This window comes from Tamandua tetradactyla (assembly GCF_023851605.1).
Source record: "Tamandua tetradactyla isolate mTamTet1 chromosome 22 unlocalized genomic scaffold, mTamTet1.pri SUPER_22_unloc_3, whole genome shotgun sequence".
Classification (NCBI taxonomy): domain Eukaryota; kingdom Metazoa; phylum Chordata; class Mammalia; order Pilosa; family Myrmecophagidae; genus Tamandua; species Tamandua tetradactyla.
The window spans coordinates 1688930-1761018 of record NW_027518253.1 but is presented as its reverse complement, the minus strand read 5'-3'; the positions used below and the strand labels follow the sequence as shown (position 1 = coordinate 1761018).

General features: G+C 38.8%; 1 pseudogene; it reads right to left on the bottom strand.

Annotated features, from left to right (window-relative positions):
• Positions 1 to 25324: 25324 nt before the first annotated feature.
• LOC143672985 (nuclear pore complex protein Nup153-like) lies at positions 25325 to 28727 on the bottom strand (annotated as a pseudogene).
• Positions 28728 to 72089: the final 43362 nt, after the last annotated feature.

The window sequence follows — 72089 nt, the reverse complement described above, 5'->3', positions numbered from 1 at the left end:
ATTTGCTATCATACATAAACTTAAAGAACTACTAGTATAATTTTTCATTCATATTTTTTCATCCACACCTCCATGTACATTTTAAAATAATCTAATTCAATATTTCAAAATATTTAGGGGTAAAGAATGCACACAATGGTCTGAAAATGTGTGCATGAATCCTGAACAAATGCTTATATGATCTTTCATAATATACTATGAGAAACCCCTAGAATTCCATTTGAAGTATAAGGAATTACATATATATTTTATGTTGATGACAAGGCTTCACTTATTCATTTTGTACAACCTGAATTCAAAGCACAGAGTTTAGCACTGAGAAGACAGTGGGCAGATATTTGTTGTAATTAATTCAATAGCAATAATATAATAAAATATCCAATTATTAAGATAAACAGAATTTGCCATAATTAAATTTATTTAAATAATTTACATTAGTATTCTGCATACTGAAACATTGGATAAGCAGAACCTTCATGGCCCTCCCTGGCATCAGTTCCATTAGGTGCTGTTATACAATTACTATGTATTTTTATTAGGTATGCAAAGTGATTGGATAACACCTTGTGGAATATGATAAAATTATAATGTTACTAATTATCAATTCTGCTTAAAACTGGTTGGGCTAAGTATTTCAATTCAATGAATGAAAAACAATGTGTAGTTCTCATTGTGTGAGTACCATCACTATCAATGTTTTCTATTCCAATTTTATAAAAAATAAAAAAGCAGGAGAGAAGTCAGGGTGATACCTAGAGGGGAGCTTAAGAGAAAGAAAAGGAGTAAACAATAACATCAAACACTCACAAGTTAATATTGTATTTTCTTACATTGAAGAGACAAGGAAGAACAATAAGCACGAGTTCAAAAATATTTCAGGTGTCAGCAAAGATAAGTGGGCACCTGAGAAGATTAACACCATGTCATCCACATCAGCCCTGGGATCTCAGCCTTAAATGTCTTCTCAGCAGTTAGATGCATGCTCACATGAGTCCGCAGTCTCAGACATGGGTGCAGTATGCTTCTTCTACCAAGGCCCACAAACACAGAACTACATATATGTACACAGCCCATGCATCTCACACAAATACAATTTTTTTCCTAGATTTTGCCCTTCCACCTCTATCCACCATAATCACATCTCCCCTCTTTCCTTGGACACAACGAGAAAAATGTCAGTCAGAGCTCAATTTACCCAATATCACCCAGAGGGACCTGTGTCCTTACTGGGCCCTAGACCTGTGTTTTCCAGAAGTCCATGGCTAGTCCCCAAAGTGCAAGGGACCAGGTTTGCTGATGCCCCCAAGATGGCCATTGAGACACCAGGTGGTGGGACAAAGGGAGACTTGAGGTGGATAGGATGGGTAACTCAGAGCCAAAAGATGCCCTTGGATAGTTCCCATGTGTCCCCATGGAGTGTGGTGTGTGTCCCCATGGAGTCTGGTGTGTGTCCCCATGGAGAGTGCTCTGTGTCCCCATGGAGTGTGGGCTTTCCCCATGGAGTGTGGTGCCCAAAATAATGGCTTTATGGCCATTACCAGTGTTTTCCCAGGTGTGGGTGAAGGGCTGAAAACTCAGATGTTCTCAGGAACCAGGGAGGAAATGTAATCAGTGAACCAGACTTTGGTTGCAAGTTTGAATCATATTTCCCAGAATGAATGCCAGAATGACAGCTGGAAGGTCATAAACCCAAGTCCTAAAAGTTTTGAACAAAGAAGCGCATGTCCCATTAGAATGAATAGCCTGTATAGGGCTCCATAATGAGTCCATGACAGGGCTGGATCTGTCAGGTGCTATCCAAGAACCTGTCTCTCAACCAGGTAGAAGTCCTCTTCCCTATTTCATCTTCTGATAACCTGTGTTATCTTCAGTTCTTCAAGGTCACTCAATAATGTTAGTTCATATTAGTGAGACAATACAGTACTTGTCCTCTTGTTTCTGGCTAATTTCACTCAGCATAACGTCCTCAAAGTCCATCTACATTGTTACGTGCTTCATGACTTTATTCTTTCTTACAGCTGTGAATATTCCATTCACATCTTGTTTAGCAACTCATCTGTTGATGGACATTTGGGCCATTCCCATCTCTTGGCAGTTGTGAATAATGCTGCTGTGAACACTGGTGTACAAATGTTCATTTGTGTCTTTGCCCTGATATCCTCTGAATAGATACATAGCTATGGTATTGCTGGATCAAACAGTCGTTCTATACTTAGCTTCTTAATGAACTTCTTAATTCCTTTCCACAGCAGTTGTACCATTTTACACTCCCACCAACAGTGGACAAGTGTGCTTCTTTCTCCACATCCTCTGCAGCACTTGTCATTTTCTGTTTTTTGATAATGACCATTCTGGTGAGTGCGAGATGATATCTCAATGTGATTTTGATTTGCATTTCCCCAATAACCAGGGAAGTTGAACATCTTTTCATATGTCTTTTAGTCATTCGTATTTCCTCTTTTGAGAAGCGTCTTTTCATGCCTTTTGCCCATTTTTAATTGGTTTGATTGTCTTTTTTTCCTGTGTGGAACAATCTTTTTATATAATCTGGATACTAGACCCCTATCTGATACGTAGTTTGCAAATATTGTCTTCCATTGTGTAGGCTGCCTTTTTACTGTTTTGACAAAGTTCTTTGATGCACAAAAGTGTTTAATTTTGAGAAGACCATTTATCTATTTCTTTCTTCAATGCTTATGCTTTGGGTGTAAGATCTAGGGAACCACTTCTTATTACAAGTTTTATAAGATATTTCCCTATATTTTCTTCTAAAAGTTTTATGGTTGTAGCTCCAATGTTTAAGTCTTTGACCCATTTTGAGTTAATTTTTGTACAAAGTTGAGATATGGATCCTCTTTCATTCTTTTACATATGGATATCCAGTTCTCCAAGCACCATCTATTGAAGAGGCTGTTCTGTCCCAGTGAGTTAGTTTGACTGCCTTATCAAAGATCAATTGTCCATATATGAGTGGTGTATATCTGAACATTCTATTCAATTCCATTGTTCAGTATATCTTTCTTTGCCAGTGCCAAGCTGTTTTGACCACTGTAGCTTCGTAATATGCCTTAAAGTCAGGTAGTGTGAGACCTCCGACTCCATTTTTCTTTCTCAAAATATTTTTAGCTATTTGGGGCACCCTGCCCTTCCACACATACTTGTTATTGGTTTTTCTATTTCTGCAAAGTAAGTTTTTGGGATTTTAATTGAAATTACATTGAATCTATAAATCAATTTAGGTAGAATTGACATCATAACTATATTTAGTCTTCCAATCCATGTACACGGTATGCCCTTCCATTTATTTAGGTCTTCTGTGAATTCTTTTGCAATTTCTTGTAGTTTTCTTGGTATAGGATTTTTGTATCCTTAGTTTAATTTATTCCTAGATATTTTATTCTTTTGGTTGCAATTGTAAATCGATTTTTTCTTGATTTCCTCCTCAGATTGCTTATTACTACAGTATAGAATCGCTACAGATTTTTAGGTGTGATCTTGTAACTTTGCTGTACTCACTTATTAGCTCTAGTAGTTTTGTAGGTTTTTGGGGTTTTTTGACATATAGCAACATATCAGCTGCAAATAGTGAGAGTTTTACTTTTTCTTTTCCAATTTTGATGTCTTGTATTTCTTTTCCTTGTATAATTGTTCTGGCTAGAACTTCCAACACGGTGTTGGATAACGATGGTGATAGTGGACATCCTTGTCTTGTTCCTGATTGTAGGGGGAAGGTTTTCAGTTTTTCCTCATTGAGGATTATGTTAGCTGTGGGCTTTTCATATATTCCCTTTATCATGTTGAGGAAGTTTCCTTCTATTCTTATCCTTTGAAGTATTTTCAACAAAAATAGGTGCTGAATTTTGTCAAATGCCTTTTCTGCATCAACCAAGATGATCACGTGGCTTTTCTGTTTTGATTTGTTGATATGGATTATTACATTAATTGATTTTCTTATGTTGAACCATCCTTGCATACCTGGGATGAATCTTACTTGATCATGGTGTATAATTCTTTTAATGTGCTGCTGGATTCGATTTGCAAGAATTTTTTAGAGGATTTTTGTATCTATATTCATTAGAGAGATTGGTCTGTAATTTTCTTTTCTTGAAGTATCTTTGTCTGGCTTTGGTATGAGGCTGATGTTGCTTCGCAGAATGAGTTATGTAGCCATCCATCCTGTTCAATATTTTTGAAGAGTTTGAGCAGGATTGGTACTAATTCTTTCTTGAATGCTTGGTAGAATTCACAGGTGAAGCCATCTAGACCTGGATATTTCGTTTTGAAGAGCTTCTTGATGACTGATTCAATTTCTTTACTTGTGAATGGTTTGTTGCAGTCATCATTTCTTCTGTAGTCAATCCTGGTTGTTCATGCCTTTCTAGGAAGTCATCCATTTCATCTATGTTGTCATTTTCCCCTCATTTTTGAATGGTAGTTTTGCTGAGTATTGAATTCTTGGTTGGCAGTTTTTCTCTTTTAGAATATTAAATATATCATACCACTGCTTTCTTGCTTCCGTGTTTTCTGCTAAGAAACCCACACACTCTTACTGAGCTTACTTTTTTTTTTTTTTTTTTTTTTTTTTTTTAAAGGAAAGACAGAGAGAAGGAAGGAAGGATAGAAGGAAGGAAGGAAGGAAGAAAGGGAAACATTTTTAAACATTTTCTTGTTTTATTGTATTTTGTTTCTTTGTTTTTGTTACATGGGCTGGGGCCGGGAATCGAACCGAGGTCCTCCGGCATAGCAGGCAAGCACTTTGCCCGCTGAGCCACCACGGCCCGCCCTGAGCTTACTTTTTATGTGCTGGATTGCTTTACTCTTGCTGCTTTCAAAATTCTCTGTTCGTCATTGACATTTAACAATCTGCTTAGTAAATGTCTTGGAGTTTGTCCATTTGGAACTATGCTGTTTGGGGTATGCTGCCCTTCTTGGATCTGTAATTTTTGTCTTTCATAATAGATGGGAAATTTTCAGTTATAGTTTCTTCCATTAGTCGTTCTCCTCCTTTTCTCTTCTCTTCTCCTTCTGGGACACCCACAACATGCATATTCATGTGCTTCATGTTGTCATTTAATTCCCTGAGGCCCCAATCATATTTTTTACTTTCTTTTCCCTATATTTTCTTTTTCGTTTCAGATTTCATATGTCCAGTCTCCTAGTTCACTAATCTTTACCTCTGCCTCTTCAAATCTATTATTGTAGGTTTCCATTTATCTTAATCTCTTTTACTGTGACTTTCATTCCCATAAGTTCAATGCTTTATTTTTCAATTTTTTTTATTTGTCCATTGTCTTCTTTATATCCTCCCTCAACTCATTGATTTGGTTTTTGATCAGATTTTTCATGTCTGTGCAAACATTTTGAATTCATTGTTTTCAACTCATGTATCTCATTTGAAGTGTTGCTTAGTTCCGTTGAATGTGCCATATCTTTGATTTTCCTATTGTGACTGTTATCTTTTGCTGGCATCTAGGCATTTGATTGCCTTAATTAGTTTACTCTGGAGGTTGTTTTCACTCTTTTACCTAGGTTTTTCTTGCTGGATGGCTTTCTCATCTATCTGTTCTTTGATATTTAGGTCAATTAATTCTACAACCTTAGCATAGTTTCCTTAACTGATAAAATTTTTTTCAGTTCTTGTATTTCTGCTTCTTGGCCCAACCTGTATAGAGCCTTTCATTTTCAGGAGGGTCTCCTCAGATGTTATAGACCTCAGTCAGATTATTCCAGACCATATAGGCCCACTTTTTGGAAGGAAAGCATGTCCAGTATCAGATTTTCCTGGGGGTGAGATCCAGCAAGTTGTCAGACTTTCTTACAAAACCTCTCCTCTCTGTGTTTTTCCTTCTTGTCCAGGTATATGGTGCTTCCCTGCCTACAGCTTCCCCCCAGCTTAAAGTGATGTGGTGCTTTTAATTTCAGTGGACTCTCCCTGCCAGGGGCATATTGAAACTAAAATGAAGTAGTAGGATACATTTTACTGTCTCTGTTTTCCAATCCCTGGGGTTTGAATTCCTTGAAGGAGGGATTCCACTTGAGCTGGGCCCCACTTACTTGGGAAAGATACACCCAGGAATTAAGCACTTTCACCTGACTTTGTCTCTCAAATAATTTAATTCCACCATTGCCTGGGATAGTTCTAGAGCTTGAGAGTGATTCCAGTTCTGTCTAACAAGCATAGTGAGTAATAAAAAGAGAAACATCCTTTTCAGAGGTGGGGTCCCTCTTTTTGTGTTTGTCAATCAAGAGTTTGCATTGATACATGGCTCTATGTATAGCCAGGCTCCATGTGCCTGTTTTCTTGGGGTACAGTCCTTTTCCAGTATTTTGTGCTGCCCAACCCAAAAAAGACTGTTATTTTATCCATCAGCTCTGCCTCCTCTCTGTCAGGCCAGAAAAATTCCCAGTTCCTTTAGTGGTTATTTCAGGTTTATCTGTGCTGGGGGTCTGTTTTTACTATTCACAATTTGTTGATTAATTCCACAATTGTACCTTGGTTGAGCTGAACCTTTGCTGCTACTAAAGTATGTTTCCTTTCCCCTTGTAGAACCAGCCTGCTGAGCCCATTGTGGAGGGGCACCAGTCTCCTTGACTTGGGTTATTTACAATTCAGTTTGAGGTCTCAGCCTTTCTATCTGTTTCATACTTGTGTACACTGTGTGTCCAGTCGCTGATGTTCCTCCAGCAGTTTTTCAGTACCATTCCTGGCTATTTACTAACTGCTCCTGAGGACAAACCAGATTCTACATGTTACTATGCTGCCATCTTGCTCTGCCTCTGAATACTTTTAGTTCTTTGCAATTTCATTGTGTGCTTGTTGTTTGGAGCAATGTGTTCACAAAACTGTATGATTTTACTGGTTGTTTGCATTAGAAATAAAACACATATAATTCTGCAAACCTAAAGGCCATTCAAAAATGGGGTACAATTTCCTTTATAAACAGACTAGCCTATATAATTGTATATGCTATATAAAGATGCTTCCCCATTGTGAACAAATCAGTTCTCCTAATACAGAAGGTCAGAAATACCAACATTTTCTACCATCCTGTTTAAAGAACTGTCAAAGTGAGGCAGGTTATATAAGAAAGAGGGAGGGGGAAGTGACCCTAAAACCCATAAGAAGAATTTTTTTTGTCATGCACACACCAAGCCCCCCCACACTCATCCCTCACTCAGGTCAGTACCTGAAAAGAACCAGCAAGAAGTGAAGCTCATCAATCCCTCATTATTATAACTAGAGAGGGAAAGGCACTTCCAAGTCCTTATAATGCAAGAATCTTAGTCGCAAAGAAATTCTCCTTCTTTGGAAAAAGTCCAAGCCCAATTCCTTTGAGTGTGTATTTTCACTATGCATTAACCTTTTTGGGCTGTACACACTAACTACTCATTGGATTCTTTGGTTGTTCACACTGGCTAATCTGCAGAGAACTCACAGTGCTCTGCAGCATCCAGCCTAGAACTTCCAGGGCTCTCCTGCATTGAACATATTAAACTATTTGACTATACACAATTATTAGTCCTTGGCTTATTTCTTGCAAGTGAGCCAAGAACTCACATGGCACCTGCCCTTGGTTGCGGTCACAACTTCCCTGAGAATTCCTGGGGCCGTCCAACATCTAAAGGACGAATAGTTTCCTGTGCCATTCCATTGCAATAAAAACTACTTTTTTTGCATGTTCAGAATCCAATTGCTTTTTCTTTTGATAACTGACAGGGACACCTACCATTTCCCCACCCATCCACCCAGGTGAGTGGTGTGAAGGTCCACCCCTGTGTTGCTGGACCAGCCATTCTTTGCCAAGACTTCAGAGCTATGGCTCAAGTCTGTTGATGGTCAGATATACTAGTGAGCATTACTCCTTCTGCATCTTGCAAACAAGCCCCTTGTCAGATATGTGTGAATATTTTCTCTAAATCTATGGGTTGACAATTAATTTTGTAAATGGTGACAATCTAAGAGAAGAACTTTTAAATTTTAATGAATTCCAAGCTGTTATTTCTCTTTTACCAATCTTAACTTGGTGTCCAATGTAAGGATTCATTGTCTGCTCCAAGATCATTAGGATATTTTCCTATGCTTTCTTGTAGAAGTAGGACAGCTTTAACGTCTATGTTTTTTTTCATTTTACTAATTATTTATTAATTCTTACAGCTATCTTTTTTTATTAATTAACGGAAAAAAATAAAAAAAAGAAATTAACACAACATTTAGAAATCATACCATTCTACATATGCAATCAGTAATTCTTAACATCATCACATAGATGCATGATCATCGTTTCTTAGTACATTTGCATCGGTTTAGAAGAACTAGCAACACAACAGAAAAAGATATAGAACGTTAATACAGAAAAAAAATAAAAGTAATAACAATAGTAAAGAAAAAAAAAGACAAGCAAACAACCAGACAGACAAAAAACAAACAAACAAACAAACAAAACAAAAACTTATAGCTCAGATGCAGCTTCATTCAGTGTTTTAACATGATTACTTTACAATTAGGTATTATTGTGCTGTCCATTTTTGAGTTTTTGTATCTAGTCCTGTTGCACAGTCTGTATCCCTTCAGCTCCAATTGCCCATTATCTTACCCTGTTTCTAACTCCTGCTGGACTCTGTTGCCAATGACATATTCCAAGCTTATTCTCGAATGTTGGTTCACATCAGTGGGACCATACAGTATTTGTCCTTTAGTTTTTGGCTAGACTCACTCAGCATAATGTTCTCTAGGTCCATCCATGTTATTACATGCTTCATACGTTTATCCTGTCTTAAAGCTGCATAATATTCCATCGTATGTATATACCACAGTTTGTTTAGCCATTCTTCTGTTGATGGACATTTTGGCTGTTTCCATCTCTTTGCAATTGTAAAAACGCTGCTATAAACGTTGGTGTGCAAATGTCCGTTTGTGTCTTTGCCCTTAAGTCCTTTGAGTAAATACCCAGCAATGGTATTACTGGGTCGTATGGCAATTCTATATTCAGCTTTTTGAGGAACCGCCAAACTGCCTTCCACAGTGGTTGCACCATTTGACATTCCCACCAACAGTGGATAAGTGTGCCTCTTTCTCCGCATCCTCTCCAGCACTTGTCATTTGATAATGGCCATTCTGGTGGGTGTGAGATGATATCTCATTGTGGTTTTGATTTGCATTTCTCTGATGGCCAGGGACATTGAGCATCTCTTCATGTGCCTTTTGGCCATTTGTATTTCCTCTTCTGAGAGGTGTCTGTTCAAGTCTTTTTCCCATTTTGTAATTGGGTTACGTCTATGTTTTAGATTTTATCCAGAAAATATAAAGAACTCAGGTCTATGTATCACAATTCACTGAAAGTCCTTATGAAATGGGCGTGATTCATGGAAATGTAATCTATGCCTCAAGAATGTGGCTCAGAAGAGGGCTGCTCTCTTTTCCACTGCACCCTGGGCTGGGAAGCTGACTTAGAAAGGAGCCTGGACAGTGGTAACAGATGTAGCAGAAAACAGGCAAACTGATGTGCTTACTGGAGGAACCACCTCCAGCTGAAATTTGGGTCATGACACTTTCAGCTACATAGGAATTAAACCCTTTTTCTTTTGAATATGAGTCAAGCCCAGTCACGTTGTAGCAGTGAACATTTGCCCCCACAGTGTGGTAAGAGTTGACACTCCCTCAGCAGGTGGACTAGGTGAAGCAGCTAGTGGCTTCACACCAAATAAATTGGCCAAAACCTTGGACACGCAAGAAGGACAAGTGGATAAAACTTTCTAAGTGACAGATACAAGAAAAATGGATTTGCAAGATTTGAAAACAGTCACAAAAGCCTAATTTTTGATTTAGGCAATGAGGCTAGACTATAAAATGGAACCTCATTTTAACAGCTCAAGACAGAAACAAAGAAAGCAATTTCCAGAAACCATGAGGGAACTGAAGGTCAATGAAGCAACATGGAAACAAAACCCAGCCCTGACCTGAACCTGTGTCTTCCAGCTCCCCAGCCTGGGTCCACTCCTCTGTCCCACAAATTCTGCAGATAGTCATCTGCAGCTGTCCTTCCTCCCCGGCCCTGGGCCCTACCCCTGCCTTAGTCCAGATGTGATCCCAGCCTCTGATGCAGTTTGGATCACAGAAAAGAATGAGAAGTTTATTTTCTGTGGTTTGTCCCTTGGCATAATCTATATATAAGAAGGTCTTAGACTCAGAAGTTTGAAATCTGAGAGAGTCAGCACAGCCACATGGTTTAGATATAAATGCATACTCAAGGCATCTTCATGTGTCTTTTGTTTATTGAACTGTATATACTCTCAAGAGCAGTGTATTCAAATATAAGGTGGATTACATTTAAGAAAGCTACATGAGTAAGACAAAGGTAAGTATGTCTCTGGATAGATATTAGATGGATAGTCAGACAGAAGTTAGATAGAATAGATGATAGAGATAGATAAATGATAGATGACTATATATGATTAGAGATGGAATTAAACAGATAGATGACAGCTAGAGTAGATGTTAGATAGTTGAAAAAATAGATGATAGATCAATACTTGACAGATGATAGAATAGATGATAGGTGATATATAGATATATGATTAAATAAAGGTAGATGATAGATAGATGGTAGATATAGATGCAGATAGATTATAGATAAGATGTAGATAGATATAGGGAGATAGATAATAGATAGATATAGATAGATTATAGATAGAGAGATATATAGATGATAGCTGCACTAAGTCATTCAGAATTCTGAATATTTACAGTCTTAAAGTATTTGCTCTTGCCTACCAGGATGCCTGCTGCAGAGGCCCGGGTGATGCCAGCAGGTGCCTCCCTGAAGACACAGTGTCATATTGGGTCATGAGTAGGTAGCCTTGAGTCTCCAACTCTGGTGGGACATCCCTGTGGGGGCTCTCTGTGGGCCCCTGAAGGCCAGGAGCCCATGATTGCCCCTCCTTGTCTGGAACATCTTAGAATTGTCTCCCCAGTAAAGGACTCACACCCAGAGCTTCTCTGAATCTGTTTCTCTGGGAGCAGAGAGCACATGGCAAGGCTGTGCACATAACTATTGCATCACACTCCCACAATGCAGCTTTGGCAGCACACAGTAAGGCCACATATATGAGGCCTAAGAAAGCCTCTGGGGCTTTGTAGGAGCTAGACTTACCATAGAGGGGCAGGGCAGATTTGGTGGAATTTAGTGCCTGAGTGTACAGTGACCCCGAGTGCATACATGCTGGAAGCTCTGAGTGAAAGGATAGTGTCCCCTCATGTGTCTCGTGATACTAGCCAGGAACACTTGGCTCTGGGCTTGTGAGAAAAGGCCCAGATGCATAGAGTCAGGATTTATGGAGAAAATGGGGGAAAAGTTCACTACAGCTGGATGCATAATAAAGAGCTGACAATACTAATTATATCAGAGATTGATGTATTTTAGAATGTGTATTCTTAAATCATTCTCCATTCTCAGCATATTTTCAAAGATGTTTCCTAATTTATTTAAGTAAAAATCACTATCACTAATTTTATATCATTTTTAATTCTTGGGAATTGTGTTGGGTTGAAGAATAAATATTTCCAGTAAAAGCAAAATATAATAGACCATTTCTGGGTAACTGTTTCAGTTTGTTAAAGCTACTGGAATGTAATATACCAGAAATGGGATGGCTTTTAAAAAGAGAATTTATTAAGTTGTAAGTTTATAATTCTAAGGCCATCAAACTGTCTAAATTAAGGCACCAAGAGGTTACCTTCTCTCAAGATAGGCTAATGCTGCCCAGTGCAACTCTGTCAGCTGGAAAGGCACATGGCAATGTCTGGTAGCTTTCACCACCAGCTTCTTCAAATGGCTTCACTGGAGGCATCTCCAAAGGTCTCTGGCTATGTGGACTCTGATGGCTTTTCCAAAATGGTTCTCTCTTAAAGGACTCCAGTAAGAAACCCACCAATTGGGTGGGTCACTTCTCCATGGAAATAATTTAAAAGACCCCATCCAGCAATATTGAATCAGGGTTAAAGAACATGGTTTTTCTGAGGTACATGACAATTTCAAACTGGCACACTGTCCCACTCCAGAAACTTTTTCTCTTTATTTAGTAAAGTGATGCTAACCTGTCATGTCACATTCCATCAGCAGTCATCTGCTATATTTAAATAAGTATCTTCCTATGGAGGCTCCTTTCTAGAATCCTCCCACAGCTTCTGGGATCTTTGTCTTTTCCTGGTTCCACCCATACCCTGGCTATGCTGTTTTGAGACAGAAGAGCCATGGGGTGAGGGCATGAAGGAAGCTGAGGAGGAAAGAACTCCCACAAGCTGTGCTATGTCCACCTGCTCTCTGCCCTCCTTATAACAAATGACAGAGGTTTTTAAACTGTCCTTACAATGATTTAAAGTGCAGTAAGGCAACCTCTTATCCACTGTGATGGTTAAGTTCTAATGTCAACATGCCCAAATGTTGATGCTCAGTTGTCTAGTCAGGCAAGCACTGGTCTGACCATTGCTGAGAGGATATTTTGTGGCTGGTTGATTAAAACAATCAGTTGATCACATCTGTGGCTGATTATATTTGCAATCAACTAAGTGACTCCCATGAGGGGATAATCCAATCAGTTGAAGACTTTCAAGGAAGAAGAAAGACTCTTTCACTACTTCTTCAGCCAGTGAGCCTCTCCTGTGCAGTTTATCCAGACCCTTCATTGGAGCTGTCAGCTTCACAGTCTGCCCTATATATTTTGGACACTTCCATTCCCACAGATGCATGAGACACCTTTATAAATCTCATATTTACAAATGTTTCCTGTTGATTCTGTTACTCTAGAGATCCCTGACTGGTTCTCAGGCCCTAATCCACCAAAGCTCTCAGGGCCCAATCAGGACAATGGCTTGGCATCAGAGACCATCTCATTCATCTGTGTTGATCCATGGGGACTTCAGGGAGTTCTGCTCTAATAGAGGAGATTGTGATCATTCCTCAGGGACAAAAATGATGGATAAAATGCATTGCTGGTGACTGAATCTGTGTCCCAGAAAAGGCAGGTTCAGTTCCCAACCCTTAACCCTACAAGTGTGCCCCATTTGTAAATAGGACCTTGGGAGAGATTGTATTTTAAGGTGGGACCAAACTAAAGGAGGGTGAGCCTTAATCCAATATGGGTGAAGTCCTATAAGTGAAGGTAATGGATACAGTACAAGAAGCCATGGGGAGATACCAGAAGCTGGCAGTCAACAGAACCTGAAACAGAAAGAAGACAGTTTCCCCTCGTTCTTTACCATGTGACAGAAAGCCAAGGGAACCCAAATACTGCCAGCAAGCCAGGATATTCCAACCCTAGGAGGAAGCACACACTCTAACCTCAGAATCTAGGAGTCAATAACTTCTTGCTGTTGGCCTGACCCATTGTGTGGTACTTGCTTTAGTAGCAGGAAACTAAAAGTAACATGAACTAATTTTAGATCTTTTTTTAACACCCCCTAAAAAGGCCTGTAACCATCAGCCATAACTCCTCTCCAGCACCACCCTGAGCCCTAAGCAACCACTAACCTACTTTCTGCCACATAGATTTCCCTAGTCTGATATTTCATATAAATGCAATCATACAATTTGTGGACTCTTGTGTCTGGCTCGGTTCACTTAACATGCTTTCAAGGTTCATCCATGACATAGTATGTATCTAAACTTCACTCCTTTTTATGGCCAAATAGTATTCCTTTTTATGGATAGAGCACATTTATTTTCTTCATTATTGGTTGATGGACACTTGGGCTGTTTCCACTTTTTGATGAATAGTCCTGCTATAAACATTTGTATATCTTTAAGGTTTTTAAATATCTGTAAGACCTGAGGTAATGTTGATACTAAAAGAATAGTTTGGTGCCATTAGCAGAGGGGGAATTGACAGGGAAGATGTTGGGTAACCCAAGGGCAACAGCATACCAGGAGGGAGACAGCTGGAGGGGTTTACCTTGGAGCAGGGAGTGACCTGGGGACAGGAACATGGGGTTCACAGGTAGAAGGAAGAGAGTGAGGCAGATGCCACAAAAGCCATTCCAATGTCTTCCACCCCTTCGTATCCATGGTCCAGTCTCTTTTCTGCCCCAGAACTCGTTCCCAAAGAGCACAATGAACCCTCTCCCTTTTCCCACCTCACAGGACCTCATGCAGGTCTCAGCTGCAGGCCTAAGCCCTGCAAAGCCATGCACTGAGCAGCAGCAAGCCTTTCTCAGCATCCTTTGCCAGTGGTCTCCAATCCTCTTCCCATCTGGTCCCTCCTTCTCCCCATCAGCAGCAGCCGTTTGGGACCCAGGTGCATCCAGCCCAGACCATCCTCTGATTCACTTTATTCTATGGCTGCATGAAAGATTGTCTGTTTGGGAGGAAGGATGTTGTAAAATACATGCAAAGGAGGTGAGAAATTAAAGGATAGAGTAAAAGGCATCAGTCTCAGGTAATGAGGATGCTGGAATGGATCCAGGGTTCAGGGAAGGGATATTTGTGATCTCAGGCACTTTCATTACCAACTTTGAGGCCGGGATTTTTGTTGCATTTTAAGGCCCTACAAGGTTTAGGATTTTAATTTCCTTGCAACTTTTGGAAGCAGCAATGGATCCAGATTTGTCTCTGTGAGCACTAAGGGTCCACCCTGCACCCAGGGCTGGAAGGCACCTGCAACCTGAGTCTGACCATCAGCCCCTCTCGCACTTCCCTTTTGGGAGAATGAAGCTGATCCAGCCCAAATCATGTGGGGATGCACAGTCCAGAATCAGGCCAGTTAGAGAAGGACATTGGCCCTGAGAAATGCATGTTGGTCATTCACTCCTGGTATGGATGCAGCCCTCAGTGGCAGTGCAGAGTACTGTGGTCAGTTTTCCCACACGATGCAGCCCTGGTGAGTTTCAGCTAATATTCTTTCCTTGAGAAAGTCAAAGTGGGGTGTTTGGGATAATGCATAAAGTGGTTGGAGCAGGGCTGGGCTCCACTCTCTTCTGCTTTGGTTCCCTGTGTTCTCCAAGAACAAAGTCAACTATCTGGTTTCACATTTTAGGTGGAAACTGCTGAGAGCCAGGAAACCTGCAGCTAGACCAAAGCCACCATACATGCAAGGTCAGTGCTCTGTGTAAGTGCTGTTGGCACATGACTGTGAGGTTTTACATGCAGAATAATTAACAGGGGCTTGTTTTCCATCCTGAATCAGGAGGTGGAGTCAGCCGTGGAATTCAGAATGGTTAAGAATCAGTGTGTGGACATGGATGAAGTGATCCAATAGCTGATGAAAATGGGAAACAAAGACTCTTAGTGGGAATGTCATGGATGCACAAAGGGAGCCAGCCTGAAGCAGGATGCAACTGCAAAGGGGCATACATGCTCCAGTTCATCACCTGCCCAGGTATATAAGAGACCAAAGGGAATCTATGATGAATCTTTGTGTTCCTTCTTGAACCAGATTTTTAACCTTGAAACTCTGTGGCTCGTGGCTTTGTTTGAAACAGCTACTTTACTTGCCCCAGAACCTTCTGCGTCAGTGGGTGCTGATTTTGTGGGTTATTTTGACCGCTTGAAACTGGCCTTGCATTTCCCAGGCTCTACGTGGGTAACCCTAGGACAGAGAAAAGTTTGCACCACTCCACTTTCATGCCCACTTGCCCTCTGGGATGCTCACATGGTAGTCCCAACTGGGACCATGAATAAGGGGGTAGGTGCCCCAGACAGGGACAGGAATGGCCAGAAGAGTGTGCATCTTGACACCTTGCAGTGCTGCCCAGACTGTCACACTCCATGGACCACACTGTTGTGTGCTGGCTGTAAGACCAAGAGAATACACAGAGGAAGGAGAGAAGGTTCAGTTTGCATTGAGACTTAGACAACTGGCCTCAGGTTCTCCTAGTTCTGGGGCCATGACTGCTGAGCCTGGTAGCCAATGATGGGGCAGAAGTCACCCTGGGCAGTGTTGGCACCTCATGAGGACACTGTGCTGTACTTTTGCATCCACACCCACTTGACACTTTCCTTCTTAGCACTCTGCCCTGGAAGAAGTACTATTGAGAAGTAGACGGGCAATGCCCCACTAAGTGTGTTCTTCTGTCTGTGTCAATGTATGCCTTGATATTCCAGAGCCCCATCTGGGCAACCTGGAATGGCCATATCATAAGGGATGCCAGTCAGAGCCTAAGTGGTTGAAGGTCAGCGCAAAGGTGAGCACAGAGGTTATCATGGAGGTCAGCACAGAATGATTAACATGAAGGTCAGCATTAAGGTCAGCACAGAGGTCAGCACAGAGATCATCATGATGTCAGTAACAACCTCAGCCTGTGGCCAGCACTGAAGTTAGCACAAAGGTCAACACAAAGATCAGCCCTCTAGCCCATAAAGTCAACTCTGCAGCATGAAGAATTTAAAGCAGTCATTGCTGAGAAATCCCTGAAGAAAAGGGAATTATCAATTGAGAGGGAGGTGGTATAACTGAGAAATTAGCATTTAATGAATGATTATGCCCTTCCAGACAAGTTTGGGCATGAGGAGTCATGGGCCCAGGTGTTAGACACAAGCTGGGTACTATGCTGTAGCTCCAGTTTTCTCTGTTCTAAGAGGGATTCAAGACCTAACTTCCCCTGAAGTCCAATTGCCCACACCTACTGCCCTCCCCATTCCCTGTTAACACCAAGTGCTGAAGCCATCCTGAGTTACACAAGAACTTCATACCCTTTGTTTTGCTTCAGTCCCCAAGTAGATGAAAGGTACTAAAGAAAAGAGTACACTATGTCTGTGCTTTGCCACCTGTTCCATAGCACCAAGAAACTATTTTCAAAAAACAGTTGGTTAGCAGTCCTGAAGGAATCAATATTTTGGAGATCTGATTTTACTCTTCTGAAAACCTTTTTAGTTTTATAGACTGGAGATTTTTTGGACCACAATACGTTTCTAATATTCACCCTAACTTATTTATCAAATTGTCACCCCACACTAACCCTTAGATGTCTTTAAACAATGACGCAACCATAGAAGGAGATGCATTGGGAACATTAATGGAGAATATGTGGTCAGAGGAGGTTGCACCACCACAGAGCACCAAGTAATGCCCTGTGTTCCAGAAGAGGTGAGTGCACAGCTCCAGAAAACAATAGAAAGACATGGGTTCACAGAGAAGCATGAAAAAGGAAAGAAGACTGCACAGAGTAAAGAGTGCCAGGGCTCCTCAGACCAGCTGTCCTGGTCCCAGCTTGATGACCTACTACCATCCTTTTTTATCACAAGTGACTCAATGTAATGGTGAAGATGACAGGAAATTCTGGAGGTTACTCTTAAGCAAGCTTCACACAGATATTTCAAATTGCCCCAGTATACCAAACCCCAACCAACAGCATTCCTCCAAACCCTAAAGGTAACCTAGGCTCTATCTAAGGTTTTATAAAAGTTTTTCTTACTAAGTTATTTTCCTCAGACTATAAGTCTCCAGATTGTACCTATGCCCCCCAAATGCCTGAATTCCAGAGTTACCAGTGTCTCCATGAATATCAACCAGCTTCACCCCTCTAACCCATAAAGTCAACTCTGCAGCATGAAGAAGTTAAAGCAGTCACTGCTGAGCTATCCCTGAGGAAAAGGGAATTATCAATTGAGAGGGAGGTGGAATAACTGAGCATTAGCATTTAATGAATGATTATGATTACTGACTTGCCATATGGATATTTCTTTTTAGTTTCTAGTGTATTCAAATAGCTAGAAAGAAATATTATAAATTTTTTGAACTGTAGTGAAGTAGACATGCCCTTTGATAATAATTGTATAAATGCACAGCAAAAAAAGTCAGTACCCCAAGTTTGCGTGAGTCTGTTTCTGAATGTCTATTCTTTTTCACTGATCTAAACATTTATCTCTGAAAATACTATTTTACATAATCTTAAGTCTTAAATTGTGTAAAGTGTAATATTAAGTGTCAATAGGATGGGGGTTAGTGTTATGGGTCTTTTAAATTTCTTTTTCTGGAATAATGCAAATGCTCTAAAATTGATCATGGTGATGAATGTACAATTATGTGAAGATACTGTAAGACATTCGTTGAATATTTTGCATGGGTTCTATGTATGTGAATACATTTAAAAATTACATTAAAAAGGAATCTCCATGACTACTAAAGTACTCTTCTATTTAGTAGTCTGAAAGTCTTCAAAGGAGATATTTCAAAATCCAGCAGCCAACAACTATTATTGTGAATCCATTCCGTGGCTTATAAAAGTGAAATATTGGTTTAGCTCATAACTAATGACATTATAGACAATCATTTCCAGAAAGTCAAGAGTTTATCAAATCCCTCTGAAAAATTAAGGGAAAGAACTAGACTTCTCAGACTTCAAAGATCGAACCATCTCCCTTTTTGGACATGTTTATTCATTGATTAAAGTTTTCCCCTTGCAATGCTGTTTATATTTTCTGTTTGAACTTTTAAACAAAGGTCATTTATCAACATTTTTATTGGTTAATGTTGCAACCTTTGGTATTCCTTCATCAATATAGCATACATTAAGCACCTTTGGTGTGTTTTCCGACTGTGATGTGATGGAACTCTATAAGAATTTTATATTTTCTAATATGAAAAGATTGATGCAGAAAGCACAGGATTAAACCTTCATGACCATGGCTATAATGCAGAAAATATGAGTAAGAAAATGTAAAAAAAGATAAAATTTACTTTATCAAAATTGAATCCCTATGCATATCAAAAACATTATCAAGAAAGTGAAAGGGCAGTGCACTGGGAGAAAATATTTGGAAACAATATCTGATAAGATTTTCACATCAAAAATACTTAAAAACATATCTCAACTGAAGAAAAAAATGACAACTGGATTAAAAATCAGTCAAAATTCTTCAGCAGCCATTCTTATAAAGTTATATAAATGGCTAATAAATACATGAAAGGATGCTCAGCATCATTAATTAACAATGAAATTCAAAGCAAAACAGTGAGCTAGCACTTCACATGCACTAGTGTGGCTGTTGTCAAAAGGAAAACTAAAAATAACAAGTGCTGATGGGAGTTTGGAGAAAATGGAACACATATATGGTTGGAGGGAATGCAAAATGATGAAGTTTATTGTTTCTCGGAAAGTTGAACATAGAATAACCACATATGATGGTTATGTTCTTGTGTCAACTTGGCTAGGTTATGCTGTCCAGTTGTTTGGTCAAGCATGCACTTGTCTGATTACATTTGTGAGGGTATTTTGTAGATGGATATGGATCTATAAACAGTTGATTACAAATAGAGCTGATTACATCTCAACAAGGGATCTTGCCTTCAGCAATTTGGGAAGCTTGTACAATCATTAGGACAGAGGATTTCAGAAGTGAGAAAAAATTTCTACCTCTATATCAGGCAGCCAGCTTCTCAATGCCAGAACATGTTCAAAAGGTAGGAGGAGCAGGTGGGTTTTCTGCTGGAGATCTTGATGGGTGGGGGTGACCCCTACCCTCTGAGCTTCCTCAACACCTGCTGCAGGTAGTGTCACACATGGTAAGGTATGCCACAGAAAGGAGAAATCAGCATGAGTCAATGCCCACCCTACAATGGACAGAGCATCTGACAATATGTGTAGGAAGGGGCCAAGGGAAAATTAAGAGGGAAGTTCAAACATGGGGAAGTGCTGAGTGGCATCCAGTTATGAGGATGACAGAGATCTAAGCAGTCCAGCTCTAGGCTCACTAAGTGATTATGAGGGCTGTCAGGTAAACCAAGGCAAGAGATTCCCAGAAAAGCTCCAATAGTAGATTCTTAGAGTGAGAGGGTTTCTGGCAGTGCTGTGCTGTCAGGGCATGGGGTAAGACATGGGTTCACCTCTGTAAAGAGCAGGAATAAGGCACTGGTGGACTGAGGTGTTCTCAAGCAGGTGGCTTTGATGCACTGGAGTTCTGAAAATCCTGAGAGACAAAGATGGGTCAGCTGCCATTAGCCCTCAAGAGGGAATGCAGGCTGAGCCTGGCAGCCCAGCAGGATGAGCAGGTGAACCACACTGGAGGGGAAAGATGAGGTCTACATCAACAGACAGCCTGGAGGATTGCCAGGCAGTGGATCAAGAGGTGGATTGGATCATAAACCCCAGAAGCTGTGACTTCTCTTTCTCAGGGGACTTGGTGGAGGTCCATGTGCAGAGTCATCTCATGTCTCACATCTCCACCTGGCCACATATGCTGGTGGGGGGTGTGGCCACCTAAAAGGAGCTGCCAATATTCTCCAGAACACTGTATGCCCTGAAAGCAAGTGTAAATATTGACATATAATGAACATACGAAAATGATCAGGATTCTCAATCTGATCTGCTCAAATGGTTATTTTGGCACAGATATGAAATGTGCTCTTTCTGCCTCTCTACCTACAACTGCAAACCCAGAAATATGAATTGATTGAGTTATTTTTGAAACTGGCTTTGTTAGAGAAAGTGGACTGCTGCACAATAGGTAAAATTTAAAGGAGGTGGGGAGAATATTTTGAGCTTGTCTGAAGAATAGTTCCTAAATCAGACCGAATATATGGTGCTTCATGGCATAACACCATTACTACCAACACTAGGAAATATTAGTTATTTATTTTGAACAAAACCTGGGAGGACCAGATTCTGAAATGCACTCATGGAAAGCTTAAATATGCCATTAGCACAGCTCTACAGAGAAATTGGGGAAAACCAACATTAAGTGATGTTATTTACCAGAACTCATGGAAGATGCTGAAATTTAATGACATTTACCATGTAACCTTGAATATTTCTAATAGTAACATCATCTCTAAGTGGAAAACTAAAGTGCTGAGATTTCTATGTTGTGTCAAATGTGATTCTTAAGTTCCAGTCCTAACAGGTATCTGTGCAAGGTCATTAACAGATAATGATGGTGTCAAATTCATATAAGTAATTATTCTTGTTAAACTATTTTGGATATGTGTAGCAGGAGTCATGCACATATTCATGCTCCTGCAGGTCTCGGTGACACTGTTGAGAGGTGACATGTCTTAAGTGGCCATGGAGGGCTCAGATTCACCCCCAGCATGTTACAGACTGAAGTCCTTCTTGGTGGGGAGAAGCTTGCCTGTAATTGGTGGCAGAGAAGTAGTGGCAGGTGTCCCAACTGGTGCTTTAAGTGGGGGTGGGCAAATGTGGCTGCCTGGATTTGGACACCCAGAGGGGACTCCTTGCAGAGAAAGACAGGTGTTAACCTGATTGCAGGGAAACCAAGAGTGGGCTTTAAGTGCATATATGCCTGATAGAGACATGCATCATTTAGCACAATGTGAAAGCCAAGGACATACATGTACAGCTTAGATGTGCATGCCCACCTGGGACATGCATGTATTCTGAGGGGGGTGTCCATCTGGGAGATATATACCCACTTGAGACATGTGTGCCCACCTGGGACAAGTATGTGTCTACATGGGAAATGAATGCTCACCTGGGACATAAAAACCCACCTTGGACATGAGTGTGGACTTGGGAATGTGTACATAGCTGGGACATATATACCCATCTGGAACATGAATGTTTTCCTAGACATGAGCATCCTCTTGGGGCATGTGTTTTCCCTGGAACATGAGTGTCAACCAAGGACATTTGTGCACTTAGGAATTGTGTGTGTGCCTCAGATGTGTCTACTCATCTGGGAAATGAATGCACACCTGGGACATGAATGTGCACTTGGGACATGTGTGCCCACTGGGGACATGAATATTCACCAGGAATATGTGTCCACCTGGGATATATTTACTACTTGGGACATGGGTGCCCCTGGGGCTACTGGCCAGCCAAGTTTACCTGGCATTTGATGTAAGAGCACCACACAATGTCCCCATATGGATTGGTTCTTGGGACATAGAGCAGGAAGGAGCAGGTAAGAGGGTAGGTTTTCAAGTGCAGGTGACACCTCCCTCTCTAACACATATAGAGTTTCATAGGCACCGGCCTTGTCTGACTGGAAGAATAACTTCTAGAAGATTTTCTAGTTTCTAGAAGTCAGTGCATTGTTTAGATATGGAGGTAGAGTGAAAAGGGGGAGGCAAATTCAATTCACTTTAAAAGAAGATGAAACAGCCCCAGCTGTAAACACAAAGCCTAGATGCAGAGATCGGGTAGGAATCCCTGCAATGAACAGGGAGCTCAGCTCTTCCATGCCCATGTGTTCTGGAGCTGCTGTCCATGGAGACCCTGCCCTACTCTAGAGGATGTGCTCCCTCCTGCCTGCAAGGCCAGTTCCTCAGCCCTGAGTCTGAGGAGTTCCCAGGTACAGCCACTCAAGGGAAGGCCCTCACCACTGTGACAGGACCTGCCTCCAGGAGGGACCACCTTGGGTGGAGGTCCTAAAGTCTGTGATAGTGCCTGCCTCCAGCTGTCACAAATACTAAGGCCTCACAACAAGAGACCATTCCCCATCTCCTGTGGTATCTGAAGTTGCATGGTGGTGATGGGATTGGCCAGAAGATTCTGGTTGGCCAGAGCCTCTCTGTTGGGGTCCTCTCAAGGCTTTGCCATGGCAATGAAAACACTTCTAAGGGACAGTCTCCTCTGTGGGCATCGGTGCCCTCAGTATCTTTTTAAAGCATGTTCATAGGGCTGCGTGAGCACCCTCCAAACATGGAAGCTTAACTGACCACCCACCAGCCCAAGACAGAAGCTGCTCTGCCTCTGCAGCTAGAGTCTTCAGACCTTGAAGTCTTCCCTGAGGTCTCACTCACTTACAATCTATCCCCAACTAACAGTATCTCCTTGGAACCCAGAGGACCTCTCTCCATCCCACACCAAGCCCAGGCACCATCATTTATTGAAAAGTTGAGATGGCCTACTTGTTCTCCCTGCTCTAGAACTCACAGGGAACTTTTCCCAATGCCAGCCAAGCTGGGTGTGCCACAGCAGCACCTGGGGATATAACACAGGCTCACAGCCTGCCCTTTCTCATCTCACTCAATATGCCTCAGGGCAAAGTGATGTTATCAAGCCTCCATCTCATGCCCCCTATTTACTCCCTACCCCACGCTGCTCCCTGCCTTCACTTGGATAAGGCATGTAGGCTTCTCCTCTGCAATGCCATTGTTAGGGATATACATGGAAACACTGAAAACAGGGACATGGTTGGACATTTGCACACTGGTTTTTATGGTGGTAGCACTTAGGGTTTGCAATGGATGGAGGGGGTATATCAACTGAGTTGCCTCTTACAGAGGACAAAATAAAGTGGTTTCTAGGAATGGAATCTATTCCTGGTGAAGATGCTGTGAACATTGTTGAAATGACAGCATAGGTTGTAGAATATGGCACAGCATAGGGTGTAGAAAATTAGCTGATAAAGCATCAGCAAGTGATGAGAGGATTGACTCAATTTTGAAGGAAGTACTATTGTGGATAAAATGTACATAAAACAGCACTGAACGCTACAGAGGGATCTTTAAGGAAAGTAAAAGTCAACGTGAAAAACTTCACTGAAAACTTATTTTAAGAAATTGCCACAGTCACCAGAAACTTCAGCAATCAACACCCTGAACAGTTAACAGCCATCAACATCAAAGGGAAGAATCTCCACCAGAAAAAAGATTATGATTCACTGAAGACTTTCATATGATATTTAGGGTTTTTTAGCAATACATTTTTTATTTCATAATTTTTTTATTGATGGCATTTATATCATGGTTTAATATGTTACTTATACTGTAATAATCATCACTTTAATATTAAATTTCCTTATTATCCAAAATAATGTGGGTCACGACTCCCACATGTGTACATCTCCCTGGCAATGTGGGACAGAACCCTAGTGATTCTGACCCAGCTTCATGGGATTGAGAAAGCCTTGTTGAACAAAAGGAGTAAGAGAAATGAGACAAAATAACACTTCAGTGGCTGAGAGATTTCAAACAGAGTCAAGAGATTATCCTGGATGTTATTCTTATGCATTATATAGATATCCCTTTTTTAGCTTATCATGCATTGGTGTGGGTGGAGGGAAGTACCTGAAATTGCTGAACTGTATTCCAGTAGCCATGCTTCTTGAAGACAATTGCATACTGATAAAGCTTTTACAATACCATTTACAATGTGACTGTGTTACGGTGAAAATCTTCTGTGTGGTGTTCCTTTTATCCAGGATATAGAAAGATGAGTAAAAAAATATGGATAAAAGTAAATGATAAGGGAATAAGAAGTAATATATACTGTGTAGGTTAAAATACCTGCTGTCAATGAGAAGGAGGGCTAAAGAGTATGGTATTTATGAGTTTTTTCTCTTTTCTTTGTATTACTTTTTCTGGAGTGGTGCAAATATTAAAAAACGGATTGTGGTGATGAATACACAAACGTATGACAATATGATGAGCTGTTGATTGCACACCAAATATGGACTGTATGTGTATGAAGACTAGTCAATAAAAATATTTTAAAAAGTCATGTCCATTTCACTAAATATAAAAATATATGATTAATGCTTTGTACAGTACTGATTTTGGTCCACAAAACCTGGATCATAAAAGTCAATAAATTCACTTTAACAATCATCAATTTTTAAGAAAACTTCCAAATAGATTAAGGCAACTTTGAATAATGAGATTTACATAGTAAGATCTGGACAAGACCAAGCAAACAACGACAAAAAATTTCTGACACAAAACTAAAATTTCAAGTTCTCAATTTATTTTATGCCAAAAAAGTATAGAAACAAATAATATTTACACATTTTATAACAGAACAATGAAAAAGGCAAGACAGGTGATAATCAAAAGAAGGAAAATATAGGAATAGCATATAATTATTAAACTGAGAACTAGATAGTTGTACCAAGTCCTGTGCATGGTCTAGTGTTAATCAGGCTTCTTCTTTCAGAATATTTTAGTGCACAATGCACCCAACTCACTCACTTCACACATACGCCAACACAAACTTACCATAGAAATCATTTCAACACCCTCTAATATATACAAAACTCCTCAAATATAAACACAACTTCAAAGAATTCCATAAATGAATGCATGCTAAGGTGCGGACAAAGAGATTCTATACAAAGTTGAATATTCAGGTTTAGGCTCTATTTCTGAGTACACCCAGACCAGGTAAAATCAGTGAGTAATTTGCTGTATCATATATTATTTTTATGAAGAATCAGTCATCAGTCCAGCTATTATTTAAAGGGGTAAGTTGGGGTTGGGGATTTTCTATATAGAAAGAGCAAAGAGGAAAATCCCAAAGTTAAAGTTGTCCCTAGGCATTCTGACTTCAGATAACTTCAGCACATAGTACAATCCCTTATCTGAATGCAGGGCACCAGCTCTTGTTAATAAAACTATTGGGTATAAGCCATTGTGACTTTATTTCCTGCATCTAACAGCAGTTCATCCTGTGAACAGAAACTGAAGTTTCTGAATAAGAAAAGATATATTTCCCATTTGATCCCACTGTAAATGTTGCTGGACACTGGTTAAATTGAAATCCTCCTGACACTGAAGGCTGGGCTGGAACTACATGTGTGGCAGGACTTGTACCAAATGTGAACACACCTGATGGATTATTGTTTGCTAAGTTGAAATTTGTTGTGCTGATGCTAAGTTGGAAAACAAAACTGGAATTAAGAGTTGTTCCAGAGGGCCGGCCACGGTGGCTCAGCAGGCAAGAATGCTTGCCTGCCATGCCAGAGGACCTGGGTTCGATTCCCGGTTTCTGCCCATTAAAAAAAAATAAGTTGTTCCAGAGCCAAATGCAAACCAACTAGGCTGTTATGCGAACACAGGAGGCTGGTTATTGCTTGGTACTGTACCAAAAGTAGGTGGTGGTTCAGGCTGAGAACCAGTTGAAAATAATATTATTGAAGATGATACAGCTCTAAAGCCTGGGGGATTAGGCTGGCTGGCATTTTTACTTTACCCAAATGTTGGAGTCATTTTAGCATCAAATGCTGGACTGTCAGATAGTGTTGAAGGTCCAGTACCAAATACAAAGGATCCTGCAGAGCTAGATGTGGTTGTAGCTCCAAAGTTGAAACTGGAGATTGAAGTATAATTACTACTGGCTCCCAGATCAAAGACATGTAGAGTGACAGCTCTGCCAATGCTAGATGTGGTTGCTGGTTAGCTATCTTGAGAAAATAGCAAAGACTAACATGTGCTGGATTCAGCAGAGCTCCCAAAGACAGAGCTGCTCACAGGATTGCTGACCTGTCCAAACACAAAAGTGGCCACAGGTGGATTGGATGAAGTGATGGTTCTACCAAAATGCCACAACCAGCTGAAGTGGCTGGTGTACATGAACTAGAGGAACTGTTGTTTAAGAAATTAAAAGCTGGCTTTGCTTTTCTTTGATCAGCCATAGTATTGGTTTGAACTCCATAAGCAAAAGCAGCCTTTGTTGACTGTTCTGAGTCTGTCTCAGATGGTTTCATCATATTGAAATTAAATGTTGACTTTGAAGATTTCTCATCTTTGATTTGCTCTAAATTTCCAAAATTGCTTGGCACTTTTAATTCCTATGGTTCCAAAGCTGAAGCTGCTCTTCTTCTCAGATGTCACTACAGTAACAACAGCAGCAGGATCATGGTTAACAACGTCCATGCCAAAGCTGGTCTCACAATCCCAAGTTCCTACTGCTGGCTTCAATTTGTGTCCAAAGCCTATCCCTGATGTAGAGACAGTTGGTTTGTCATTTATATTTGTGTGCCAATTCCAGTCTGTTTAGCAGTGCTTCTTGGTGGAAACTTTGCAGCCTGACAGGCCATGCACATCTCATCTCTAATGTTGTCCTGGAATAGACGTGTATCACACTGCCATGATGATTGAGCTTTTAAACTTCCCCCAAGTCCAATTACACTAGAAGTAAAGCTACTTATTGCTGATTTTGTATAAACTACTTGGCTTGTCATAGTATGCTGAGCAGGAAAAGAATATGTCTTTAGTGATATGAAACCATGGGTTCTCAGAACATCTAGGACACTTCCTTATTTCAGAGATTTTGCATGTCAAAAAGTGCTCTCAGTATCTTCATCTGATTTCTTCTTACAGTTTGGACTATTCACAGCAGTGATATCTTGAGCTGAAGTACTTATCATTGGGTCTGAAGAACAAATGGTGTCAGAAAATTCTGTATTTTCAATAGGTACATTAAATGAAAATCCAGCAGATGATGGAGATAGTACCTGTGTCTCAGTTAATTTTATAATTGGAGATGAAAATGTAAACACAGGACTGTCACTGCTGCTTGGAGAAGTCATTTGTACCTTATTGTTTAATGATTGTGAATGACTGATGGTTGATGGGGAGAAAGGTGTGATCACAGAGAAACTAAAAGTGCAGGAAGTCAGTGAAGAACTGGTGATTGGTGGAGGGATTTTTGGTAATACTGGTACTTCCATGTCCTGCTCCGCTGGCAATTTAGATGCAGTGAAGTGTATTCTCTCTCCTCTTATTTTGCAGCCTCCATTCCCTATTCCAGAAGATTACCCATTGCCTGAAGGCAGACTGAAATTTGGATCTGGAAAGCCACTTTCTTGTTCTCTATTTTGTCCTGGTATCTAACTTTTTTCATACTGAGTACAGTACTTGTGAACTATTCTTTGATTAGTCTTTCTCAATTCACGAGATCGGGGTCAGAGATAGTTTAAAATATACAGCGTGATTTGTTGTTATGGAAACTGGCTTTGGGATCAAGAGTTTCTGAACAGGGGGATACAGAGAGTTCACCTTAACCCTTTTGGCATGAAAATCTGTGGGATCTATACCACTTCTATCAAGAGGATTCACAGGAGAAGAAACAACTAAAGGAATTTTTTTTTTGCATCCTGTAGAGGGCTGGACATCTTCTCTAAGGATTATAACACTCGCTGAGCTGCTAAACTAGCACACCAGGAGATTGTGCATTGAGTTGCTTAGCTTTCATCTGTCTTCTAACTGGTGCCTGATAAGGTGTACTTCATAGTTTAGACCATCCATGCAGACCCCACTGCATGTTGTTTTTCCAGGGTAAAAAGGAGAATCGCCAAGCTGATATTTTTTAAGGATTGAAGATTTCCCAAGTGAAGAGGAAAGTGTTCTAAAGGCAGCCAAGTTGAATGCTGGTTTCTTTGAGCTGGTGGCAGTGTGCTGTGGGAGTGCATGAGAGGGCTCAACCTCTGTGGACCACAGACGTGGTACTGAAGTATTCTTTGGAACAGCTATATCTTTATCAGAAGCTCTTGAAATAAAAACCACTCTTAGTTGAGCTATTATCATCATGCCGAGAGGTAGAGTCTTTAAATTCCTTTACAAGGGAAAATCCAGAACTGCCAATTGGCAGTGTCGATGATGTGAAAAGCTGGTGGTGTAAGGCAGGGGATTCCAACATGGAGAATCTCAGATGGTGTTGATGAAGAGGAGGACTTGAACATATTTGCATAATTTGAAGCAGCGCTAGTTGTTGAGGGTTCTTCTGTATTATCGACTTTTGGTACAGGAGTGATCCTCGCATCACGAGTATTGGAGCTCCCTTCAGAGGCCAGCATGAGATGTTCATCTTCTCTATTTTCCTGTCCACGTGGTACTTCCTCTGTGTCTATTGAGCACCTGTGTACATCTTAATTCCTATTGAAGTATCTCTGCAGCCATCCTGGCATAATATTCCTAATCGATTCTGTAAGCCTGCTAAGGATACCCCGTTGCTGCTGTCGCCCCTGCATGTAAGAATTAACTGGCCTCTGTTGACCACTCCATGTCCGGATATTGCCGCCACCCCCTCCTAGTCATCCGGCTCCAGAGGCCATGGCGAGTCTCTGCAGCTCCTTGTCCGGACCATGAACCGGGCGGGTAACGGGGCTGATAAGGGGTGTGGAAGAGGCGAAGGCAGAACATTGGGACCATACCTGCTGGGATCTGGCCCAGATGTCTGCTGGATGATGTCACAAGCACCCCGGGGACCGCGAGGTTGAGAGGGCAGTAGAGCAACAGTGCACACTGACAGAGGGTGGCTTGGTGGCAGAGAGACTGAGAAACTGGCTCAGGTCCGGTAGCCCCCTGCGGAACCCTGCTCCTGTGACGTCACGGTCTCTATGGAGATGTCAGGCAGAGAAAGGTGTGGAGGTCATGCGCGCTGCTGAGGTCCTGCTGGACCCACGGCCAGTGGGGATTCTTTCCCGTTGCCCGGGCGGTCACTGCTGTACCTGAGGCCTCCGGCACCGCCTGCCTTCACTTTAAGCACAGCAACTGCCCCGCCGCGGTGAACAGCGCATCTGTGCCTATTCTGTTGTTTTTAATCAAGGTATATCCATGCTTTTTATAACATAATTCTGTTGAGCACTTAATATACTACAACATATTGTGAACATAGCTTTTATATGCACTGGGAACCAAAAAACAACATGGAATTCAGTTTATTGTAATACTTGCTGAACTGCAGTAGTCTAGAACTAAAACCTCAATATCAGGGACCTGCCTGGATAAAGATTAGGTGCTGCCCAGCGGTATGGGGAGAGAGGGAGGGATGAGTAAGTGGAGGCTAAGAGATTTTTAGGAACTGTGATATTTTTCTTTCTGCCTCTCTTGCCCAAATTTAGCCAATTGATTAGATTTCTTTGTGTCCTACTCTCTGATGATTTTGGCACTATGGTAGTGCAATAGAAATATAAGATGTGAAGCTTTCTTCACACTATCTGGAAACAAATGTTCACTGTTAGCGGTGGCGTCAATGGCAACGGTGGGAGGAAAAAGGCAGAGCACTTGTCTTCTGTCTTCGGCACTGAGGGTGAGTGGCAAAGTAAATTATTTATTTTATTTCAAAATTGGAGCATGGCCTCTGAAGTCAGATGCTCTCCATGCACTTCGGTCGACCTTTAGCCAGACTGCTGCCCTCTTGAATATTCACTGTAACCCTCAGAGCTCTTCCCAGTCTGCAGTTGGTTTGTGCTGCACTGAGGTGCATGGAGATGCAGAAGCTACAATGAATTTTTTTAGATTTTTACGTAAATGGAGAATTATGGCGAAGTGGAGGAGATGAGCATCTGTGATAATCCTGTTGCTTTGCCCTTTGAACTTGAGCCCCACTAGCCTTCAGGGCAGATCCTTTGTGAGCCGCTGCAGTATTGTCAAAGTCGATGAAATCAAACCTTTTGCATGTGTTCCTTGTCTTTATCCAAAATTGCCTTTGCGGAGACTGTTTTTCCACAAGGCTGACACACCTTCCCCAGACCTTGGCCGTGGTGCTGCCAGGCAGTCTTTGGATATTCATTTATTGACCTGATCCCACCCTGAGATGCTCCTACTGCTGCTGCTGTGACTGCTGGTGGAGCTGGGCCTGGGAGTGGCCATGGGTGGGCTGGGACCAGAGACTGTTGCCCCAGATGGGGCATCCTACAGTGCTGCTGCCTGGGGATGACCGCTACAGCAGGGGAAGAACATCCAGGCAGGCGTGCGATGTGGGGGCGGAGCTGCCTCACTGAGAGGGAGGAGCAGGGGGAGGTTCAGGCGGCCTGTGGGACTGCAGCTGGGGGCTAGGGCCAACTTCCCACCCTCGACCTCTGGACTCACCTACAAGTGTGGTGCAGCGAGGGGCGCCCCTCCCAGACAGTGGTCGCTACCCTGTGGGTCATGGACCTAGGGCTGCCGGCTCTCCAGGGGCAGTGGTGTTTTCATCACTGTTGCTTTGTGATAAGTTTTAAGATGGAGAAGTGCAATTCATCCAACATCATTCTTCTTTTTCAAGATAGCTTTAGATATTTACGGTCCCTTGCTGCTCCATATAAATTTGACGGCTGGTTTTTCCATTTCTGCACTGAAGGCAGTAGGAACTCTGATTGAGGTTGCAGTGAATCTATATATTGCTTTGGTAGTATTGCCATACTAATGATATTCAGACTTCCAATGCATGAGCATGGAATGTCCTTCCATTTATTTAGTTTTTTAAAATTTCTTTTAGCAAATTTTTGTAGTTTTCTATGTATGAGTCCTTTACAACCTTACTTATATTTATTGCTAGGCCTTTGAATTCCCTTAGTTGCTACTGTGAGTGGTTCTTTTTCTTGATTTCTTCTTCAAATTGCACAGTGCTTGTGTATAAATATACTACTAATTTTGGGATGTTGACCTTGTACCCTGCCAGTATGCTGAATTCACTTATTTTCCTTAATAGCTTTGTTGTGGATTTTTCATGTATATGGGATCATGTCACAAATACACAGGAAGTATAAAGTTTTATTTCTTCCTTTCTTATTTGGATGCTTTTATTTATTTTTCTTGATTAATTGCTCTGGCAAGATTTTCCAGCACAATGCTGAATAACATTGGTGACAATGGGTACTCTTGTCTTGTTCCTGATCTTAGTAGGACAACTTTCAATCTTTTACCATTATTTAGGATATGGGTTTTTATATACACCGCTTATTATGTTAAGGAAGTTTCCTTCTAATCCTAGTGTGCTTAGTGGTGTTATTAAGAAGATAGACCATATGCTGGGTCACAAAGCAAGTCTTAACAAATTTAAAAAGATTGAAATCATACACAACACTTTCTCAGATCATAAAGGAACGAAGTTGGAAATCAATAATAGGCAGAGTGCCAGAAAATCCACAAATACGTGGAGGCTCAACAACACACTCTTAAACAACGAGTGGGTCAAAGAAGAAATTGCAAGAGAAATTAGTAATTACCTCGAGGCGAATGAAAATGAAAACACAACATATCAAAACTTATGGGATGCAGCAAAGGCAGTGCTAAGAGGGAAATTTATTGCCCTAAATGCCTACATCAGAAAAGAAAAAAAGGCAAAAATGCAGGAATTAACTGTCCACTTGGAAGAACTGGAGAAAGAACAGCAAACTAATCCCAAAGCAAGCAAAAGGAAAGAAATAACAAAGATCAGAGCAGAAATAAATGAAATTGAAAACATGAAAACAATAGAGAAAATCAATAAGACCAGAAGTTGGTTCTATGAGAAAATCAATAAGATTGATGGGCCCTTAGCAAGATTGACAAGAAGAAGAAGAGAGAGGAGGCAAATAAATAAGATCAGAAATGGAAGAGGAGACATAACTACTGACCTCACAGAAATAAAGGAGGTAATGACAGGATACTATGAACAACTTTACGCTAATAAATACAACAATTTAGATGAAATGGACGGGTTCTGGGAAAGACATGAACAACCAACTTTGACTCAAGAAGAAATAGATGACCTCAACAAACCAATCACAAGTAAAGAAATTGAACTAGTCATTCAAAAGATTCCTAAAAAGAAAAGTCCAGGATCAGATGGCTTCACATGTGAATTCTACCAAACATTCCAGAAAGAATAAGTACCAACTCTCCTCAAACTCTTCAAAAAAAATTGAAGTGGAGGGAAAACTACCTAATTCATTCTATGAAGCCAACATCACCCTCATACCAAAACCAGGCAAAGATATTACAAAAAAAGAAAACTACAGACCAATCTCTCTAATGAATAGAGATGCAAAAATCCTCAACAAAATTCTAACAAATCTTATCCAACAACACATTAAAAGAATTATACTTCATGACCAAGTAGGATTCATCCCAGGTATGCAAGGATGGTTCAACATAAGAAAATCCATTAATGTAATACACCATATCAACAAATCAAAGCAGAAAAATCACATGATCATCTCAATTGATGCAGAGAAGGCATTCGACAAGATTCAACATCCTTTCCTGTTGAAAACACTTCAAAAGATAGGAATACAAGGGAACTTCCTTAAAATGATAGAGGGAATATATGAAAAACCCACAGCTAATATCATCCTCAATGGGGAAAAATTGAAAACTTTCCCCCTAAGATCAGGAACAAGACAAGGATGTCCACTATCACCACTATTATTCAACATTATGTTGGAGGTTTTAGCCAGAGCAATTAGACAAGAAAAAGAAATAGAAGGCATCAAAATTGGAAAGGAAGAAGTAAAACTATCACTGTTTGCAGATGATATGATACTATACGTCAAAAACCCAGAAAAATCCACAACAAAACTACTAGAGCTAATAAATGAGTACAGCAAAGTAGCAGGTTACAAGATCAACATTCAAAAATCTGTAGCATTTCTATACACTAGTAATGAACAAGCTGAGGGGGAAACCAAGAAAGGAATCCCATTTACAATTGCAACTAAAAGAATAAAATACCTAGGAATAAATTTAACTAAAGAGACAAAAAACCTATATAGAGAAAACTACAAAAAACTGTTAAAAGAAATCACAGAAGACCTAAATAGATGGAAGGGCATACCGTGTTCAGGGATTGGAAGACTAAATATAGTTAAGATGTCAATCCTACCTAAATTGATTTACAGATTCAATGCAATACCGATCAAAATCCCAACAACTTATTTTCAGAAATAGAAAAACCAATAAGCAAATTTATCTGGAAGGGCAGGGTGCCCCGAATTGCTAAAAACCTCTTGAGGAAAAAAAACGAAGCTGGAGGTCTTGCACTGCCTGACTTTAAGGCATATTATGAAGCCACAGTGGTCAAAACAGCATGGTATTGGCGTAAAGATAGATATATCGACCAACGGAATCAAATAGAGTGCTCAAATATAGACCCTCTCATCTATGGACATTTGATCCTGGATAAGGCAGTCAAGCCAACTCACCTGGGACAGAACAGTCTCTTCAATAAATGGTGCCTAGAAAACTGGATATCCATATGCAAAAGAATGAAAGAGGACCCATATCTCACACCCTATACAAAAGTTAACTCAAAATGGATTAAAGATCTAACATTAGGTCTAAGACCATAAAACAGTTAGAGGAAAATGTTGGGAGATATCTTATGAAACTTACAATTAGAGGCAGTTTTACAGACCTTAAACCTAAAGCAAGAGCACCGAAGAAGGAAATAAATAAATGGGAGCTCCTCAAAATTAAACACTTTTGTGCATCAAAGAACTTCATCAAGAAAGTAGAAAGACAGCCTACAGAATGGGGGACAATATTTGGAAATGACATATCAGATAAAGGTCTAGTATCCAGAATTTATAAAGAGATTGTTCAACTCAACAACAAAAAGACAGCCAACCCAATTACAAAATGGGAAAAAGACTTGAACAGACACCTATCAGAAGAGAAAATACAAATGGCCAAAAGGCACATGAAGAGATGCTCAATGTCCCTGACCATTAGAGAAATGCAAATCAAAACTACAATGAGATATCTCATACCCACCAGAATGGTCATTATCAACAAAACAGAAAATGACAAGTGCTGGAGAGGATGCGGAGAAAGAGGCACACTTATCCACTGTTGGTGGGAATGTCAAATGGTGCAACCACTGTGGAAGGCAGTTTGGCGGTTCCTCAAAAAGCTGAATATAGAATTGCCATGTGACCCAACAATACCATTGCTGGGAATCTACTCAAAGGACTTAAGGGCAAAGACACAAATGGACATTTGCACACCAATGTTTATAGCAGCATTATTTACAATTGCAAAGAGATGGAAACAGCCAAAATGTCCATCAACAGATGAGTGGCTAAACAAACTGTGGTATATACCTATGATGGAATATTATGCAGCTTTAAGACAGGATAAACTTATGAAACATGTAATAACATGGATGGACCTAGAGAACATTATGCTGAGTGAGTCTAGCCAAAAACTAAAAGACAAATACTGTATGGTCCCACTGATGTGAACCGACATTCGAGAATAAACTTGGAATATGTCATTGGTAACAGAGTCCAGCAGGAGTTAGAAACAGGGTCAGATAATGGGTAATTGGAGCTGAAGGGATACAGACTGTGAAACAGGACTAGATACAAATGCTCAAAAATGGACAGCACAATAATACCTAATTGTAAAGTAATCATGTTAAAACACTGAATGAAGCTGCATCTAAGCTATCGGGTTTTTTGTTGTTGTTGTTGTTTGTTTTTTGTTTGTTTTTGTCTGTCTGATTGTTTTTTTACTGTTATTATTACTTTTATTTTTTTCTCTATGTTAACATTCTATATCTTTTTCTGTTGTGTTGCTAGTTCTTCTAAACCGATGCAAATGTACTAAGAAATGATGATCATGCATCTATGTGATGATGTTAAGAATTACTGATTGTATATGTAGAATGGTATTATTTCTAAATGTTGGGTTAATTTCTTTTTTTTCTTTTTTCCATTAATTAATAAAAAAGAAAAAAGAAAAAAGAAAGGGTACTGCATTTTGTCAAATACCTTTTCTGCACAATTGAGGATATCAAGCAGTTTGTGACCTTCGCTCTGTTAATGTAGTGTATTATATTAATTGATTTTCCTTTGTTCAGCCAACCTTCCATACGAGGTATAAATCTCACCTCTTGATCACTAATTTAGTCTCTTTACTGGGAATTGTTTTCTTTAGGTCTTCTACTTGTTCTTGAGTCAATGTAGGTAGTTTGTGTGTTTCTGAGAATTTATCCATTTCATCTAGGTTATCTACAATCATTCATGGTATTCTCTTATAATCATTTTTATTTCAGTGGGATTGGTAGCAATGCCCCTTTTTCATTTCTGATTTTTTTGTTATTGTTATCCTTTTATCCTTTTTTTCCCTTTGTCAATGTAGCTAAAGTTTTGTCAACTTTTCTGATCTTTTCAAGAACCATCTTTTGGTGTTTTTTATTCTCTCTGTTGTTTCTTTGAATTCCATTCCTTTTATTTCCACTGTAATCTTGTTATATCCTTCCTCATGCTTGCTTTGGGTTTACTTTGCCCTTTTTTTTTTTTTTTTTTTGGTATTTCCAGCTTTGAAATTAGAGCTCTGATTTGAAGTCTTCTTTTTTTAATGTAAGCATTTAGAGCTATAAATTTCTCTGTCATCACTATCTTTGCTGTACCCATATATTTAGTATGTTCTGCTTTCCTTTTATTCACCTCAAGATAATTTCTAATTTTCCTTGTGAAATCCTTTTTAACCCATTGGTAGTTTAAGAGTATATTTTTAAATTTCCACATTTGTGAACTTTCAGTTCCTCCCTCAGTTATTGATTTCTATCTTCATTCTATTGTGCTCAGAGAATATACATTGTATGATTTTAAAATTTAATGATACTTGTTTTGTGACCCAGCCTATTATCTATCTTGGAGAATCATCCATTTACACTTGAGAAGAATATGTGCTCTGCTTTTGTTTAGTGCAGTGTTTTATATGTGCTTGTTAGGTCTAGTTAGTTTATGAATGATTTAAGTCCCATACTTCCTCATTGTTCTCCCAGTTTTTTTTTTAATTTGGGATATCTTATTCTCCTCTTCATTTAAAAAAATTTATTTACTAATTTAAAAAAATTAAAAACAAACAAACAAAAACATTAACACATAATTTCATTCTACATATATATTTAGCAATTCTCAATATCATCACACAGTTGCATATTCATCATTTCTTCGAAAATTTGCATCAATCCAGAGAAAGAAATAAAAAGACAACTGAAAAGAAAACAATAATAGAAAAAAAGATTATACCTACCATACCCCTCACCCCTCACCCCATCTATCACTAGCATTTCAAACTAAATTTATTTTAACATTTGTTCCCCCTATTATTTATTTTTATTCCACATGTTCTACTCGTTTCTTGACAAGGTAGATAAAAGGAGCATCAGACACGAGGTTTTCACAATCACACAGTCACATTGTGACAGCTATATCATTATTCAATCATCCCCAAGAAACATGGCTACCAGAACACAGCTCTACATTTTCAAGCAGTTCCCTCCAGCCTCTCCATTACATCTTGAATAACAAGGTGATATCTACTTAATGCATAAGAATAACCTCCAGGACAACCTCTCAACTCTATTTGGAGTCTCTCAGCCATTGACACTTTGTCTCATTTCACTCTTCCCCTTTTTGGTCAAGAAGGTTTTCTCAATCCCTTAATGCTTGGTTTCAGCTCATTCTAGGGTTTTTCTCAATCCCTTGATGCTGAGTCTCAGCTCATTCTAGGATTTCTGCCCCATGTTGCCAGGAAGTCCACACCCTTGGGAGTCATGTCCCACAGAGGCAGGGGGAGGGTGGTGAGATTGCTTGTTGTGTTGGCTGGAGAGAGAGGTCACATCTGAGCAATAAAAGAGGTTCTCTTGGGGGTGACTCAGGCCTAATTTTAAGTAAGCTTGACCTATCCTTTGTAGGGTTAAGTTTCATATGAACAAACTCCAAGACTCGGAGCTCAGTCTATAGCTTTGGTTGTCCACACTGCTTGTGAGAATATCAAGAACTCAACTTGGGGAGGTTGAATTTTCCCCCATTCTCACCATTCCCTGAAGGGGACTTTGTGAATACTTTTCCACTCACTGATCAAATCGCTCTGGAATTCATTGGGGCATCACTCTCGACAAACCAACAAAATCTCATGTCCTATTCAAGGTTCCATGTACTTACGTTGTTCAACCAACTATCTACATAAGTTGTATTAGGAGATGCACTATTCAAAGTATAAATTTTGTACCAAATAAACATTTTTTGCTTTAGTCTCACACATAAGTTGAAATTTTAAAATATCAATTAACATCAATTTTATACACCCTGCAGTAATGACATACCTTTGTTCTTCCTCATACAAAAAGATTTTTTAAATTCGTATATTTAATCACTATTATTATACATTCTAGGCATTTCTAGATTATACATCTCAATCTTTACTGTCTACATCACTTCTTGTATTTCAATTTAGTGCCTAGTTTCTGATGAGAAATTGGCACATGATCTATTTGGGACTCCCTTGTACATAACACATTGCCTTTTCTTTGGTGCTTTCAGATCTCCCCTTGTCCTATGCATTTGACAGTGAATCCATATATAACTGCATATATTTTGCTTTGTATTCACCCTGTTTATGATTCTTTGAGCTAATTTGATGTACAGATGCATGTCTTTTGCTAAATTTGGAAATTTCTCTGTCATTTTTTCTATAATTCCTTCTAACTCTTTCCCTCTTTCTTCTCTTTCTCTGTCTCCCATAATGCATTGATGTGCTTGATGTTGTCCCATATCTGTCTTATGCTATTTTGATTTATATATAAAAGCAATTTTTTTCTTTCTGTTCCCCAGCCTAACTCATTTCAAGTGTCTTGACTTAAGTTCACTAATTGTTCTGCCAGCTACAGTATGCTCTTGAAATCTTCCTAGGCAATTTTAATTTCAGTTTTTGTGGTCTTCAACCCCAATAGTTCTGTTTGGATCTTTCTTAAAATTTCTATATTTTTACACAGACACATTGCTTGCTCATTATTTTCCTGATTTCATTTACTTCTTTTTCTGTATTTTTGTTCATCTTGAACATTGTTGTGATCATTTATTAAAAGCCTCTGTTTAGTATGTCTGCTGCTCATTTTCTTCATTTGTGTTGTCTGCAATTTTATCTTTTTCCTTTGTATAGGTCATTCCTCATTTCTCTGTTCATCTTGAGATTTTTTTTACACATTGTATATTTTAATATTTTAAAGTTGTAATTCCAGAATTTATCCCCTGAGATATCTGTTTCTTGTTTTGTAACAAGAAAGTCAGTAGTAAGTCAGAGATTTTATTGAACTACAACCCTTCTCTCTGGAAGGTCTGCCCAAGGCACATGAAGTGTTCAGGGCTTTTTCTATCTTTTTGGTCCTAATCTTTTCCTTGCACAGCAGATAGGTCTCCCTTTCCCAGGTGTTTGAAGCCAGCAGGCCTTAGTCCTAAGCTCTCTGCTTCTGCAGATTGCTATACTTCTCCCATTGTCTCCAACTGTTATCCCTCAAGGAAAAAATCTGCAGGAAGTGTCACCCTTGCCAAAGCAGGGCAAGAGACCCACAAAAGAGGTGCAAACTAGCTCCAAGCTTCCCTACAGGGGTGATCAGGAAGGGTCCAAAATAATCTCCAATGGGTCCCCAAAAGTGAGTTATCCTGATCTGCCCAGCTGATGCAGCTTATTCAACTAATTGTCCCCCATAGCCTTCTGCAGTTCTAATTCTCCATCACCTCTGCCCCCAATATCAGACTTTTGAAATAATGGCTGGCAGCTCCCTCAGAGCTGTGCCTCAAGAGATCTGTATCTACCAACCAAAGGCCATGGCTTTTACATGAAAGATGAAGTTTCATTTAAGAAAAGAAAGCATATGAAATATTATTGTCAGTGATATGGCAAAGATCACCAGTACCCATTTTCCCTTGGTATGGGTTCCATTTTACCATTTATAAAAGCATGTATGGGGTGAGTTACACTCTTGCAACAGGCCCAGTCATGTCCCTGATACTTCCTGGAGAAACTCTAGAAGATCTTTTTGCAAGGCCGGCAGCTGATGAGAATGCATTTTCTCCTGAGGTACTGTGCTGTGAAGAATACCAGACTTCTCTGGAAAACAGAAAACTTCTAGAGTGGTTTCATGCTCATGAAAAGAAAAACACCATTTCTAGTAATTATTTGGAAATTAAAATGTAATAAATAATCTGAATAAAAACCTTTAGCACAATATCATCTAAATATGACATGCATTTCTGTTTAATACCTAAATCACATAAAACCTCCCCTCAATAATAATTGGAGACTTTACTTTCATGACTAATTCTGTTTTATGCTTTGTTTCTCAAAAAACCCTCTAGTGGAAAGTCACACAAATATCGTAGAGAGTTTATCTACCTTTATTGTATAGCATAGTATCTATGCAGATATCTACTCACAGCTTCAGGAAATATTTCAAGCTAGCTGTATACTACATTTGTTATTTTTTAAGTATAAACATATTTTTATTATCTATCATTCTAAATATTTTTATTTACCTTTATAATGCACTGTACTGTCAGTTGCTGTATGTTGAGGGCCCATGATGTGTTAGGTACTGCTATGAGCAGTGGGGTTACATCAATGGACAAGGCAGGTGATTGCTTGCCTGTGGGGGAATTTATATTATTTGGATTATGATTAATTCAAATCAAGCAAAATTCCATGAGAAATCAAGCATTGTTAATCCCCACATTTGCATTGAAGAAACCTAAGCTTTATAAATGAGTAACATATCCAGGCCACATACATGACAGGAAAGCAAGCTGAGCCTATGAGACCTGGTCCAGTGTTCTGTCATCAATAGCAGGTCCCCCCAAATAAACTGATTATATTTAACATGAAAGAACTCAAAAGGGGAAACAATCTTTCCTTACAGAGTTGCTCCCACAAGTGTCTATTTTTTAACTTTTCAACACACAGAAATGCATACACACAATGATTTAAACTGTTTTTTACTTGCACAGAAATCCCCTCACTGAAAGTCCAGGTAAGGTCAGTTTCAAACCCTTCAGTAGGTCAGGCTCCCCTAAAGGCCCCTAAGTCGCAGCTTAAGCTTTAGATGATGATGGGGACAGAGGCAGCACAGACATCCATCCTGCCCACAAGCCACATACCTGGCACCCCCCTGGACAACTTCACATCCTGAAAATCTATGCAATACAGCATTTCAAATGCCAGAAACCCACAAGAGGGAAGGGGTCTCCTGCTCTTCACACTGCCTGGATCCAGAGTGCTTCAAGAGCCTGAACTGTGTCTTGCAGCCAACTGGAATATGTCCACTGTCAGTCAGGGATACAGATGAGAGATGCAAAAATCAGGATGTAAAGTATTTACCTTGCTGGGAAAATGACCTTGGCATGAATCTGTTCCCAGATGGACATCGAGAGCCCAGAGAGGCTTAAATCCAGCATCAAGTCCTGCAAAAAATGCATCAAGGAGATACAGGTGCAAGAAGAGGTCTTCTTGAGGAACAATGTGTTCCTTATGACTTTCTGTCTGGAATTTCCCCTGCCCCACAGAGTGCTTCTCCTTCCTCAATAAAACCAACTTCATAGTAGTAAACACTATTTACCTTTATGGTTTATGTTCATAGAGGTATACCCCACACTCCTTAGATGGTGCTCAGGTTCAAGTGGGCACTTTTGTGACTCTACATGTGTTGGGAACAAATTGGGTGCACCTAAAGTTCACTGTGTCTCTGCAAATGACATTTTTTGGATGAAATGAGAGAAGAGGAAGAAGAAATGAAAAATGGAGGCACACATAGTCCTTTACACATGGTCTCTACTAGCTCTCTGAGGCATCAGAATGGGCCGCCTGGAAGCAGTCCAGCAACACTGCCTTGTGCTGGAGCAGTTGGAGTGAGGAGCCTCTAAAACTCAGTGTCTGTCTGAGGTTGGACAATGCCCCAGGCACAAGACAGACTCTCATCTCTGTCTGACAGAATTTTCCCCTGGATACAACTGCCGCAGCTCAGCCTCCTCCCTCTTGAGTCTCTGTCTTGCCACCAGGCTCTTTCCCATGGAGGCCCTGATGGGGAAGGTTTGTGTGCTTACTACTGGGCTCTTTCTATGGTCCAGTCTCCTTCTGGGCATTGACCCTGAGTAGAGTTCTGAATGGATTGCTGGGCCCCAATTACAGAAGATCTGGAAACTGCCCTGAAATCACCTGATATTAAACTCTAAACCTCCCAGATTTCCTTTTTCTGAGCAGGATTTCCAAGAGGATTGGACAGGTTGGGACTATGTAAAAATATATCCTTTGTAGCACCTGATACAGTAAACAAACAAATCAATAAAGCAATGCCTGAAAGGAGGATAATGTGGTATATTTTCAATGTTTACACTTTAGAAATAAGCTATCAACACACACAATTTAACACCTACAGTCTCATGTGGAGATAAAGACACAATCTAAATTTGAGCCCTTGTATGTCTGTGGGGACTTGGCTCTGCCTCTGATTTGCCATGCAAAATCTATGCAACAAATTCTGTCCCCTTTGCACTTCCTTGTTCTACAATTTAAAATGTTGTACATTTCAGAACATTGAAGAATTGGAAACCTTTTTTTTTTTTTTACTTGGGCAGGCACCGGGAATTGAACCCAGGTCCTCTGGCATTACAGGAAAGAATTCCTGCCTGCTGAGCCACTGTGGCCTGCCCAAGAATTGGAAATGTTTTAATTCATGGTACCTTTGATAATATTTTATCCCCAGTGGACATAAATGAAAAAAAGAGAACATACCTGTCATACTGCTCATACAATGGCAACTGTTCTTCCTAATTACAGGAAATCTCTGCAACAACAGCATATGTACTGTCTACCACAGCTGGCCATTCCTGGGGGACAAAAGTGATGGCCAAGAGATCATATCTGAGCCATTTACCAGAGAAGGAACTTCAAGTATCTGGAAAGGAAAATGTGTGCAATTAGAATGATGGCACTTGATGATTTCCCCTACCACTGATAAGTTTCAGAACTGTCCTTAGAAAAGTTCATCAAATCCCAAGTTCTACTGCAATAAAACATTATATCTGGGAAGTTTATGCTTTAAAGGAGAAGACACCTTCTATGATAGGATGAAGGTTCAATTCAAGGAAACACATACGACAGGGTGAGCACTTCAAGCTGAGCTGTCAGATGGGGAGAGACAGGTAGTGGTACATTTTCCTGCCTGTGCACATGTTCTGCAGTTGGGGCCCAAGAAAAATATCAGCATTTAAGTGTACTGAGAGCACAAGAATATTTAAGGAATGGCTCTCAATTCTCAGGTATAGAGTGCAGGAGATAAATAACCATAAGGGACTCCAAGTTCTTTGCAAATTTGTGGTGAAGTTTATACTTGTGTGGTTTAAAAAAAGTTATTGCCATTGACATCATCTTTTAAAATGAAGAGAGGACTCCTTGGAGTTGGTTACTGTTTTCTGATGTGCACTCAAAACTTGAAGGCATATGCTGCAACTGAAACTGAACATGAGATGACAAATCAGAATTTCTACTACAGAATGTCTACAGGATTCTATTACATGAGGTTTCTATCAGGGTAAACTACAGGTTCCTGAATTATTGCCTGTAGGTGTATGAGGGACATCAGATAGTATCCATGAGAACATTTATTTGGTCCAAAATTTAAATTTTCTGTAGCGCGTTATCCAATTCAACTTCCCTGGTAATTTTATTTAAACAACCTAATTACAGGGAACTAGAATAGGGAATGAAGCCTTGTTATTCTGTATAGGTTAATCTAATGTTCCAATACATCCTGTAGTATTTTGGGCAGAAAATAAAACAAGGATTTACAAAGACCTTTTGAGGGACTGGGTAAAAATGTGGTACTATTAATCTTCCCCACCTGAATGAGTCTTGATATTCTTTCAAGTATTGAAGACTACCAATACAATAAGCTAAATCCTCAGTCTTTAGTTATGCCCTTTTGAAACTCATCTCTGCAATGGCAAAGCTAAACCTATTTATAGGTTTGCCTTGTTATCAAACCCTGAGAACTTTTTTTGTTACTCAGATGTGACCTTGCTCTCTAAGCCAACTCTGCAAATAAGCTCACTACCTTCTTCCTGTTTGAGACATGACTCCCAGGGCTGTAAGTCTCCCTTGCAACATGGAATAGGACTCCCAGGGCTGGCCCTGGCATCATAGGCTTGCCAATGCCTTCTTGATCAAAAAGGGGAGAGAAATGGAACAAAATAAAGTTTCAGTGCTAAGAGATATCACATAGAGGTGGGAGATCATCCTGGAGGTTACTCTTAAGCAAGCTTCACCCAGATATTTAAAATTGCCACAACATACCAAGCCCTAACCAATAGCATTCTTTAAAAACTTAAAGATATCCTAGGCTCTATCTAACATTTTATAAAAGTTTTTCTTAGTAAGTTATTTTTTTTTTTCAGAAAATAAGGCCTCCAGATTGTACCTACGCCCCAAAGACTCTGAATCCCAGAGGTACAAGTCTCTTCAAGGATATCAACCAGTTTCATTCCTATACCATAAAGTCAATTCTTTTCAGCATGATGAGTTCAAAACAGTCACTTCTCATATATCCCTAAAGAAAAAGAGAATGATGAAATGAGAGGGAGGTGGTGTAACTGAGAATTGGGATTTCAACAATGGTTATTTCTACTGACTCATATAGACATTTATTCTTTTAGTTTCTAGTGTAGTAGAATAGCTAGAATGAAATATTATAAACTTTTGAACTATAGCTAAAGTATCCATGCTCTTTGAGAATGATTGTATAAATACACACAAAAAAGTCAGTTGCCCATGTTTGCATAAATCTACTTCTGGATGGTCTATTCTTTTTCACTGATCTATGTATCTGACTCTGAAAATACTAAACTTTCTTAGTTAACCTACCTTTATTGTAAATCTTAAGTTGTGTAAGGTATAATAGTAAGGGTCAATAAGATGGTGGGTATTAGAGGTATGGAACTTTTCATTTCAATTTCTTTTTCTGGAGTAAAACAAACATTCTAAAATTGAGCATGGTGATGAATGTACAACAATGTGAAGACAGTGCAAATGATTATTTGTATATGTATAGTTTGGATGGATTGAATATATGTGAATATATCTCAAAAAATCACAATTAAAAATAGAAGTCCCCATGAATGCTAAATAATTATTTTATTTAGAGTTCTGAAAGGCAGCAAATAAGTTATTTCCAAACCCAGAAGCAAAAACTAATATGATGAATCAATTCTGTGGCTTATAAAAGTGAAATATTGGCTTAGCTGGCAATTTTTGCATTGTAGACAATTGTTTATAGAATGTAAAGATTTTATCAATTACCTACGAAAAATGAAGGGAATGAACTGTTCTTCAACATATGGTGCTGAGACAACTGGATATCCACATGCACAAGATTGAAGTTGGAACCTTACCTCATGCCATGTATAAACATTACTCAAAATGGATCAGTGAACCAAATACAGGAGCCGAAACTATAAAACTCTTAGAAGGAAGTATAGGGGTAAATCTTCATGGCCTTGGATTTGGAGATGGATTCTTGTTAACACCAAAAAACACAAGTGACAAAATAAATATATATATATATATATTTTGGACTTAATCATAATATGAAACTTTTGTGCTTTACTGTCAGCAAAGTGAATAGACAACCAATAAATAAGAGAAATATTTTCAAATCATATCTGAAAAAGGACCTGCATCAAGAACATATAAAGAACTCTACCACACAACAATAAAAAAGCAATAGCCCAAGTAAAAATGAACAAAGGATCTAAATAGACTCTACCCCAAAGAGATTTACAAATGGTTAATAAGCACATGAAAAGATGTTCAATATCATTAGCCATTTGGCAAAACAAAACTACAAAGAAATACCACTTCTGACATACCAGTATTCCCATGATAGAAATGTCAAGTAAAAACAGTGTTGATTGGAAAAAGTGAAACTCATACCCTGCTAGTAGGAATGTAGTATGCTGCAACCATTTTGGAAAAGCAGCCTGACAGTTCCTTAAATCACTAAACATTGAGTTACCATAAGACCCAGAATTTCTACCTGTATGTTTGTACCTAAGAGAAATAAAAACATATTCCAATGCAAAAGCTTGTACATGACTCTTCATAGCTGCTTTATTCATAATATCTAAAATGTGGAAAAGCCCAAATGCCTGGCAACTGGTGAACTGGATAAGTAAAATTTGGTATGTCCTTACTAAATTATTATCATTATTTGCAACCATAAAAAGTAACACAATTCTGGAATATGAACCTTGAAAACATTATGCTGAGTGAAACCTTGAAAACATTATGCTAAGTGAAAGAAGCTGGTCATAAAATACTGCTGACTCTGTGATTCCATTTATATGAAATGTTTAGCATGGAGATGGAAAATAACTTATTACCTTCTCAGTGTTGAGTGGATGGAATGAAAGGAGGATGTAGGCTAAAGGAGGTATTTTTTAGGTGATGAAAATATTTTAAATTGACTGAAGTAGCAGTTGTACATCTATTAACCCATTAAAAACCATTGAATTGTGTACTTTACATGATAAATTCACAGTATTTTACTTATATCTCCATGCAGCTCTTTAAAAATGTAGTTAATATAATACACCCTCTCAGTAGAATGAAGAGCAAATGCTACACGATCTGCTGTGGAGACACTGAAGAAACTTTAAAGGGAATGCAGTACTCATTTGTGAAAGAAAAATTCAACCACAAGGACTGTAGGTAGGGGGAGTATCTGTGCAACAAACATCACACTTGATGGTGAAATATTAAGTGCTTTCCCCCAAGATGTAGAACATGAAGTGATATCCTCTCTTTTGACTTCTAAAAGACATTGTGCTTGAGGTTGTCACTTGGCCAGCCAGATAAGATGGAGAAATGAAGTCTGATTGGAAAGAAGAAATAAATCTATTTCCATGTGCAGGTGGCATGATATTATAAGCAGAAAATCCTAAATAATTTAATACTATTGGATAGAATTAATGGGTTCAGCAAGGTTGCAACATACAGGAGTGTTATACAAATACCAGTTGCATTTCTACACAGTAGCAGTTAACAATTTTTTAAAAAATTAATAAACAGTTCCATTTATAATAGCATAAAACAATAAAATATGTGTGGAGAAATTTAACAAAACACATGAAAAGACTGTACTATAAAACTATAAAACATGATTGAAAGGAATTAATTAAGGTTCAAATAATTGGAAATGCATGTCATAATATGGATTGAGAGTCTTAATATTGTTGTAATGGTCATACACCACAATGCCATCCCTTCCAAAGTCCTACCTTCCTTTTTTTAATCCAAAAAGTCATAAGGAAATTCAAGGGACTCATAATAGCAAAGCAATCCTCAAGAACAAAGTTGGGGGACTTACATTTCCTGTTTTAAAACATAATTACAAAGCTACAGTAATCAAAACAGTATGGTACCGGCATATAGATACACACCTAGATAAATAGAATAGAATTGAGATTTCAATCATTAACCTTATATTTATAGTCAATTTAATTTTAGTAAGAGTGCAAAGTAATTCAGTTTGAAGAAGAGTCTTCACAATTGGTGTTAGAACCCCTCAATGCACACATGTGAAAGGAAATAGCTGGACACCTTTCTTACATCATATACAAAAATTAACTCAAAAGGTAACATGAACCTAAATGTAGAATTAAAGCTATAACATTTTTAGGAGAAAAAAAGGTAAATCTTTATGATCTTGGATTCAGCAGTGGATTCTTAAGTGTGAAACTAAAAGTATAAGCAACTACAGAAAAAATATGCAAGCTTGATTTCATTACAACTAAAACCTTTTGTGTTTCAAAAGACACCATCAAGAAAGTGAAGTGATCAATAGAATGGGAGAGAATAGTTGCAAAACATATATCTGTTAAGGTACTTGTATCCAGAATATATGAAAGCTCATACAACTCAACAATTAAAAGGCAAATAACTGCATTTTAAAAATGGGTATAGGCTCTAAATGGACATTTCTCCCAAGAGATATACCAATGACCAATAGGCATATGTAAAAATGTTCAATATCATTAGCCATTAAGCAGATCAAAACCACTAGGAGATACTATTCTGATTTATTAAAATGACTGTAATCAAAAAGATAGATAATAACAAATGAAGCAATTATGTGGAGAAATTGGAACTCTCATACAGCGCTGTTCATGGAATGTAAATAATGTGAGCACTTTGGAAAAGATTTACAGTTTCTCAAAAAGTTGAGAAGCAACTTATCTTGTGACCAAGCAATTTCATTCTTAGGTATGCACCCAAGAGAAAGGAAATATATATTCACCTAAAAACTTGTATGCAAATGTTCATAGCAGCATCATTCATAATAGTCAAAATGAGGAAATATCTCAAGTACCTATCAACTGATTAATGGATTAAAAATGTGGTATATACCCATAATTGAATACTATTTTTATTTTTTATTTTTTTTATTTTTTACATGGGCAGGCTCCGGGAATTGAACCCGGGTCCTCAAGCATGGCAGGCAAGCAACCTTACCTGCTGAGCCACCGTGGCCCGCCCTTATATTTTTATTTTTATTTTATTTTTTATTTTTTACATAATTGAATACTATTTAGCAACATAAAGGAATGAAAGACATTATCGAATTCTCTCAAGAAGAAACAGAAAACCTGACTAGCTGGATATGTATTAAAGATTTGACCTTCATTTTACATCAAAACCTTCTCATAAAATCTCCAGGCCATGATGTCTATACTGTTGAATTTTTCCAAGCATTTAAGGAATAAAACAACAGAAATTCTACAAGAACTCTTCCAGATAATTGAAGAGAATAGTTATGAACTCATCTAGGAGACCAGTCTTATGATGATACCAAAGATATTCCAAAATGAAACTACAAATCAATGACCCTCATGAACAGAGATGAAAAAAAAATAGTATATCGAATCCCACTTGACATAGAATGAATAACACATGGTTTATAAATTGACTTTACCCCATAAACACAAGATAATTTTACCATTTGAAAATCGTTAATCCACCATATTAGCAAATTAATAACAAAATCCATATGATAATCTCAATAAATACAGAACAGCATTCAGTTTTGAAAAAAAATTATGTTGATGTCAGGGGGTTTGGCTATGTTTGTATGTGAGTGTGTGGATGTTTATTAGGGAGGGAATCGATGTGGGTTTTGCAGGAAGTGTGCAATGGGGGATGCATTTTTCTCTTTTATAGAGTTTTTATTATGAATTGTCAGTGTTAAAAATGTGAAACATCTTGAAGCCTTGGCTTTCAAAGTCACTTGCATACTGTAGCTGCTGAGATGCAAAATCTAGTCCCTTGATATATATAAACACATATTTCCCGAGTCATAGAACTTTGCTCTTCTTATCAGGGTCATAATAGTGAAATCATACCATACCTTTCCTTCTGTGTCTGGCTGATTTCATTCAGCATTATAGCCTCTAGATTCATACACATTGTCATATGCTTCAGGACATCATTTCTTATCACTGAACAATATTCTATTGTATGTATATACCACATTTTATTAATCCATTCATCTGTTGATGGACACTAGGATTATTTCCATATTTTGGCAATTGTGAATAGTGCTGTTATGAACATTGATGTGCAAATGTCTGCTCATGCCACTGCTTTCAGCTGTTCTGGGTATATACCATGTATTGTTATTGCCCATGTCATAGGACAAAATATTTAGTTTCCTGAGGAACTGCCAAATTGTCTTCTATAGTGGCTATACCATTATACTTTCCCACCAGCAGTGAATACATGTCCCGATTTCTTCACATCCTCTCCAACATTGGTAGTTTCCTGTTTGTTTTAATAGCAGCCATTATTATAAGTAGGAAATGATATCTTTTGAGTTGTATTTCCCTTAGAGTTAATGAAAATGAGCATTTCTTTGTTTTTAGCCATTTGTAGTTGTCCTTAGAAAAATATCTATTCATATCTTTTGCCCATTTTATGATTAGTTGTTTATTCTTTTGTTGTTCGAGATTTCAAACTTTTATCCAATATATGGTTACCAAATATTTTCTCCCATTGTGATGGTTGTCTCTTCATCTTTTTAACAAAGCTGTATATATACAACTTTCTCCCACCTGTGTTGTAGCAGGGGACAGGAAGTTAATGTGGCCCAGGGAAACCTGCAAATTCATCCCATGTGAATGTGAACCATTTATGCTACTCATTTCTAATTGGAAGAGAAAAGAACACCTTCATCAAACCAACAGCCACATACCATGTTTGGCATGGAATCCACATGGTAGACAAGGCAATGATTGAAGTGCAGAAGGTTTCATTTCTGAGGAGATTCCATTTGTGTATTTTTTCTGATTGCTTGTGCTTTGGGTGGAACATTTAAGAAGCTATTTCCTATCATTATGTCATAAAAATGTTTCCTGATATTTTCTTCTAGGAGTTTTATGTTACTAGATCTTATTTTTAGGTCTTTGATGCACTTTGAATTAATTTTTGTTTAATGTATAAGGGAAGAGTCTTCTTTCATTCCTTTGGTTATTAATATCCAATTCTCACATGCACATTTATGAAGAAAGACAAATTAATTGACCCCAGATTTGATGATCAATCAATGCACTTGATACAATTCAATTGGTCAAAACTTCAATCTTTATTCTAGTACCATACTGTTTTGATGACTGTGACTTTATAGTAGGCTTCAAAGTCAGGATGGGGTGGTCCTTCCCCTTTGATCTTTTTTAGGATATCTTTAGCTATTTATGGTTTCTTTCCCTCCCAAATAAATTTGAAAATTAACTTTTCCAAGTCTTCAAAACAGATTGTTGGAGTTTTAATTGGTATCACATTAATCTGTAGATAAATTTGGGTAGAAATGGCATCTTAACAGCATTCAACTTTCTTATCCATGAGCTTACAATGCCTTTTCATCTATTAAGATCTTCTTTGTTTTCTTTTATCAATGTTTTATAATTTTCTGTGTACAGGTCCTTTACACCCCTGGTTAAGTTTATTCAAACATACATTCTGGATAAAAACTCTTGGCAAACTAATAGTAAAAGCTAAAGTAGTCAGGTCTGTCATGGTCAGGTTCATGTGTCAACTTGGTCAAGTGGTGGTAACTGTTTGCCTAGTTGGACAAGTGCTGGCCTGTCTGTTGCAATGAGGGCATTTCTTAGAATTAGATCATGATCATGTCACCTACACCCACAACTAATTCCATTTGTAATCAGCCAAGGGAAGTGTCTTCTGAAATGAGTGATGCACAATCCTATTAAGGAAGATTCAGAAGAGACAGGCTGTCCTCTTGCTTCATCTGGAAAGCCTCTCCTGTGAAGTTCATCCAGACCCTCCATCAGAATCACTGGTTTCACAGCCTGTCCTGCAGATATTGGACTCTGCATTCCCAAGGTCACATAAGACACTTTTATAAATTTTATATTTGTGAGTGTTCCCTGTTGTTCTGTTTCTCTAGAGAACCCTAATGAATACGAGGTCAAAAAAGAACATCCACAAAACACTTATAGCTAACTTCAGACTTAATGAAGAAAGGCTGAATGCTTTCCTCCTAATATTAAAACATCTGCCTAATTATAGACAAGATGTTTTGTTTGCTCATGCACAGTTAGAATTTCCTGAGCAAATTTTACTAAAAGTCCAGACCTGAGCTAAAAGAGGAGCCATAGAAGTAAAATTAAGCCTGGTTAGATGGTGAGGGTCTATTCAGAGAGGTTCACTTCCCTGGAAGTCTATGTTTACATTTCAAGGGCAAATGAAACCTGGGACCAGGTAGGCTTCCCCCTGATTGCAAAGCTGCAGATGTTCATCCTATTTCTGTGGGAGGCTTATGTGCATATTCCAAAGAGTAAAAACTCAGCATCCTTTCAGGTGGAATTTTTTTACAGAAGGGAGAAAATATGAAAATCGTCTCTCTCATCCCACCTCTCTCTTCCATTTTCCTCCCTCCCTCCCTCACATGGAAGAATATCTTTCCCTCTCCCACTTACACACTCAGACTTATATTTTCAGGGGCTCTCACCTAAAGTGCATGTAGGATGACATCTCCTATATTCTCATTGTGGTACCCTGGAAGGGAGAAAGCGGGGCATGTTTGCACTCAGGACAATAAAAATAAATAAAGACATTAAAAACTTAACAGAAACTAACATGGAATACTTAGGATATATTTGACAAAACATGTGCAGCATCTATGCAAGAACCATAAAGCATTGCTCAGATAAATTTGAGAAGTCCTGAATCAATGGCTTTTGGTGGAATATGACAAGATGATTTTAAGAAAGATATGCAGAGGATCTACAAGAGCCTCTGAAGAGAACAGAGTTGAAGAACTATAATTCTCTGGTTTTAAACTTATTAAAGCTACAATTATCAAGACAGGATAGGATAGATGTAAAGATAGACAAGTGGGTAAAAATCTGTGACAGACATTTCGCCAAAGAGATGAACAGATGGGAGATAAGCATATATTAAAAGCTCTACATCATTAGTCATTAGGGAAATACAAATTAAACACATGACAAGGCACCTTACACACCTATTAAAATTGCCAAAGTAAAAAAAGGCTAACATACCAAGTGTAGATGATGGTACGAAGACTCTGGAACTCTGATATTGGAGTAAATACAGAATGGTTCAACCACTTTGAAAACCATCTATGTAGTTTTGTTTCTTAGATAAGGAAATGCATGACTGGTCTAGTCTTCCACTCCTAGACCTCTTTCCCTGAATAAAGTAAGGTGCAAGCCCAGGCAAGACTTTGTGCAAGAATAGTCATTGGAGCTTTATTCACAGTAGTACCAAACTGGGTCTAACCCCAATGTCCATCAACAGACGAATGGACAAAGAAATTGTTCTAGAATGCACCCCCAAATCTCCCTTGAAAATGGGACCTCCTAACCCATGGAAGTCTGACCCCCACACTGAACAGTGCAGTGGCCCCCCAAGGCCTCTAACCCACTTGGCCAGCACCCAGTCATCAGTGTAGGGTGTCAATGTGTTGTACCATGGGACTCAAGCTTTCTTTCATCTGTGTCTAGCAGAGGGTAGGCAGTTAACCTGGTCCAGGGAATTCTGAAAACCCATCCCAGATTAATGTGAAACATTTATGCTACTCCTTTCAAATTGGAAGAGAAAACACCTTCACCAAACTGACAGACACTTACCATGTTTGGCATGGAACCCATGTAGCAGACAGGGAAGGACACACCCCTATTTTCCACAAGAAAATCCAGATATAGGCAAACTGGAGGAGACTTGTCATCTCAGTGCTAGATGGTGACCTTGTTCCAATGAAAAGAAATCTCCAGACAGGACTTCATATATCTGGGAAAAGCAGCAAGAGAGATTACCAATCAGATGATGACATGTGAGTTGTGATTTTAAGTGGTGTGATTGATGTCATTGCAAACATATGAAATTTAAGGGAGCCCAATGATATGAAGAGAGTCATGTACTGGAGAAGAAGAATAAACTGGGTCAGCATGTCAATGGTCCTATGTCAATGCAAGAGAATGGCTGTATACTTGACTTCTGCCACTACCCCAGCTCCACTGCCCATGGTTGGGGAATTATTTGAAGTGGACATGTGCTTTGTGGAGTGCGTGGAGATGGGTTTGATGCAGGAAGCTCTTATAATAAACACTCAAAATGTGACATTTCTGGTGGATTTCTACAAAATACATTCAAAATATATACACAATTCATGGTTGTAGCCTCAGGAAACACTCCAACATTGAGTCTGACTGGTGGCCTGGCCCCCCAGCTAGTACCAAGGCTGAAGCCTTGGCCACATTTAATCCCTGTTTGAGAATTTTCTGCTCTGTTTTTTTCTATTGTTCTTTTTGTTAGATTTTTAGATGCAAATAATCCAAGTCTGAGCATGTTTCCCTGTTCTTTTTGCTTTTTGAATGGTTAATAGGAAGCTTTAAAATGATCCCTTCCTGTTAAATGTCTCCCTGTTTCTCTTCATGCCATGTCTATTGAATTATGGGGTTTTCTAAAGCCATTTGTCAAACATAAAGAAAGAACAACTATTTAATATTTGATAAATAAAGGTAAAACTATTTTAAAAATCACCCCAGGGGTAGAAAAAAACATCAAGTTTGGGTAAGAATGTTATTCATAAAGGAGTCTTGGCATCATCTTTAGGTTAGAGAACCTGTTACTGACATTTAAACAAGCAAAATGAATTTAGTAGATGGCATTAATTCTTAGTCAGAGCTGGCAGGCTGTAGAGAGGGCCTCCTAGTGCTTTGAATGGCTGCTCTTGTAGCATCTCCATGAGACAAGATAAGCTCCCTTGCCCTTGCCAGTGGCACTGTGAGCCAGTGAACACACTCCTCAGAGACCTGGCCTGTTGCACAGGTGTTCATTTCCTTCTCTGAGTTGGAAGAGTGGGAGTCTCTTCTCACCCTCTCCAAAGTAAATCCCACCTTCCTGTGCTGGTTTCTGCAAAGAGTCTATCTCTCCTTCCCTGTACTCAGCACTTATAGACTCATGATGTCCTCTGCTTGGCCTCTCACCAGCTGCTCCATGATTCCTCTCCACCATCATCCCATGCCTGCCCCCTCCCTTCTTTCACCACCCAGACATGCACATAGCACCACCAGGAGCTCACTAAGATCACACCCCCAGACCCCTCCCTTGCTGTCTAGAGCCCATGTGGTCCTTAATATCTTCTCAATCTCTGGGTTTCACTGCTTTCACAGATTGTCTCACCCCAACTTTGGTCACCTTCTCCCATACTGCAGCTGAGCAGTATGGAGTATTTTGTAGTATCTCCCATATTGCAGCTGAACAACTTTGGTCACCTTCTCCCACATTGCAGCATACTGAGGTGGGTCCTGAGCCTGCCTCAGTATGCTGCAGTGTGGGAGAAGGTGGTCAGGGGTAGATGGTACTCTGGAAGGCAGTGATCATGGCTGGGCATCCAGAGACCAGCTGATGTTTGAAGGTGCTCAGTAAATGAGTGTTGAATAAGTGCTTGCTTAATTGGGAGCTATTGCAGTCACCCAAGAAGGCCAGGATATGAGCCTGAAGGTAGGGATGGGCTGGTGAGTGAAGGAGACACACACCTGTTATAAGAAATGTCCTGGCTCTTATTAAGCACCTGCTTGTTTGAGTGACCAAGGAAGAGAAGGGCAATGGAGGTAAACATCCTGGCTACAGTACTGGACAATGGTGTGGACTGGTACCACTCAGCAGCTGGAAAATTGATTTAGTTTGGAAGAGGTAGTTAGCTTTCAAAGTCCTTGGTTTTATGGCAGATTCATATGGAAAGACATAAGAGAAGGAAACTTGGCCTAGAAACACACACCATCCACCAAGGACAGAGATGGTCTTTGTGGCTGTGTGCCTGGACAAGCCCTGAAATTCTCAAATATGAGTAATAAAGAGGTAGGAAATGGGAGAGCTTCTAGATGGGCTTGCAAGAGGAGGCCCATAAAGGCCACCTATCTGGAGAAGGAAGAAGGTGTGCTTCCAAATGGAGGTTAAAAGTGTGATATGCTGCTGAGGCCAGGGAGGGGGTAGGTGGGAGGTGGGAAGGGTTGGGCCAAAGAGGGGTCCTGGGGGCTCTTGGGGGGCATGGCCTCAGTTCAGTAAGAAGCATCTACTCCCTGTGAGAGGCAGCAACACAAGCATCTCATATCTCCTAGCGCTGATGCAACAGTTAGCAAAAACTGGAGGGCTAAAAACAACACACAAGCTTAATTTTTCCTTTGTCTGGAGCAGTACTGGAGCCCAAGAAAGCTTCCATTTTTATCTAATGAGCTCTTAAGTAATAGAAACCAAACAAAAAAATTCCTTTCCAAGTAGGACCCCCACTCCTCAGATTTGTCAGTCAAGAGCATAAGTTGGTACATGGCTCTATGTATCTCCAGGCTCTGTACACCCCTTTTCTTAGGGCCCAGCCCTTTGGCAGTATTTTGTGCTGTCTGGTGCAAAGAGCTTTGGGTTTTTTTCCCATCAGCCTTGACCCCTCTCTGTTGTGGGAAAAACTTCTAGTTCCTTTAGTGCTTATTGCAGATTTCTCTGTGCTGGGTGCCTATTTTCAGTAGTCAGAACTTGTTCATTGATTCCACAAGTGGAACTTGGTTGAGCTAAGCCCTTACTGCTAATAAATTTTGCTTCCTTTCCCATCAGGGAACCAGCATGTTGCACTTGTGGAGGAGGGACACGAGCTTCCATGGCCTATGGACTTACAGTCATGTATGGAGTTTCAGCCAGTCCAGCTTGTCCAAACTGGTGCATGCTGTGTGTCCAGTCACTGATGAGGCCCCAGCAGTTGTTCTGTACTGTTCCTGGCTATTTACTAGCTTCTCTGGAGGATGAACTAAATTCCACATCTCACTAAGCTATCTTCTTGACACTGAATTATTAACAAAGGTTTCCATCAAATTCTCTTAGTATTGTAATTAAAACTGTTATAATTAATCTTCATCATCTGTCCTCAAAATACACATGTATAGTATATAGTTTTAGCCTTCATTTCATACCTGGTTTTTTCATTGATATCCTACTTCAATTTCCTCCTCAACTTTCCCTGTTACTGATCAAAATACAGAGATATTTCACCTGTAAATCAGAAAGGTTACTTACTTTTATTTGAATAGAATAGCAATATTGAATATATTACTGGTTTGAATTCTTCTAAAAATAGTCTCTGGTGCATTTTCATTTTCATAAATAAAATCATATATGTGAGATTAAAAGCTCTCCTGGAAATTTGCCCATTATCTCCCCTTAAACATAGGAAAGCTCTTATATGAAATTAAGCTTCCAAGGAAAAGTCAGGGAAGTTCTCAGGCAAAACCAGGTAATCAATCACTCTGTATTTATTGATGCAAAAAATAATCCTAATATTTGAATTTGCTTCTGAAACTGTACAGGGTATGCTTAAAATACTGCTTGAATCTCTAGTTGTGTTAGTTTAGATAGCTACAGCTGATGCTTAATACCCTTGCTTGACAATCCTCCTTCTTGGTTCAGCTTTTTTACAGACTTATGACCACCATATTAATTGCCATATATTTTAGTGAAAGTAAAAGTCGAATTATTCATTGCATTTTTTTAGGAGTTCCATGTTACTTGGAGTCTTTTTAAGAAAATAAATCATGTTCTTCTCAGCCAAAGTTTTACTATCTTTCCTCCTAGGTTGATTTGGAAAGAGGTGGGCCACTGCACAGGCCCTTGGAAAGGAGGGGAGTGCCACTTTCTAAAGCTGAAGGATAAATGACTTTCAGACTTTGAAATCCAAAGGTGTTTGCCCTGCAGGTTTTCCTTCCAATTTCTCCTTATGGATACTGTGAGTGTTCCTCCTTTGTATATTGGTAACAGGCAGCTTGTTTTGAGATTCACAGGTCCACAGCCAGAAGAGAATTTTTTGCACCTTAGTATTATTTAAAGTGATGTGCATAGTTAACAAGTTGACAAGGGGTGGGCATGTGGTAGTTCAGTTCAGGTGTCAGCTTGGTCAGGTGAAGGTGTCTAGATCTTTTTCTGTGGACATAAACCAATGGTATGTGAACCTCATCTGTTGCTCATTGCATCTGCAGTTGGCTAAGAGGCATGTCTGTTACAATGACCACTGTTTGATTTAACTGGCTGGTGCTTAAATGAGAGAGCTAAATGTAGCATGCCCAAGCAGCTCAGCATACCTCATCTCAGCACTCGCAGCTCAGTCTAGGCCTTTGGAGATGCAGAAAGAAATCACCCTGAGAAAAGTTGTTGGAATCCAGAGACCTGATGAGAAGGCCAGCAGAGACCATCCTGTGCCTTCCCATGTAAGAAAGAACCTCAGTTGAAAGTGAGCTTCCTTTCCTCTGAAGAACTAATGAAATAAATCCCCTTTTATTAAAAGCTGATCTGTCTCTGGTGTGTTGCATTCTGGCAGCTAGCAAACTACAGCACCTTGTTTATCTGGCTATTGTACTCCAATAAACCTGGGTTTGAGATGTGCATGGAGTGGGGAAGTGTTATGTAAATCATGTTCCTTGCTCCTTTTCCTTTTCAAACAAGAGCAGTCCAAATAGAAAGAGTAGGAGAAAAAAAGGTAAAAAAAAATGGAAAAGAAAAAGAATACATGTTATTTTAGCTTTAAAAAAAGTATCTCAACATATTCACAAATGTTTGAACCCTACTTGGGGACTTCCTTCCAGTCAGATCTCTGAGGCCACATCTCCCTGTCTACCCTAACTCAGAAGAGGGTCAAGAGCAGGAAGAAGTTTGCAGTGTTCCCTGGACAGAGTTCTAGGTGAGTATTGCATGGATGTGTCCTTAGCACTTATTGCTTTTTGATCCTGGGCTTGATGGTGTGGGGTCCAGGAATAGGATACATGCTACATATGTAGCTGTGATATCTGAAGTTTGTCTTTGAACTCAACAAGGATGTCCCTCGTCCAAGTGAGTACATTGAGGAAGGAAGTTATCTCTCCATACAATCTTCAGGATGGCTCAGTTGATGACATTATTGCCAGCCAGAAAATTCAATCAAACATCCCGATGAAAATAATTTCTGTGTGACCACACAGACTCCTTAAGGTAAAGATTTGTTTACACTGAGTGGAAGAAAGAAAAATAATGAGAAAGGGAAAAATAATCAGGTGAATGATAATGAAGGCAGATATACAAATAAACACTGATTCTCTCTCTCTCTCTCCCCACCCCTTTCTCTCTCACTCTATTTCTACACACACACACACACACACACACATCCATGCAAAGACACAGCTCAATGACTCACCTCCTTGTGGCTAACACTCTGAAAAACTATGTTGCTATCTCTGCAGAGTTTGTATGGTCTTTGCCTTCAAGCTTAAGGAAAATGTGTGTTAGCAATAGCATCGCTATTAGAGAGCAAAGAAGATTTCTTGCATACATTCTGCTCCAATTTGATGACAATGTGTAGAATCTTTTGTAATTGACTCACTGCATTTTGATTTTTCAATGTTAGGTGGAACCCTTTAAGCCTCCTCAGGTTCATGCTCAATGCATTTACCACAACTGTATCCCATCCATACCTTGCCTAAAAGGAGAGTGGTTTGGTAAGTCATTGGATTCCTTCTTAGCCAGCAGAATGAGAAAGCCACCCAATTGCTGAGCTTCTAGACTGAAGGCAGTCCAGTGGCTGCAACAGACTTGTTTACCATGCCTATCTATTCTGCTGGGGCTCCAGAAACTAGAGGTCCATGGCTTCTGGAGTCACCAAATGATTAGCAGACAAAGGTGGCAGATATTTTTGCTCAATGCATGCAATGACCAATTCCTGAGACACCATGGTTTCAAATAGACAAAGTATATTTCCAGGTATGAAGCAGGGAATCAGATAGATCTATCAGGCCAAAATATGTCTCCCCAAACTGCAGTAATTCTGGTAGGTTTATAACTTTAAAAGATGGCACACTTTAGGCTACTGAGCATAATGTTCTCAGATGATATAATTAGAGGTGATTTAATTATTAAGTATGTGCAGATTGGTTACATACTTAGTCACAGTATGAATCTAAGAAAATGACAGAATTAATATGATGATTGGCATGATTGTATATGCCTATCAGTAAATGAGGTATAGGTGTTTTATAGGTTAAAGTTTAAGCTACTGCTCATGTCGAGTGGGCCCATTTTGGTTAAATCCAGCCTCAGTTATAAAGATAATTTTATATTTGAGGTGGGTTAGTTCTGGACTGACCCAAGACTTTTCAATTAATAAACATTAGGGGCTGCCTTAGTGATCACAATACTCCAAAATTGAAAAATCATGTAAAATGGGTACAAGTAAGAGTCAGCCATAAGGTATTCACAATTGCAAGGGCACAAGATAAAGCACATGCAGTCACCAATCAGAGATCAATGCAATTGGATTCAGTGTGAAGATTTCATACATTTCCATCTGTGTACTCCAATATGGCTGAAATCATAGGGGAATATCTATATGATAATTCAGCAATCATAGTCATCCCTTAAATCATAATTTATTGGTTACAACACCTTCCTCTTATTTGATAATCTTCTCTTAATCTGTAGAGATATCTGGGCAATGATTCATAACATTTTCCTGCTAAAACACTGGCATTATTATTGTGGTGCAGAGGAGTGAAACTGGATGTTCTTGGAGAGACCAGCACTTCTTGTTTTCAGAGTTCATCTGGCATTGGAAAAATTTGGAGACCTTAAGTCTTTGAAAAAAACATAATAAATGAAACTTTTATTACAGCCCAAGGTATCCTTTAGTGTTTGCAGGAATCATGTTATTTGGGACATGTCATACTGCTGCAGTTTGCAATATATTGCTGAAACCTGCCTAAGAGCAACATCCAGAGAGAAATTTTGACACAATTTGAAATCTGTTAGCCATTGAAATGATTTCTTTTCCCCTTTTGTTAATCAAGTTAATCATGGACACGGTTAATCAAGTCCATGATGCCAAGGCCAAGCTCATCAATAGGAGACATGTCCAACATTGTCAGGGCCAGGCCTTTCCCTGTGTGTCATGTCCATATTGCCTGGGAGACTTCCATTCCTGTCAATCACGTCCCATATCAGGGAGGTCACGATTTGGCTTATAGAGAGATGACATCTTCAGCTACAAAAGAAGTTCTCTGGGGAGGACTCTTAGGCTTTAATTATAAGTAGGTTCACCTTTGTCACTACATAAACAAATAGGGGACATACCTCATAGGGACACACCTCAAGATAGAGAGCTTGGCTTATTAAATTGGGAAATTTTATTGCTTAAGACTATATCAGAAATCTCCACTTGGAGAAGTTCAGTAACTGCAAATTTTTTTCAGTTCCTCAAGGGACTTTGCAAATACTTTTACTTTTTTTTCACATGGGCAGGCACCAAGAATCAAACCTGTGTCTCTGGCATGGCAGGTGAGAACTCTGCCACTGAGATACCATGGCCCACCCGACTTTTGCATTTTTTGGCCCAATATACTTTGAAGTCAAGATTTTATTACTTTTTCTAAGTTCCATGTCATATAAAGAAGAATTGGGTTGTTTAAATGCATTTACTCAACAGGTTAAATTAGATCGTGTGCCACAGAAAATTTTAATTTTGAAAAAAATAAAAATCTCTTCTTGTTTTCTCACATAATAGTTAAAAATAACTTTTTAACAGGCAATAGGGCAGGCCATGGTGGCTCAGCAGGCAGAGTTCTCACCTGCCATGCCAGAGACCCGGGTTCAATCCTGGTGTCTGCCCATGCAAAAAATTAATAATAATAATAAGCAAGGTAAAACCAGACAATATTATCTACTACCTTATATTCTGATTTACCTTAATTGTAATTGGATAAATTTGTCACATCTCCTGTCAGAGCCGGATTTCTTTTTCTATTTTTTAACAGTTGCTGTAGGTAGTAATGCTAACTTTGAGAGCTGGAAAACTAACTCTGAGTCTCAAGTGTCACATTCATGCTTAAAGTTCCAGGGAACTATCAGGTTACACAAAGAGCAAAGTTTTTAGAATTTAGAAATAACCGTTAAAGTTCAACAGTAAATGTGACCAGCAGAACAGCTTACAATATAATCCCCAAATTTCTTATAAGCATTTTAAAATTAAGCTAATTTTAGAAATAAAAATATTTACAGTTATATTATTTTAACCAACTGTAGCAGAGATTTTGTTCTCTTTCACCTTTACACAGTTACCACAGTTAAGTTAATTAACCAATAATACATAGTTTATACCTTTATCCTGCCCCTCTTCTAAACTTTCTCTTTGTTGCAGATGAATCTCTGACCTGTAGCTGACCATATATACATTTAGAGAAGCATTGGAGCAAAACATTGAGATTGAAAAGTAAATTTGGTTGTTTCTATGATCCGTCACCTTTGTCTAAGAATACCTAAAACCATGACTACCAATAATGTATTGTTGTCTAACATACAGATCTGTATCAGGATATAACCTGTATGGTGAGAACATTGTCAAGTCTTAAGGAATTTTAATACAATTTTGAAATATATGGATAACATTTTACCCATACAAATTTAGCTAACAAAAGGAGAAAAAATCCCTTTTAATTATGTGACATTTCCCAAAACCTCCTATGCAATATGAAAAATTATTTTAGCATTTCAGCTTCACAAGGTGAAAGAACAAACCCTTTGAAGCAGGTTTTTTTTAAGTGAGAAAACACTTTCTGAAATAAATGATGGTAATGTGGATATGAACATTAATAATGATACTATTCCCTTATAAAATCTTTGTTTTCTAGACAGATACACAGATAATTAGGGAAAACCTTTTGAAACATGCATTAAAAACAGACTAATGATCCACATTATTTTAACACAGAGAAAACTAAAGTTTACTTTTGGATTAATATACAATTTCACACAAAAATTTTTTTAGAATATTATTAACAGGTTTATCCATTTTTGGTCAGCATTGACTATGCTAGGCAGAATTTACTTTTATAAGACTTTTACAACTTTCCATACTCATTAAGGGCCAGTACAAACAAAATTCACTGTATAGGTAATGTTGACTAAAACAAACAAATTTCACTTTCTCAAATCTTATACATTTTTCCATAACCATTTAGGGCTTGTTATAAGATACAAACAAAATTCCATTTTACAATGAAAAAACAAAATCAACTTTAATCAGAAAATATGATTATCTTAGTATGGAAAATAATAAAAATACTAATCATCCCTCCTATAGTCTCTATAACCCATAGTGCACAGAATCAGAAGTAAATTTGATAAATAAATTTACAAAGCTCTTTGAACATGCTTATGTCCTTCCAATCACAGATTTATAAAGAGGAAAAATATAGAGACACTACAACATAATGGTAGAAGGAAAATATGTATGCTTGGATTTAGAACACAGTCAGGCATTTATGTACTTTATACTCACAACATACAAATGATTATTTTACAATAGGCTTAAGAGTCCTCAGTCAAATCCAGCATTTACTTTGGAGGTCAGAAGAGTTCAAGTTTGAAATATAAACAGCTTTCAACAATTAAGTGGTTTATATCCAGAAAAAAAATGTCATTTACTTCTCAACATTATTTCTAGGTGCTACATAATACTAGAAATATGTTAGTTCACAAAATTAAGTTTTTGTGTAAAGAACCTGTTCAGAGCTCTATTTTTTCAAATGCTACTTTCTTTTTTAAAGCTCTTACAAGTGTCATCTCTTCTTCAGGTCTGCTTAGGTTATTCTTTATCCCTTTTTAAAATTCTTCCAGAATTTTTATCCTTTATTACTACCATCTTATATGATGTCCCATTACAAATATATTTAACTAGAATATCCAGTCTTTGAAGCTATGAATTACATCTTTCTTATTCATGGCAGCACTTACAAACAAAAGTGTACTGATTAAAATTAACAACAAATTCAATTTTTTCACATTCTAAGGTAACAAAATGGCAAAGTAATAAAAAATCCAAATTCTTTGAAATCCAAGTAATCATGCTTATTAAAATATTTCATTTATATTTCTTAGTAAGCTTAACTGATTTCTTAAATAGGATATATTTGAAATATCAGCATATTTTCATTTTATTATTCTATTCAAAAATTCATCATAAAATTTTTCCTATTGGATGTTACAAAATCCCTTTCTTTTATAATAGCCTAAAAGCATTAACAACCTTAAAAGCATGTTGACTATGTAGTATTTGAGGTATTTGGTACCTCAAGACTATTCATATTTTAATAATTTAGTCCCTTTGTTGAGCCATTGAAAGCCTTCTGTCCCCAAATTCAATTATACAAATCTTGTAGAAGAGAAATTATGTTTTATAGCTCTTGTATTTCTTACAATACCTCACCATGGCTGGAATAAAACATGCCCTACATGAACAGGTGTTGAAGGGAGACTTTTGATACTGGAATCCATTAAATTCCCTTTTAAGCCCCCCAGGCTCCATCTGCTACCTGTACCCTCTTTAGCCTATTAAGTTCAATTTGGATACCTTATTGAAATTCCAGGTGGCCTTAAGGGGAGGATATAAAATTTTAAATATGTAAAACTTGTGTGTTATCTGCCTTGCATTTGGTACCTGGATCTACTGAATTGGTTATGGGCTCAGCCCAGCAATTACCTAAAAATCTTAGTTTTGATCAATGAAGTTGCTACTGACTAAGGAGGCCCATACTAACCATAGGAAAAGAATAGCCTTGGGAGGAACAACCAGAAAAGAAGAATCTTTTAGTAGAACTGGGACAATTCTAATTGTTAATATGCCTTTCATTAATCCTCCTCCCATACACTTCACTTCCTGTAGGACTCCTTTAAAGCAACAGGGCTTTCTGGGATTAGGGAGGTTTGGGAACCCATGTCCCACAGAGCCAGGTAGCATTATTTTTGGAGCCCAGACCATGGTTAAGAAGGGAAAAGACAGATTAATTGGCAGAATGGGCCCATTTCCACAACTGCTATATCCCTCTATGGGAGTAGATACCAGTCTTTGACATAGATTATGGGTAGGCATGGAAGTTAAGGCTGACTCTGAAAAGGAGCCTAGTATGCATTGTAATCAACCCTGGTATTATAATTGCTTCACCAATTTACCAGTGATCATTCAATTCAAGGTACTTTTTCCCTTAGTGTTCAATATGATTTCTTGATCATTTTCATGTTCACAGTTAAACAGGGGTCTGGACCTAGGTGTGTTTGTTTCTCCTAGTAAGAGTAGGCTTGTTGTTGGTAAAATTTTTGTTTGAGCCAAATAGGGTGCTGTTTGTGGAATAGCAGACAATACATAACAGACAATATATAGCTTTCATGAATTTCTATTAAACCCAAGATATCTATGACCTCATATCGTTTTAGCATGAGTCACCATGGCCACTAAGAAGGCTTGATATTTATCAGCATCTCCCTGTATAAAGAACTGATTGGACTCAGTACTCAATTCAGCATATTCCAGACTTATAATTCATCATACTGCACTCTATCAGTTGACTAATAAGCTGAGTCTAACATCCTCAACTTGTGGACACAAATTTGACCTCAGTCAACATTTAACATTGTCAGTTACTCAAGCTGTTATGAGGTCTAATGTTTGATAGACAGCTTCTATGTCACAAAAATCCACACAAGGTATATATGGGTATGATCCATAGCTTCCTCTGTGGGTCATTTCTGACTTCTGCAATAATTTGGAGCATCTTGAGTAGGGGTCACCATTTTATATTCATTATCATGGCATAAAATTGTTTAATTTCAGTGCGTATTAGGTGGAGTTTGCCCCCAGGAAGATGCAGTTTATATTGCCAGGCAGCCCATTAACTTTTAGTTCCTGAACCAGCTCCTTAAGGAGAAACTAGGCCCTAGTGTAAGAGATAAGATATGTCTCTTTCTAAGAATGAAGTTGCCCTTCCTTCATGATCTCTTTCATTTGTCTTTTCTGTCTTTTTTCCTTTGCAGATGATAAACAGGAAAGCAGAAGGCAATCCATCCTGATGGCTATCAAAGTAATATGGTGTTATCTCCTCCTCTAGGGAGGCCAGACCCACATTCCTGGGTTTCTCCTTCCCATTCTGTCTCCTCTGACAGTTTATGCTCTTACCCCCACCCCTGGAGGCATTATCCTGGGAAGCTGTATAGGCAGTTTCTAACAAGTGTGTCATGATTTGGAGCAACCCTTTAGTAAGGAATAAACATCCTTTAGTGTCCTGAAAGGAGGAGGGGTATAAACATCCTTGCCTTTAGTTACTTTAAATAATGCTTTTGCTTGCTCTACATAAAGGCTGAGGTCTTAATATCTCTCCAGGGAAGAAGTAAAATGACAAAAACAAGCGCTTCCCCTCAAGGCAGTCTCATCCTTCTCCCTACCTTTTTTTTTCCCCTTCTCTCTTTCCCTTACCTCATCTCCTTTTGCTTTCCTAGAGATAGATATCCTCTAGATGAAATAGTACTGGTGCCTTCTCTCTGCACTGACCCCCTGCCTCAGTTTCCCTATGCAAACAGCCTTTGATCTGCCTGGATTTCCTATTCCTCTGAGCTAACTGACACGTTTCTACTTTTCCACACTGACCCTTCATGAACACACTGTAAATGTACACACATACATAAAAATCTATGAATATATATGTATATATATCATGGTGTACATAAATGTGGTATAGGTATAATTTTGTGTATTTTCTTATGCTTTATAGATTTAATGATAAGTTCAGATAAGCAAATATACACTTGTCTTGTATTTTCCCTGTTATTTTTATTTCCATATAATATTCCATGAAATGAATATTTATAATATACTGAAGTGTTCCCAGGTAATAGTTGAGCAGAAATTAATTATTTGAGAATAATCTTTCCTTTGTAACTCTTTCAATAAATGTTAGAGGGGATTTGGTCAGTGAGTTTTACTCATTAATAGTGAGTCTTAAAATCAACAGTTTCAAACAAAAAAGAGGTTAGTTTTTATACAGTTTTAAAATGTAGACCTGGCTGATGACTGAGAAAACTCAAATTATAATGAACACCAGAGACAGGGCTGGCTCCAGGCTTCAGTTTTTGTTGCTGTGTCACCTTCCCACCTGCCAAACATGGTTCCCTAATTCTAAAACATGAAAAGAAGTAGATTAGCATAGGAGTCCTGAAAACAAAAGGCAAACAAGTGAAACAAAATGTCAAAACTTTAAAGTTTAATTATTATAAATGAACCTAACAACTTCCTACAATGTCCTGGAGTGTGACTGCATCATGTTAACTGGATCATGAACTGAGGAGGCCTTTGTAGGCCTGGTAAGGGGTTTCATGGATTAAGTAGTGGAGAATTTCATGAGGTTTTGAGATTTTGATTTTTGTCTATGTAGTTTACTTTTACATTTCATTTTGGATATCCTAATACTAATGGGAGAAAGAGCTCCCAGGCAATCCCAATCAAAGTGGAGAGGGAAGAAACAAATCTGGGCACCACATCTAAGAACTGCTGAAATTGATGTTCCTGTAAAGTATGGAGACACTCCTACTTACCCTTAAATAAGATGGCTGTGTGTTCAAATACTAGGGGTTGGAAATCTAATACTGTGGGTTGAAACCCACAGGATGTGAATTAGAGACACATATCCTCAAAAATATGTACTTAAACTTAACTCCTGTGGATAATAACTTAGTATAAGTAGATCCCTTTGGTGAGGTGTTTTAGTTGAGGTTGACCAACCTCAACCAGGATGAGTCTTAATCCTATTATCACAGTGCTTCAGAAGATAATGAAATTCAGATGGAGAGAAATATATTGAGGGGGGAGCCAGAAGCTGGACTTCAATGGAACCTGGAAGAGAAGGGAAAGACTAGGACATGCCACCATGTGCCTTTATATGTGATAAGCTAAGGACCAAGAGACACCAGCAGAGTGTCTTCAGGGAAAATCTTCAGGGAGAAACCTTTGCCTTGAGGAAAACTTGATTTGTTTTTTTCCTTCTCCTGAAAATCATGAGCTAATTCATTCTCATTGTTTAAGCCAGCCCACTGCATGAAATTTGCTTGAACAGGCAAGGCCATGAACATATCCATTTTCAAGTTTTGGACATTCTTGATTTCAAGTTAGCCTTATGTAGTGGTGGACAATCATTTAAACTGAAAAATATCCCAGCACAAGTTTAATCTTAATAATAGTATGGACAGAATGATAGACACAATATTTCATGGTAGAATCTCATCCTTAAAACTTTCTATAGTTTAATATCTTAAAAAATACATACTTAAAAAACTGCATTACAGATATGGTCAATAATGAAATAAATTCAGATATGGTACTTCATTTTAATATGGGGATTAGGGATTCTTGATACTATAGGCTCAAATAATGGAGAGATTGCATGTGAGATAATTTGGGAATTAGATAGATAGTTATTTTTATGCTATCATACCCTGAGAGTATATGCCCCTCCTGCCTGGGATATAATAAGGTAATTTTCCCTCCAAAGCAAATTGAATGCCCTGGGTTGTCATTTTTCTCTGAGAACAAGTGTAGTATGTTAACTAATAAAGCATTTCATATTATTGATAACCACACCTTTCAAATAGATTAGATAAATTGCAAGAATGTGGCATGGAAGATTAAGTAGTATAATCTTGACTTAGTACATTTCCAAACAATTTATAATCCTCAGTAGATTCACCTCATAAGACAGCTACATTTTATTTCTGGGATATGACCACTGGTAAATGCACAGAAATCCCCAGATTCAGGCTTCCATTTATCATATAACTCAAATTTGGAAAGTCTGAATCTTACATGTCTTTGAAAATGTTTCTCAACCTTGTAGGGTTTTACTGCCAAAACAATTTTCTTTCAACTTCACACAATCCAGAGTCAATAAAAAAAACTAAAGAGGATGTAAAAAGAATCTGAGACTGGAATTTTTATTTGTTTTGTGGGATACATGGAATAACGACAAGCCATGCCCAAGTGGAAACAAATGTTTGAAATATCAAATTTTATGTTTTGTAAGACCATATATTACTGAAACTCATATTATGTAATTTTTATATTTCAGCAAGCAGACAGGTGGGTATGATAGACATTATACTTAAATCCCTAGTCTTAGAGTTGCTATTCTTAACAGAAGGGTGGGAAAATATCCATTATTACTGCTTAAATGAAGCTTAAAATTTCATTTTATCATACAAAGAATGTTATCATACAGAGAATGTTATCATACAAATAAGAACAAATAAGTATCTATACTCAGAAGTTGAGATATGTGATCCTGAAGAAAATTATTTCAGGGACCTGTCTTAAGAGTGATGATTATAGACCATCTTTTTTTGAAATTTAGCAGTTAAGCTTAGTTTTAAAGGATGAGGACCTGGTGGTAGCCACAAGAGAGCAGGTGAAAATTGTTCTATTCACAGTTTATTAATTGTGAACTGCTCTTAGAACTTGAGTTATTGGAAGATCCAGAGTGGGAAAATATGTCTGATGAATTGTATTTAGAGCAAGAGTGCTATGTGCTGAGATTGAAGGTGTTGATAGAAATAGAAATGAAATAGAAATAGAAATAGAAATGATTCTAGAAATAGAATCAAATGTAGATATTTGATTTTGTATTTTGTATAAAGAGAAATTACTTATTGGATTTAGGTGAGGAATTTATATGTTCTGGTTTACATTTTTATAAGTATACCCTTTTCTAGGGGACATGAATGCATTTAAATATCAATTGACCTTGGAATGAAAGAATCAACATAGTAAAGATATCAATATTCCTCTATTTGATGCACAGGTTTTAGACAATTCCCATCAAAATTGCAACAAGATTGTTTTAGAAGACATAGAATATTGTAAAATTTATGTGGAATAAACAATGAAGTGGAATAGCAAAGACTATTTTGTAAAAGAGTAATAAAATGAGAAGAACTCATCTCCTTGATTTCAACACTTAATATATAGCTAATATATTAACATTGTTTGATATTGGTGCCAGGAGGGAGATATGTTTCAGTGGAGCATAATGGAGAACCTGGAAATACATGCAGGCAAATGTGCCCCAGTGATTTTTGACATAGGGGCACAAATAATTCAATAGAATTAGGCTGTTAAAAAATTGTACCTTGAGCAATTGGGGAAAAATTGAACATAGACCTATAACTTATAATTTATGCAAACATTACCTCAAAGTGGATCATAAAATTAAATGTAAATCATAAACTTAAGAATATAAAAATTACTGGAAGTGAATCTTTGTGATCTAGTGTTAGCAATAGTTTTTAGACTTGATCCCAAAAGTGTCACCGTAAAGTTTGTCATCAATTTGTAATTTGGACTTCAACAATAGTAAAGATTTTCTCTGCAAAAGATACTGTTAAAGATGGATAAACAAGTTATAGACTAGAAGAACATATTTGCAAACCATATATCTGCCAAGGACTTATATATAGATTGCATAAATCTCAACAGGAAAACTCAAATAATCCAGTCATAAAATGGACAAAAGCCATGAACAGATATTTCATTGCAGCAGTTACATAGATGGGAAATTAGCATATGTTACTCATCATGGAAATGCAAACTAGTATCATATTTTGCTATTCTGTGTACCTATTAGAATGGCTAAAATTAAAAGTGACATCAGATTGTAGGGAGATCACAGAGAAATTAGATCAGTTTCATATGTCTGGGGACAATATAAATGTGAAATGGTCAATAGCCATTCTGCAAAGCAGGTTTTAAAACACTAAATGTAGGAGTTCTGGAAAGATGGCAGAATTGGGAAGCTCAAGTTCACCCTGCTCCAAAGAACAGCTAGAGAAGGGATGGGAAGGTGAATGGGATTTTGATTCCAGAGTGTATGTGACTTGGGAGTGTCTTCTAAACCTCAGAGGAAAGCCCTGGTTGAAAAAGCTGAAAACTTAAAATGCAGAGAACTGGAGACTATCCAGCTAGTGGAAGCAGCCTAATGTGCCCCTTTCCAAACAGAAGCCTGGAGCCCTCAGGAGTGCATGGACAGGGAGAAGGGTCAAGGAAGCAAGCTAAGCTGTGTTCCTTGATTTTTATACCCTCATACACACAACCAACCTGTGATACACCCCACATCCCATGCACCTGAACCCCATCACCTACATACCCTCTATCTTATGCTCCAAGTGTCCACATCCCAAGACCCCTCCATGTGATCCCCACTCCACGAACCCACCTCAAGTGCACATAACCTGCACCAGCCTGAACCGCCTCTCCCACACAAGCATACATTTTTGCCCCACTCGCCCTAAGACATGCCCACCCATATCTAGCCCATTGACTCCCACCTCCCCATCCCTGCTCCCTCTAGTTTGGTGGCCAGTGCATTAAGGTTGCAGGCATTCACTTCATATGCAGGCTATACCTTTCCACAGCCCATAGAGTCATGCAACTACTCTCCATGCCTTCTGTATAGAAGTTTATGGCTCTCCTGGATCCACACAAGCATGTATGCGCCCCCACGAGGGCTCCACCTCTAAGCAAGTGCTGACATTCATATCTGGGCCATACATACTCCAGCTCACACAGATTCATCCCTGGTCACTGCCTCTGAGTTCTGTGCACCAACAACCAGAGTCCCTCCCCTTGACCAGTGCACCCCTTGACCCCATCCCCCAGATCTATGTATGCACACCATCATATCTCCTTACCACCAGGCACCTACACATTTGTGTGCAAACCTTTTGACCCTACCCCAACCCCCTGCTCCACAAGCACGCAGACTTGCCCCATCCCTGCACAAAAGTGCCCTGCTTCCACCTCGGCAGGTGCTGACATGTGCATCTGTGCTATACAGGCCCTGCCCTGCACATATGTGCATGCCTGCTCCAACCCCTGACACCTGCATCAGGGCCCCACCCACCTGATATTACCCACTCCTGACCAACATCCTGCAACCCCCATGACTTGTGCCCTGCCCCTACACACTCCCACATCCACATTGTGGGCCCCGTGTACCCTCCCCTTCACAACCCCCCATTCATGCCTAATCCTTCAAGTGCCCTGAACTCTGTGCCACTGACCATACACCTCCATAGTGCTTAGTAATTCAAACTAAGTCTTATGTGGTTTCCCTTGCATGTAGTAGATTGTTTTTCTCTTGCTACTTTCAGGATTTCTGCTTCTTTTTAACATTTAATTGACTGATTAGTATGTGTCTCGCACAAAGCTTATTTGGATTTCTTTTATTTGGAGTTTGTTGGGCTTCTTTGATTTGCATATTTAAGTCCCTTTAAGAATTGGGAAAATTTCCCCCATTATATCCTGAAGTAATCTTAGCTCTTTACTCTTCTCTTCTCTTTCTTGGACACTGATGATTCTTATATTTGTGTGCTTTGTTTTGTTCATAATTTTCATGATATCCAATTCAAATTTTCCATCTCTTTTGCCATTTGCTCTTTTGTGTGTTCAAAATCAGTTGCCTTGTCTTTTAGTTCACTTACTGTTTCTTCTGCCTCTTCAAATCTGCTCTTGTGTGTCTCTAGTATATTTTTTATTTGATCTACAGCATCTCTCTCTGTGACATCTGCTATTTTTCTATTTATTCTTTCAAATTCTTCTTTATGTCCTTCTAGTGTCTTCTTTTTTATTATTATAAGCATTTTTACTATAAAATATAACATATTTACACAAAAGTAATAAATTTCAAAGTACAGTTCAACAAGTAGTTACAGAGTAAATTTCAAAGAATAATGTGGATTGCAGTTCCACGATTTTAGGTATTTCCCTCTGGCTATTCTACTACACTAGAAACTAAAAAGAAATATCTATATAATGATTCAGTAGTCATAATCCTTTGTTAAATCCAAACTTCTCTGTTTCAACTCCTCTCTCTTATTTAGTCATTCTCTTAATCTTCAGGGGTATTTGGGCAATAACCATTCTAACTTATTCATTTGGAAGGGGTGGTGACATTATGGGGTAGAGGAATGCAACTGGTGATGTTCTGGGAGAGACTGATACCTCTAAGCTTCAGAGATTATCTGGCATAGGAACAATCTGGAGTTTTAAGTTTCTGAAAAATTAAACTTGATAAATTAAACTTTTATGGAGTCTTAGATGGAGCCCTGGGTTTTCTTCAGAGTTTATAGGAATACTGTTGGTTGGGACTTGACATGCTGTGGCAATTTGTAATAGTGGTTGAATCTTGCATATGAGTAACCTCCAGAATGACCTCTCAACTCTATTTGACATCTCTTAACCATTTCTTGTTTTATTTTGTTACATTTCTTTTCCCCCTTTTTGTTAAGCAGACATTCTCAATCTTACAATTCCATGACCATGCTCATCCCTGGAAGTCATGTCCCATGTAGGGGGAGGGTAATGATTTATTTGCAGAGTCTGGCTTAGAAAGAGAGGCCACATGTGAGCAAAAAAAAGATTATCAGAGGATGACTGTTAGGTGTGTTTATAAGTAGACAGCTTATCAATACAGAAATAAGTT